Below are 62,393 nucleotides of genomic sequence, written 5' to 3'. Positions count from 1 at the left end.
TGTCTTCCCAAGAGAAAGGAAAACATGTCCACATGATGATTTGTACATGAATGTTCATAGCGGCCTTATTTATAATTACCAGGAACTGGAAGCAATCTAAATCTACAACAACCGATGAATGGATAGACAAGCTGTGGTATACCCATACAATGCTGAAATTTTTTTAATCTTTTTTTTTTTTAATACTTACTGGATCTATTTTGGAGTGAGACTGGGTCCTCTTTGCCCTGTTTATATTTATACTTGATTTTTTTTTCCTCCAGAGAGCCTCAAATCAGTATTATCATGGTTAGGGGCCTTCCCCATGGCAATGGTGGCTTTATTGGGTTTAAAGACTCCAGGGGTTAAGTCAGGTTTAGATTAACTGCTTGGCAGCCTGGACAACATCATGAGACCACCATCTCTACGAAAAGTTTATGTTCATTCCTTTCTTTTCTTTCTTTTTCTTCTCTTTTCGTTTCTTTCTTTTTCTTTTTTTTTTTTTTGAGATGGTCTTTTGCTCTTATTGCCCAGGCTGGAGTGCAAAGATGTGAACTCGGCTCACCACAACCTCCACCTCCTGGATTCAAGCGGTTCTCCTGCCTCAGCCTCCCGAGTAGCTGGGACTACAGCCATGCGCCACCATGCCCTGCTAATTTTGTATTTGTAATAGAGACGGGGTTTCTCCATGTTGGTCAGGCTGGTCTCGAACTCCCGACCTTAGGTGATCCGCCCACCTCGGCCTCCCAAAGTGCTGGGATTATAGGTGTGAGTCACTGCGCCCAGTCCTAAGTTCATTCCTTTCTATTGCTGAGGAGTATTCCATAGTATGGAATACCACAACTTGTTTATCCATTCACCAGTTGTATATTTGGGTTGCTTTCAGTTTCCAGCAATTACAAATAAGGCTACTATGAATATCCATGTACAAATTATCGTGTGGACATATGTTTTCCTTTCTCTTGGGAAGACACCTTGAAGCAGAATTTCTGAATTGTAAGATAAGCATATGGTTAACTTTTTTTTTCTTTTTTTTTGAGACGGAGTTTCGCTCCTGTTGCCCAGGCTGGAGTGAAATGGTGCGATTAGGCTCACTGCAACCTCTGCCTCCCAGGTTCAAGCAGTTCTCCTGCCTCAGCTTCCTGAGTAGCTGGGATTACAGACGCATGCCACTATGCCCAGATAATTTTTTGTATTTTTAGTAGAGACAGGGTTTTACCATGTTGCCCAGGCTGGTCTTGAACTCCTGACCTCAGGTAATCCACCTGCCTTGGCCTCCCAAAGTGCTGGGATGACAGGCGTGAGCCACCATGCCTGGCCAGCATACGTTTAACTTTATAAGAAGTTGATGGCCAGGCGCAGTGGCTCACACCTATCATCCCAGCACTTTAGGAGGCCAAAGTGGGAGGACTCGTTAAGCCCAGGAGTTTGAGACCAGTCTGGGTAACATAGTGAGACCCTCATCTCTACTAAAAATGTGAAAAATTAGCCAGACATGGTGGTGTGCACCTGTAGTGCAGGAGGAATAAGTTTAAGAGATTTACTGTATTAATACAACATGGTAACTCTAGTTAATAACAATGTACCATAGACAGCAGTCCCTCCTTATTTGAGGTTTCCCTTTCTGCAGTGCAGGTACCTGTGGTCAACCGCAGTCCCACAATAGGTGGGTACAATACAGTACAATAAGATATTTTGAGAGAGGGAGACCACATACATATAATTTTATTACAGTGCATGGTTGTAATTGTTTTATTGTATTATTATTCATTATTGTGGTTCATCTCTTACTACGCCTAATTTATGAATTAAGTTTTATGATAGGTACTCTCCATGATCTTGGAACATATTTTCCCTGGATAAGCGGGGACTACAGGACTCAAAAATTGCTAAGAGAGTAGATTTTATTTTATTTTATTTATTTATTTATTTTTTTGAGACGGAGTCTGGCTCTGTTGCCCAGGCTAGAGTGCGGTGGCCGGATCTCAGCTCACTGCAAGCTCCGCCTCCCGGGTTTATGCCATTCTCCTGCCTCAGCCTCCCAAGTAGCTGGGACTACAGGCGCCCGCCTCGTCGCCCGGCTAGTTTTTTGTATTCTTTAGTAGAGACGGGGTTTCACCGTATTAGCCAGGGTGGTCTCGATCTCCTGACCTTGTGATCCGCCCGTCTCGGCCTCCCAAAGTGCTGGGATTACAGGCTTGAGCCACCGCGCCCGGCCAAGAGAGTAGATTTTAAGTGTTCTCACCACATGCACACAAAATAAGAATGTGAGGAACGCATATGTTAATTAGCTCAACTTAGAATACATTACATTCCACAATGTATATGTATTTCAGAACATCATGTACCAGCCCAGTGAGGTGGCTCACATACGTAATCCTAGCACTCTAGGAGGCTAAGGTGGGAGGATCAAGGATCGCTTGAGCTCAAGAGCTCAAGAGCAGCCTGGACAACATAGTGAGAACCCCTCTCTACTAAAAATAAAAATAGAAATAATTAGCTGGGCATGGTAGTGTGCATCTGTGGTCCCGACTACTGGAGAGGCTGAGGCAAGAGGATTGCTTGAGCTCAGATCAAAGCTGCAGTGAGCTATAATTGAACCACTGCACTCCAACCTGAGCCACAAAGCAAGACCCTGCGTCAAAAACAAAAGAAAACATCACGTACCCATTAAGGCCCCCACACTCAGGATGACTTTCCATAGAATCAGCCACTGGCAAATATGTTCCCGTCATTGGATTTGGCTAATATGCTCTGTTCCAAGGCTATTTCCACAGCCTCTCAGCTGCAGCTAGCCTTCACCGTGGAAAGGATACAATATATCTGACCCAGCTGCCCCTGGGGAACCTTGAAGCCTGGCCACTACTGCAGGTGCAGTAGTGAAAAGGTGTTAATACCTTTTTTTTTTTTTTTTTTTGAGATGGAGTCTTGCTCTGTTGCCCAGGCTAGAGTGCAGTGGTGCAATCTTCCCTCACTGCATCATCCACTTCCTAGGTACAAGCAATTCCCCTGCCTCAGCCTCCCGAGTAGCTGGGATTACAGGCATGTGCCACGACACCCGGCTGATTTTTGTATTCTTAGTAGAGATGGGGTTTCACCATGTTGGCCAGGCTGGTCTCAAACTCCTGACCTCAGGTGATCTGCCTGCCTCGGCCTCCCGAAGTCCTGGGATTACAGACATGAGTCACTGTGCTTGGCCTGCAATACCTTTTTCTTACTCATTTCAAAGTCCATGGCCAGCACCCCTATAACAAAAGACAGGTTAATGAGATTTCTCTCATTAACAAGTAGATTTAAGAGTTTTATGTGACATGAAAGCCTTCAGAAATGAAGACCCAAAAACTCAGGGAAAACTGTGTCATTTTGAGGTTCCATGAAGAAGGTGTTGGCATGTAGACATGTGATATGAAAAAACAGATACGATCTTGGGAGGCCGAGGAGGGCAGATCACAAGGTCAGGAGTTCAAGAGCAGCCTGGCCAATATGGTGCAACCCCATCTCTACTAAAAATATAAAAATTAGTTGGGCATGGTGGCAGGTGCCTGTAATTCCAGCTACTCAGTAGGCTGAGGTAGAAGAATTGCTTGAACCCGGGAGGCAGAGGTTGCGGTGAGCCGAGATTGTGCCACGGCACTCCAACCTGGGCAACAGAGTGAGACTCTGCCTCAAAATAAATAAATAAAAATAAATAAATAAAAACAAGCATAAAACAGGTATGATTTCTTGGTCATAAATTGAGAGGGGAACCTACCAGGGCCCATTCTCATCATCTCTGTGCTGCTTTCCTTCCTCTGGGTATAGGCAGGACACCTGTCACATGACGGTCTTCAAGGGAAAAGGAATTTTAGTGTCTGTGACTGCTTCAAAGGAGAAGTAAGGGGAGGGGAGAGGAAGACAGGAGGAGGTTGGAGAGAACCTGTTGTTCCTGAGGCCTTTCAATCTCCTTCACCTCAAAGCACTCAGCATGCCAAAGTTCCGGACTCAGGGATATCACGTTCTGAGATGCAACACAGGCAAGACCCCAGCTCCATCCACGTTTCTCCAAAAGCACAGGCATGATGTCATATGGTGACAAACACCCTTGTCCAAAAGAAGCCATAGGATATGCTCATTCTAGATTCACAAATACTCTAGAGGAACTCACACAATGGGATGGACCAGTGCCCCACACAGAGTACAAGGCCTCCCATCTCGGTTGAATTTCTTTTTTTTTTGAGAGGGAGTCTCGCTCTGTCGCCCAGGCTGGAGTGCAGTGACTTGATCTCGGCTCACTGCAACCTCTGCCTCCCAGGTTCAAGGGATTCTCCTGCCTCGGCCTCTTGAGTAGCTGGAATTACAGGTTTCCGCCACCACAACTGGCTAATTTTTGTATTTTTAGTAGAGACGGGGTTTCACCTTGTTGACCAGGCTGGTCTCGAACCCCTGGTCTCAAGTGATCTGCCCACCTCGGCCTAGTGCTAGGATTACAGACGTGAGCCACCAAGCCTGGCCCCACCTTGGCTAAATTTCTAAACATTATTTGGTAAAGTGAGGACCCCTCCAGCTGAGACACTGCCAGGAAACAGCTGCGAGTTTCTAGGCACCCACAGCACTCAAACAAACACAAAACATTTTGGGCCTTGTTGAGTTCTGGAGGCAACATATTCCTCATCTACAATTTATTCTATTTTATTTTTTAATAAAAGTTATTATTATTTTTTTTAATAGAGAGACAGGGTCTTGCTCTGTGACCCAGGCTAGAGTGCAGTGGTATGATCATGGTTCACTGCAGCCTCAACCTCCTGGGCTCAAGCGATCCTCCCACCTCAGCCTCCCAAATAGCTGGGACCACAGGTATGCCATTCCGCCAGGCTAACTTTTTTTTACTTTTTGTAGAGATGGGGTCTCACTATGTTGCCCACGTTGGTCTTTTTTTTTTTTTTTTTTTTTTGGAGACAGAGTGCAGGCTGGAGTGCCCAGGCTGGAGTGCAGTGGTGCGATCTTGGCTCACTGCAAGCTCCGCCTTCTGGATTCACACCATTCTCCTGCCTCAGCCTCCCGAGTAGATGGGACTATAGGCACCTGCCACCATGCCCAGCTAATTTTTTTTTATTTTTTAATTTTTGTATTTTTAGTAGAGCCAAGATTTCACCATGTTAGCCAGGATGGTCTGTATCTCCTGACTTCATGATCCGCCCGCCTCAGCCTCCCAGTGGTGTGAGCCACCGCACCCAGCCTACGCTGGTCTTAATATCCTGGGCTCAAGCGATCCTCCAGCCTCAGCCTCCCAGTGGTGTGAGCCACCGCACCCAGCCTACACTGGTCTTAATATCCTGGGCTCAAGCGATCCTCCAGCCTCAGCCTCCCAGTGTTGAGAGTACAGGTGTGAGCCACCATGCTTGGCCAGCAAATTTTCCTTAAGCCCATTTATGTTGCTACTTTCAAATCAACCCAGTTTGAATGGGCCCCTCTTCACCCAAAAGCTCTAGAATCTGCCCAAATTGCAACACAACAGGCACCGCCATCTGGGCTTCATCTCCCAACCTCCTATGGACTCCTTTATTGTAGAGGCTTTGGCAACCCCTCTCATGCTTCCTGGAGTCTCTGGATTACCCACAACCATCATAGATTTCCATGAGTTTCCTTTTTCTTTTTTTTTGAGATAGAGTCTCATTCTGTCTCCCAGGCTGGAGTGCAGTAGTGTGACCTTGGCTCATGCAAACTCTGCCCCCGGGTTCAAGCAATTCTCCTGCCTCAGCCTCCCTAGTAGCTGGGACTACAGGTACACACCACCATGCCCAGCTAATTTTTGTATTTTTAGTAGAGTCAGGGTTTTGCCATATTGGCCAGGCTGGTCTCCAACTCCTGACCTCAGGTGATCCACTCACCTCGGCTTCCCAAAGTGCTGGGATTACAGGTGTGAACCACTGTGTAATCTGTGCCCGGTGTCCATGAGTTTCTGATGCAAGAGACAGCCCCTCTTGGACCCACCCTATATGTCATTAGAAAGGCAATTGCTGGTCCCATATTGGGTTTTCCTGGAAACATAGGAGAGCCTGAGCCTGTGTCCCTGTGTACCCAGCTGCTCGTTATGCCTTGGGTCCTGGAAGCAGCACCCCACATGATCAACATGGCTGTGAGGCCTTCTTAACACAGGAGGCAGCCAGCCTGAGCCTCCCAGTATATCCTGCCTGCAGCAGAGGGCGGCCTCCCCATCCCCAGTTTCTTGCCAGATTCCGTGGTGCTGGAGGAGATCACCTCTTTCCTGGCCCCCTTAGCTACCTAGGGAGCCCTGTGGAAGTCACTGGGTGAATAGCAAGGGGAGTTCATATACTTTATGGGTGACGGTGCCCCCATCACACAGGAGGGAGCTTTCTGGAGAGTAGCTGCCTCTCATCCCTTCCTTAGGGTGTCCCTGACCAAGAACGGGTCAGCAAAATTAGCTGAGCTTTGGGCAGTCGTCTTAGCACCAGATGCCCAGGTCAACAATAGGCCACCTGTACACATTTCTAAAGATTCTTGAGCCATTGCCAATGATCTGGCCATGTGGTTCTGCCCAATGGCAGCACTAATAACTCCTCATTTACAGTAGCCCCCTTTGGGGTAAAGAACTCTGGGAATCTCTTGCCTCACAGATACTCCAAATATTAATCAAGTTCACGCATGTCTCTGCACATACCAAACACGTAATGCAAGGCCTCCTTTTTCCTGTGGAGTTCCACACATTACTGATAGTGACCAAGGCACTCATTTCACCTCTTAGGAAGCTCAGTGCTGAGCTCTTGAACAAGGCATTCGATGGAATTTTCACCTCCTTCACTGGATCCAGGCTCCAGGCCTCACAGAGCATCTTAACGGCTTGTTGCACATGTCCACAGGCCGGGCATGGTGGCTCACACCTGTAACCTCAACACTTTGGGAGGTCAAGGCAAGAGGATGACTTGAGACCAGGCGTTCAGAGTTGCAATAAGCTGTGATTGCATACTGCAGTCCAGCCTATGCAACATCGTGAGACCCCATCTCAGGAGTCAGTAAGGTGAGGGCAGAGGGCTGACCGCTAGATTGGAAAACAAGGAGGTCTATGGGCATCCAAACAAGAATGAGTAAATGAATGAATACATGAGACAGACAGAGACACTGAGAGAGAGAGAGAGAGAGAGAGAGAGAGAGAAAGGTAGAAAGATGAAGACAGAACAAAGGACAAGGTGTCACTGTTATTCCTTCACACCACAGTGACTCACTTTGGGAGGCTGAGGCAGGAGGATATCTTGAGATCAGGAGTTTGAGACCAGCCTGGGAAACATGGTGAGACCTCGTCTCTACACATTAAAAAATTAACCAGGCATGGTAGTGCATGCCTGTAGTCCCAGCTACTCAGGGGGCTGAGGTGGGAGGATCACTTGAGCCCAGGAGGTGGAGGCTGCAGTGAGCTGTGATTGCGCCACTGCACTCCAGCCTGAGGGACAGCGTGAGACCCTGTCTCTACAAAAAAAGATTCTATCATCTAAGTCAGCTTTGCAAATTCCTTCTTTATACAGAAATAAACTGCTAAGAGCCATTTCCATGATGTCGATATTTGTCTACTTAATATTCCTATCCATCTTTGATTGCCTTGTTTAATGCTCCCAAGAGGAAGCAATGTGCATTTTGCCTCTTCCTGGCCCCATTTTCCAGATGAGTAAAAAACTGAGGTTAGGAAAAGAGAGGGGCCCATGTCTTCCAGAGAATCATGGGAGATAAGTTCGTGTTTCAACTTAGGTCTGTATGATTCCAAAAGCTATTCTCTTTCTTTTAAACCCATAGAAACATTGACCCAATGAGACAATGCGTATATGAATCAATGTGATTTAGCCACTCCATCATGTTAGAGATTTCAAAATTTTGTGATGTGCATCCTAAATGTATACAGTTTTGATGTGTTAATTTAAAAATAAACATATAATTTAAATTTAAATATATGATTCATCTACTCATGTCTATACTTACTAATCCAGTTAGTCATTTATTTGTTCATTGGTATATTTGGATAATGATAAAGAATACAGGCTCTGGAGTGGTTCAGCCTCCAGTTCTGACACTTTGGGTGACTGACTTCATCTTTTGAGACTCAACTGAACCTGAAGGGTGAAATTTTTCAGGTAAAAATGACGTGTTTGTTTTTAAATCAACACTAAAATTGTATATACTTATGGTGCACAACACAAAAATTTGAAATATAGAACATGATGGAATGGTTAAATCAAGCTCATTCATATATGCATTGTCTCATATGCTTACATTTAATCTTTTTTTGGGGGACAGAGTCCCACTCTCTTACCCAGGCTGGAGTGCAATGCTGCAATCGTAGCTATTACAGCCTCAAACTCCTGGGCTCAAGTGATCCTGCCACCTCAGCCTCCCACATAGCTGGGACTACAGGCATGTGTCACCATGCCTGGTTCATTTTTTCAGTTTTTGTTTGTAGAAACAGGGTCTCACTATGTTACCCAGGCTGGCATCTAACTCCCAGCCTCAAGCCATCCTCCCACCTCAACCTCCCAAAGTGCTAGCATTATAGCCATGAGCCACCATGCCTGGTCCCATACTAATATTTACTTGTAGTGAGAACACTTAAAACCCTACTCTGTCAGTAATTTTCAAGTACACAATACGTTGTTACTAACCATATACATGGTAGTTTTTAATTTGCATGAATGCTCCTTAAAATCAGGGACCCTGCCTTATTTTTTGTATTCAATTTTACTGGAGATAAATTCCACGTCAGTAAACATGATTCTCTTAAAAATCCACAAAAAAAAAGAGAGAGGTTGAGTTAGGTCGTTGGTATTTTTGCTTTTGTTTCTTTGCTTATTTAGTTGAGGTTTATTGTAAAACTTGATACCAGAAAAAGGAAGAAGTGGCGTTTTGGTGCTGTCAGTGTGTGAAGTGTGTCCTTTCCAGAGAAAGGACAGTCATGGTGCTTTTTTATCCTCTCTGCCCAAAAAAGGAAAGCTCTTAACAGCCAGCAGGAGGCTTTGTGGGGACCGGGGTTATCAACGCCAATCACGCTGACCAATGATGTGTTAAAGCAGTTAGGCTGTTTCTAAGAGCGAATCAAAAGCTACGGTTCTGTGATTCTGAAATAAGACATGGACAGAGACTGGAGACCCAGAGAGAAAGTGAAGGACTAAAAGACAGTCGTAGGGTGGGGCTTTGCTCTGCTCTGTTTTGTCCTGGGGTTTTTTTGTTTGTTTGTGCACTCTGTCTGTCTGACTGCTTTTCTTTTTCTTTTCTTTTTTCTTTTTCTTTTCTTTTTTTTTTTTTTTTTTTTTTTTTTTGTTTTGAGATGGAGTCTCTCTCTGCCGCCCAGGCTGGAGTGCAGTGGCGCAATCTTGGCTCACTGCAACCTCTGCCTCCCGGGTTCGAGGGATTCTCCTGCCTCAGCCTCCTGAGCAGCTGGGACCACAGGTGCCCGCCACTACACCTAGCTAGTTTTCGTATTTTTAGTAGAGACAGGGTTTCACCATATTGGCCAGGCTGGTCTTGAACTCCTGGCCTCAAGTGACCTGCCCGTCTCGGCCTCCCAAAGTGCAGGGATTACAAGCGTGAGCCACTGCGCCTGGCCCTGACAGATTTTCTCTTGGTTTGTTTCTTAATCCCCCTTCCTCTGAGTCTAATTCCCTTTTTGTTCTCATTTTCTCTCTCTGTCCCCTCTCTCTCTCCTTCTTTCTCTCCTCCATTCCTCCTAGATGAAGCAAAAACTCAGATAAACCAGCACAGAGCCCAGGCGTAGTGGCTCACACCTATAATCCCAGCACTTTGGGAGGCCAAGGCAGGGAGGTTGCTTGAGGCCAGGAGTTCAAGAAGAGCCTGACCCACATGGTGAAACCCTATCTCTACTAAAAATACAAAAATTAGCTGGACATGGTGGCATGTGCCTGTAATCCCAACAGGAGGCTAAGGCACAAGAATAGCTTGAACCCAGGAGGTGGAGGTTGCAGTGAGTGGAGATCGCACCCCTGCACTCCAGCCTGGGTGGCAGAGCGAGACTCCATCTCAAAACAAAAAACAAAAAACAGCACAAAGTTCCCTTGCCCTGTGATTCATTTTCTCTCTCTCTCTCTTTCTACCATTTCTCCTTCCCTGTGTCTTTTTTTTTCTCTGTGGATTTTATTTAAGCAACAGAAGTTCTTATGCAAAGAAAAACTTTATGGAATTAGATTGATCAACTTCATATGTATATATATGAACTCAGTTCAGAAACTCTCTTCTGCACCTGCCTGATCACCTATTCAGAAGTCTGTTCCTTCATCTCTTCTTCTCTTTCTGGGACTCTTTCTAGCTCGGGCTTCCTGCCCCTCCCATCCACTCTCCTGCTTTCACAGCCTCTCCTTCCCCCTGCTCCTCCCCTGCACTGCATTGGGATGGGCCCCAGGTGTCCCAGGTCTCCCTCCCCACCCTCCTTTGTCACTGGAGTCAGGATTAGAACCCAGCTCCATCGTCACCTTGAGTCATCAGTCCCGGGGCTGCTGGCTGACTTGCAGAGGAGAGAGGGAGTGGGGCTGGGTCTTCCCACTCTGGGTCCTTTCCTCCTTCCCCACTCCATTTAGCTGTAAAGCTCAATTAAGTGTGATTAGCTGAGAAGAGTTTCTGCAGAATTAGAGGACGCCCCACCCCTGTCTTCCTGGTCCCCTTCCCTCAACCCGGAAATTGGATGGGCCAAGACAAAGAGAGTTAAGAGCTTTGTCAGTGGTCTGTCTGGAGCGACAGATGGAAGGAAAGGGACCGGTTGAGCAACATGACAGGTGGCTGAGGAGCCAGGTGCAGAGTGGTAGAGTTGGCTGGCGGAGGGGCCAGCAGATGAGATGACAGGCAGGTAGGTCGACGGAGAGATAGCAGCGACGTGGACAGGCCGAACAGTGACAGCCACGTAGAGGATCTGGCAGACGAAGAGACAAGGTGAGGAGGTAGGCGACTGCCAATGAGGGAGTGACACGCAGGAGGATAGGTAGAGAGAGGACAAGCAGGTCATCCCCTTGGTGACCTTCAAAGAGAAGCAGAGAGGGCAGAGGTGGAGGGCACGGGGAAAGGGTGACCTCTGAGATTTCCCTTTTCCCCCCAGACTTTGGAGGTGACCTGCCATGGGACCCAGCATCTTTTTGCTCCTGTGTGTTCTTGGTGAGTTCTCCTGGAGCAGGGAGAGGGCAGGACTGGGACTGGGTCCCTCCATCCCCCATGAGGAGGCCCCACCCCCTCCCCATCTCAGCTCTGGCCCCCAGCCTGGTGGTAAGGAGGACAGCGGCTTTCTCTCTGCCTCCATTTAGCTGCAGCTCTCAGGGCACTGCTCACCTCGGTCTCCCCTATCCTTCGATCCCTCTTCCCTTCCGTCCCTCTCTGAATCTCTGCCTCTCCGTTTCCCTCCTATGTGTAAGCATCTTTCTCCCTGGGTCTCTTTGGTGTTTCATGGTCTTTTTCTATCACTGGGTCTCTCTCTCTCTCTCTCTCTCTCTCTCTCTCTCTCTCTCTCTCTCTCTCTCTCTCTCCTGCCTGTTTCTCTCTCTCTCTCTCTCTCTCTCTGTGTGTGTGTGTGTCTCCATCTCTGTATCTTTTATTCCTCTCTCTGACCCAGGCCCCTGTCTGTCCCCAGGGCTCAGCCAGGCAGCCACACCAAAGATTTTCAATGGCACCGAGTGTGGACGTAACTCACAGCCGTGGCAGGTGGGGTTGTTTGAGGGCACCAGCCTGCGCTGCGGGGGCGTCCTTATTGACAGCAGGTGGGTCCTCACAGCGGCTCACTGCAGCGGCAGGTAAGCCCCAGGCTGAGTCCCTTCCTGGGATGGGCGAAGAGAGGACTACGGGAAGGCAAGTGCTGGGGGTAGGATCACAAGGGAGGGCAGTGCCCACTGGGAAGAAGCTGGTCCTGCAACAAGAGAATCTGAGGTTAGACCAGGAGTGGAACTTCCTTAGCAGTGGGCCTGGGGTGGTGCTGGGCAGGGTGAGGTGTGGTATGTGTGGAGGGCCGGGGAGGGTCCTGGAACCTGCCCTCCTGCCTCTCCATTCCTGCATGTACCCTTTCTTTCCTATGTGACATCTGCCACTCCCCCCAGCCATTCCCTGACCCAGTCTGGGCCCGGGGCCCAGGTCTGACCCAAACTCTTTTTTTTTTTTTTTTTTTTTGAGACAGAGTCTCGCTCTGTCACCCAGGCTGCTGTGCAATGGCGCGATCACAGCTCACTGCTGTCTCTGCCTCCCGGGTTCAAGTGATTCTCCTGCCTCTGCCTCCTGAGTAGCTGGGACTACAGGCACCCGCCACCATGCCCAGCTAATTTTTGTATTTTTTGTAGAGACGGAGTTTTGTCATGTTGACTGGGCTGGTCTTGAACTCCTGGCCTCAAACGACCTGCCCACCTTCACCTCCGAAAGTGCTGGGATTACAGGTGTGAGCCACTGCATCTGGCCAACATGACCCAAACTCTTTGTGTAACCTCAGAGACTATGCCTGGCACCTCTCTGGGCCTCAGTGGACTGATGCTCTGGAATCTTTCCTTCTTTCTTTCTCTCTCTCTTCCTTCCTTCTTTCTTCTTCTTTTCTTTTCTTTTTTTTTTTTCCTTGGAGACAGAGTCTTGCTCTTTCTGTCACCCAGGCTGGAGTGCAGTGACGCTATCTTGGCTCACTACAGCCTCAACCTCCTGGGCTCAAGTGATCCTCACACCTCAGCCTCCCAAGGAGCTGAGACCACAGGCCTGCACCACCACATCCGGCTAAGTTTTAAATTGTTTTGTAGAGACAGGGTTTCGCTATGCTACCCAGGCTGGTCTCAAACTCCTCAGCTCAAGCGATCTTCCTGCCTTGACCTCCCTAAATGCTGGGATTATAGGCGTGAGCCACTGCTCCTGGCCTGGAACTTTTTTGTGAAAGGGGAGCTCAGATGCAAAGAAACAGAGACTCAGGAGAGAGAGAGGGCCAGCAGAGAGGCCATTCACCAACCCACTCGTTCATTCAGTCAGCAGCGTGGATGGCACATGCTCTGTGCCAGGCGGTGGGAATAAGGCGGTGAACAAGGCCCACTGATGTCCCTGTCTTCATGGGCTTCACTGGCCGAGATAATCAGACAGAGAGGCCCGGCGCAGTGGCTCACACCTATAATCCCAGCACTTTGGGAGGCTGAGGTGGGCAGATCACTTGAGGTCAGGAGTTTGAGACCAGCCTGACCCACATGGTGACCCACACACTAAAAATACAAAAATTAGCCGGGCGTGGTGGCAGGTACCTATAATCCCAGCTACTCAGGAAGTTGAGGCAGGGAAATTGTTTGAACCCAGGAGTCGGAGGTTGCAGTGAGCCAAGATGGTGCCACTGCACTCCAGCCTGGGTGACAGAGTGAGACTCTGTCTTGAAAAAAAAAGGGGGGGAGAGAGAGAGACACAGATGCAGGGACATGGGAGGAGAAACAGTGAACACCCAAGATGGAAAGAGAGTGATGGAGGTCGGGAATAAGAGCCTGCAAGAGAGACTTGGAGAATGAGAGGCACGGGGGAGAAGACAGACAGTGAAAGGCAGAGCAGCGGGGAGTGGCAGCAGGGCCCGGGAGTGTCCGTGGAGGGGTGCAAGGTGGGGGACTGCCTGTCTGCCACCTGCTCAGCTGTCGCCACCGGCAACAGGTACTGGGTGCGCCTGGGGGAACACAGCCTGAGCCAGCTCGACTGGACCGAGCAGATCCGGCACAGCGGCTTCTCCGTGACCCACCCCGGCTACCTGGGAGCCTCGACGAGCCATGAGCACGACCTCCGGCTTCTGCGGCTGCGCCTGCCCGTCCGCATAACCAGCAGCGTTCGACCCCTGCCCCTGCCCAGTGACTGTGCAACTGCTGGCACCGAGTGCCACGTCTCAGGCTGGGGCATCACCAACCACCCATGGAGTAAGGGGCCCGGGGCCAGGGGTCAGGGGTCAGGGGTCAGGGGTCAGGATGGGTACAAGTCTGGGATACAGGGCGAGAGGTCACATCATGACACCTTAGAGGAAGGATGGGTAAAGGGTCAGGATGTGGGATGGGACATCAGGATCATGGTTTGGGGTCAGAGATTATGGTGGATTGGGGTCTTGGGAGTCAAAGGGGTTAAGGGACTGGGTATGAAGTCAGGGATCCGAGGTCAGAGACATGGTCAGAGGTCAGAGTGTGTCAGGGGTCATCACACTGAAGCAAAAGGCATATTATATATATATATGTAGATAGGATATGGGCCTTGTGGGTCATGGGTCTGGGGTTAGAGGTCACTGTAGAATTAAGGTCATGGGATCCAGAGGTTGTACAATCTAGTTAGAATCTGAGGATGGACATTGGGATTCTATCCGAAATCACATATCTGAGATTGGAGGTCATAGCGTTTGGGGTGTGAGGTCCAAGATTTCAGGTCGTGGAGGCTGGGGCCGAATAAACTAGGATCAGGGGTCACTGGCATTGGAAGCAGTGAGGTTTGCAAGATGCGGAGCTGAGGTTGGAGGTTAAGGTAAAGACAGGGACATGGGGTCAGGAGACAAGATATGAGATCAAGCTGGGATCATAAAGTAATAAGATAGAAGGTCAAAGATCACAGTACCAGGCACTGAAGAGGGTCAGGTCTGGACTCGTTGTCTCTGAGGCTGGAGAGACAAGAAAGGTCTTGAGTTATGCCACTCAAAGTCAAATGTCAAAGACCAAAGAGACTGTCAATCATCTAGGGTCATGATTCATATGAAATTAAATCATAAATATGTAACTTGGAGGTTTCAGGATTGTAGTACAGGTTGGTGAGGGGCTGGGATATTGACTCAGATGGGCCACATCAAGGGAAGAGGGATGTGACCTCAAAGTGGGAAGATTTAGGGGACCCTGCAGCACGCATGTTCCCTCTCCAGACCCATTCCCAGATCTGCTCCAGTGCCTCAACCTCTCCATCGTTTCCCATGCCACCTGCAGTGAGGTGTATCCTGGGAGAATCACGAGCAACATGGTGTGTGCAGGCGGCGTCCCAGGGCAGGATGCCTGCCAGGTGAGCGTGTGTGGTCACCAGGACAGAAAGGGAAGGGGAGGGGCTGGAAGCAGGAGAAGAACTGATGGAGGATGAATCAGGGAAAGGGGATGCTGGAGAGAGATGGGGTCAAAAAGGAAGGGAGAGGCTGGGCGCCGTGGCTCACACCTGTAATCCCAGCACTTTGGGAGGCCAAGGCGGGCAGATCACTTGAGGTCAGGAGTTCAAGACAAGCCTGGCCAACATGGTGAAACCCTGAATCTACTAAAAATACCAAAATTAGCTGGGGGTGGTGGTGCAAGTCTGTGGTCCCAGCTACTCGGAAGGCTGAGGCAGAAGAATCGCTTGATCCCGGGAGGCGGAGGTTGCAGTGAACTGAGATTGCGCCACTGCACTCCAGCCTGGGCGACAGAGCCAGACTCTGTCTCTAAACAAAATAATAATAATAATAGTAATAATAATAATAATGGAGGAGAGGCCCAGGATAAGGGAGGGAGAGAGAGACAGGGAGTATGAGGGAGGATCAGGGAATGGAGGAGGGGGAGGGGCAGGGAGAGAAGAGGGAGGAAGGGAACAGAGAAGGAAAGATGGGGTGGGGGGCAGAGGGAAAGGCAGCAAAACAGACAGAGAGAACTGGGAGCCCAGACAGGGAATCAGCTATTTCTGGGGCTCTAAGTCTTTCCCACACCATTCTCCAGTTGGTGCTGTCTCAGACCGAGAGAGATTTGAGGATGGTGGCCTCTCCCCTCATTGGTCAGGGCCCCAGCCATTGTCCTTGAGAGAACTCTGTGCTCCTGATGGAGTCCTGCCCACCTTCCCTGGGATTGGTCATTAGTGATGGCACTCTCTCCCCTCATTGGTCAGAACCCCAGCCATTGTCCTTGAGAGAACCTCTACCCTTTATGGAATCCCACCCTCCTCCCCTGGGATTGGTCATTGGTAATAGTGTTCTCTCTCCTCATTGGTCAGGGCCCCAGCCATTGTCCTTGAGAGAATGCTCTACTCTTTATGTTGTCTTGACAGCCTCCCCTGGGATTGGTCATTGATGATTGTGCTCTCTCTCCTCGTTGTTCAGGGCCCCAGCCATTGTCCTTGAGAGAACCTCTGTCCTTTATGGAGTTCCACCCTTCTTCCCTGGGATTGGCCCCTAGAGACAGTGGCTCTTCTCTTTTGGTTAGCCATTACCATTGTCCTCTGGGAAAGTGATTATACTCTTTCCTCTTTTGACCAGACTTGGAGCCCTCCCCAAGGCCCAGGACTGGGTTGGAGGGTTGGAGAGGAAAACGGAAATAAGATGTCTCCCTTGTTCAGACAGTACTTCTCTTCCTTTCCAGGGTGATTCCGGGGGCCCCCTGGTGTGTGGGGGAGTCCTTCAAGGTCTGGTGTCCTGGGGGTCTGTGGGGCCTTGTGGACAAGATGGCATCCCTGGAGTCTACACCTATGTTTGCAAGTATGTGGACTGGATCCGGATGATCATGAGGAGCAACTAACCTGTTTCCTCCACCTCCACCCCTTAGCTTGGGTACCACTCTGACCCTCAGAGCACCAATGCCTCCTCCATCACTTTTCCTGGCTCCACTCTTGTTGGCCTGGGAACTTTTTGGAACTTTAACTCCTGCCAGCCCTTCTAAGACCCATGAGCAGGATGGAGAGAAGTGTGCAATGGTCTGGAATAAATATAAATGAAGGAGGGGCCATGTCTGTTCATTTGAAGTCCCCATGCTGGTTGAGACTGGAAGAAGGACTCAACAGTTTCCCTAGCCCATACAAGTAGAAACAGAGCTCAAATAAGGCCAGGTGCAGTGGCTCACACCTGTAATCCCAGCACTTTGGGAGGCTGAGGCGGGTGGATGACTTGAGGTCAGGAGTTCGAGACCAGCCTGGCCAACATGGTGAAACCCCGTCTCTTAAAAAATACCAAAAAAAAAAAAAAAAAAAAAATTTAGCTGGGCATGGTGGCACATGCCTGTAATCCTAGCACTTTGGGAGGCCGAGGCAGGTGGATCACCTGAGGTCAAGAGTTCAAGACCAGCCTGGTCAACATGATGAAACCCTATCTCTACTAAAAATACAAAAATTAGCCGGGCATGGTGGCGCACGCCTATAATCCCAGCTACTCTGGAGGCTGAGACAGGAGAATTGCATGAACCCATGAGGCAGAGGCTGCAGTGAGCCGAGATCAAACCATTGCACTCCAGCCTGGGTGACAGAATGAGACTTCATCTCAAAAAAAAAAAAGAGGCCGGGCGCGGTGGCTCAAGCCTGTAATCCCAGCACTTTGGGAGGCCGAGACGGGCGGATCACGAGGTCAGGAGATCGAGACCATCCTGGCTAACACGGTGAAACCCCGTCTCTACTAAAAAAAATACAAAAAACTAGCCGGGCGCGGTGGCGGGCGCCTGTAGTCCCAGCTACCCGGAGGCTGAGGCAGGAGAATGGCGTAAACCCGGGAGGCGGAGCTTGCAGTGAGCTGAGATCCGGCCACTGCACTCCAGCCTGGGCGACAGAGTGAGACTCTGTCTCAAAAAAAAAAAAAAAAAAAAAAAAAGAAAGCAAGAAAAACAAACAAACAAAACCCCAAAAACAAGGCTCAAATAGGATGAGGGTCTTCCCTGAGTAGTTACTCAGAAATGGAATAGAAAAACTTACCTATAATAATACAGGCTGGGTACAGTGGCCCACGCCTGTAACCCCAGCACTTTGGGAGGCTGAGATGGGAGGATGGCTTGAGCTGAGGAGTTTGAGATCAGCCTGGCAACATGGTGAAACCTCGTCACTACAAAAATACAAAAAATTAGCTGGGTGTGGTAGCGCGAACCTGTAGTCCTGGCTACTTGGGAAGCTGAGGTGGGAGGATCACCCGAGCCAGAGAGGTGGAAGCTGCAATGAGCCGAGATCACAGCACTGCACTCTAGGCTGGGCAATAAAGTGAGACCTTGTCTCAAAAGCAAAAATCCAACAATATAAATAAGAGCCATGTTTCTTCATCCAGAACAATAGAAACAGTGCCCAGAGCTTATAAGCTTTTCAAGAGTCCACAAAAGACCTGAGAAGGAAAAAGAAAATTGTTAGCTCCAAAATACCAGACGAAAGATGCAAAGTCAATATTTATGACCATTTCATCCAGTGTCCATAAAGCATGACATTCTTTCCACTACTCAACTGCAGTTTACTTTCTTGTAATCAAGCACACATTGTTTCTCTAATGTGGGACGTGGTTTTGTTCTAATATGTATGCAGTGATGGAGGGTGGAGTGCAGCCTTGGAAAGCAGGAGGGCTCGGCCTGTGTCTTAAAATTCTCCTGCCCACCCCTTGGATTCTGTCTCCACTGGGACTCAGGAGGTGAGGGGAGAACATCTCTCTAAATGCACTGAAGGGGAATTGGAGGAGGGAGGGAGTGTGGGGTGATCATAACCGCGGAGGCAATATTTGCTGAGCCCCTCTGCAGTCTGCTCTTTCCAAATGGACCCTCCTGGAGGCCTGATCCCAACCTTCCCTGCAAGCAGGTCTGTCACCCCCATCTCTCAGATGAAGAAACTGAGCCTCGCAGGGGTGGAGTCCCTTGTCCCCACGTCATAAGGGTAGTCATAGTGGTAGGAAGAGGAAGCACCTAGCTTTGAGGCCAGGGCTGGCTGTTGTCAGAACCTAGGCCCTCCCCTGCCTTGCTCCACATCTGGTTAGGGGAGAGAGGGGAGGAAAGCCAAGGGAAGGCACCTAGCTGAAAACAAACAAGTTGGGCGAAGCAGGAATCCGCGCTCAGGTTCTGCAGATGCAGAGGTTGAGGTGGCTGCAGGACTGGAAGTCATCGGGCAGAGGTCTCGCAGCAGCCAGTAAGTGAACCGCTGGAGTCGGGCTGCCTGGGAGGCAGGGAGAAGCGGGCAAGGGAAGGGTCAGCAGAGAAGCAAGGTCCCAGAGGAGCCCTGGGGTGGAGCACAGCCAAGGGCTCTGTTCCCTTTCCTGGACTCAGCTTCCACAGGCCCTGACCTGCCTCCCCCACCCTCCGGTCCTGCCCCACCTCTGTGACACCCCAGCACCCCCCTCCTTGCAAAGGAGAAGGGAGCGGCCTAGGGGAGGCCAGGGACCCACCTGGGCTGGGGCTGTGGAAAGGGAGTGACTGGGACAGGAGGAAAAAGAGAGACAGAGATTAGATGGAAGGAGAGGGATTTCGAGACAAATTGCCAGAGATGCAGTCAGAGAGACTGACTGAGATAGAAAGATAGACTGAGACACAAAGATAGAAGGAATTAGAGAAAGGGCCACACAGAGCCAGATGGAGAGAGAAGACTGGAGATGGAGACGGGGATGAGGACAGAGAAAGGCAGACAGACACGTAGGGACAGAAAGAGAAAAATCACACAAAGTCAGAATTACTGAATGACAGGGAATGACACAGAGAGCAAGACACAGATTCAGAGACTCGGTAGGGAAAGGAAGGCTGCAGACAGACAGACAGACAGACAGAGGGAGGCTGAGACACAGGGAGAAGAGGCCTCTTGGAGAGGTGGCACAGGCAGGCAGCCAGTGCCTCTGAGGTCTACGGGGAGGGCCCCCCCCACACCCCGCCCTGGGGCATTAAGGCAGGGCTTGGAGGCCAGTCATCCTGGGCCCACCCGGGGCCGTGCCCCCGCCTGCCCGCCTGCCTGGTGCCTGGCACCTGGCGCTCCAACTCAGCCTACCTGCTGTAGCCGCCGCTGCCGCCTCCGCCGCCACTGGGCCCCCAGAGCCCCAGCCCCAGAGCCCGTGAGTCCAGGAGGAAAGGGAAGCCATCCTCCCCATCCAGGTCCAGGTGTCAGCCCTCCCCAAGGACACCTGTCCCGCTCGGGCACCCATTTCTCCCTCTGCTGTGTCCTTCTCTGCTTGGGTGGGGGTTCCTGGCCTCTCTCTGCACCTCTCACCTCCAATGGCTGTTCCCAGCCTCAGTTACCTCTAATCTCCATGGCTTCAGCTTCTGAGCCGGCCCTTCCTCCCACCCCCGCTGGTCAGGGCAGCTGAGGGCACTGGCCCTCCCCTTGACCAGCCCCGCCCAACTCTGCTTGGCTGTCCTTCAAAAGGGCAGGGGTTTGGCAGGCAGGGGTTCAGCAAGCTGGGTGACGGGGGCCCAGATATTTTCTGGGGCTGAGCCCCCACTCCCCCCCAGCAGACCTCAAATGCTCCATATCGCTCTGCTGTGAAGACAATGAAAAAGGGGTGGCTACGGAACGGGGTCTGGTTCCCCTTGTCCTTCCACTCCAAGTGGCTGGGGCCTGGCCAGCTCTCAAGGCAAGAAGGACAACATCCTCTGACATGTGCCGAGGAGTTCCCATGGCTGACTTGAGCAGGGCTGGCCCGTGACTTGCCGGTCAAAGCCCCTCCCAACAACTTCCACATGGTTCTTGGTATCTCGGAAGCTTCTAGCTGTGACCAGGCCCTCTCCAAGGCCACCCTCGACACCTAAGATACATTTTAAGTGTTTGGAGATCCGAGTACTGTGAGAAACAGGGGATTTCCCCAACCTTGTTTCTCTCAAGTGGGGAGCAGGAGCAGGTGAGGGAGAGAGGAGAGGGCATGAGCCAGCCCCCGACTTCCCTGTAAAGTGATGCGGCCCCATGTCCCTCCTTGTTCCCAGAAGAACCTGGGGCCCGCCCCTCCCCCCTCCAGGCCATGAGGATTCTGCAGTTAATCATGCTTGCTCTGGCGACAGGTACGGCAGGGGATGGGGGCAGGGCAGGAGCCTCCCTCTCGCATCTCTGGGATCCCCTAACCCTCTGTGTCCTGACAGTGACAGGGCTGTTCCAAATTACGGAACAACCCATAAGGCGTCTGACCTGGAAGCAGCCGTCATGAGGGCCTGGATGCCCTTCCAGATAATCCCTTTAAATGCCAAAGGAGGGGAGGTCAAGGGGGTCCTAAAGGGTCCCAGAAAGGGGCCAGGGAAGCTGGAGTTGGGGGAGCGGTCACTCAAAGTGCACAGGACAGGGGCCACCAACCAACCAGTATGGAAGTATTTCCTTTTTTTTTTTCCCCCAGAGGCAAGGTCTCGCTCTATTGTCCAGGCTGGAGTGCAGTGGTGCCATCATGGCTCACTGCAGTCTTAACTTCCCGGGCTTAAGTGATCCTTAAGCCATCTCAGCCTCCCCGGTAGCTGGGACCACAGGCATCTGCCACCAAGCGAGGCTAATTGTTTGATTTTTTGTAGAGATGGAGGCGGGGGGGGGGGGGTGTCTCACTATGTTTGCCTAGGTTGGTCTTGAACTCCTGGGCTCAAGCAATCCTCCCACCTTAGCCTCTCAAAGTGCTGGGATTACAGGCATTTGCACCCGACCCTGTGGAAGTATTTTCATCCTTTAATACCCGGCCCCAGCATCCAGCGCAACCCAGAGGGACACCAGACCAGGGCCCAGACCACCCACCCTCTTTCTCTCCTCCCCACCCCCATTTCTGGGAGCCCTCCTGGTCTACCACCTCTCCTTCCTGAGCCTCTCCTTTTGCTCTCACTCCCTCCAGGGCTCGTAGGGGGAGAGACCAGGATCATCAAGGGGTTCGAGTGCAAGCCTCACTCCCAGCCCTGGCAGGCAGCCCTGTTCGAGAAGACGCGGTTGCTCTGTGGGGCGACCCTCATTGCCCCCAGCTGGCTCCTGACAGCAGCCCACTGCCGCAAGCCGTGGGTGCGGGGGCTGGGGCGGGGCCGGGAGGGGGCCGGGAATGGGGAGATGGATGGAGAGAAGCTCGGGGATAGCGATGCGGGAAAGGGGATTAGAAATGGGGACGGGTAGTGTCAGCAAGGTTGATGGGCTTGAGTTGGGATTGAAGATGGGGGATGAATGGGGTTAGGATGGGGCTATGACTGGGAAGGGGGCTTCGGTGGGAGACGTGGAAGAGGTTGGAAGCAGAGTGATGTTTCTTCACCCTCAAAGGTGTCACTCACCTCTCCCAACCATGTCTCCCCCGACCTTTCCTCCTCCAACTACCGTCTCTCCCACCCACCTCAGCCGCTACATAGTTCACCTGGGGGAACATAACCTCCAGAAGCAGGATGGCTGTGAGCAGACCCGGACAGCCACTGAGTCCTTCCCCCACCCCGGCTTCAACAACAGCCTCCCCAACAAAGACCACCGCAATGACATCATGCTGGTGAAGATGGCGTCGCCAGCCTTCATCACCTGGGCTGTGCGACCCCTCACCCTCTCCTCACGCTGTGTCACCGCTGGCACCAGCTGCCTCATTTCCGGCTGGGGCAGCACGTCCAGCCCCCAGTGTAGGAGCTCCAGAGGGGAACCCGGCAAGGGGTGGTGGGGCGGGTGTGGTCATGATTGTGGAAGGGTTCGGGGGATCAGAGATGCGGTTCGCAGTGACGATGGTGGTATAAGTTGAGAGGATGAGTGGAAAACGTCAGGACAAGGGAGGGTGGGTACCGAAGTTGGGGCCTTGGAATCAGACAGACGGGATATGAAATCATACATCCATAATCTCCTGGTTGTAGGACCTTAGGCAAGCGGCTTCACCTCTCTGAATCTTGATTTTCTTCTCTATAAAATGAGAATAATTATACCCACCTGTCAGAATTGGATTAGAGATAATGTATATCAAGCAACTGGCATAAATCATTTATTGGATAGCAGGCTGGGCACAGTGGCTGACGCCTGTAATCCCAACACTTTGGGAGGCCCAGGTTGGCAGATCATCTGAGGTCGGGACTTTGATACCAGCCTGGCCAACATGGTGAAATCCCATCTCTACTAAAAATACAAAAATTAGCTGGGTGTGGTTGTGTAACCCCAGCTAATCAGGAGGCTGAGGCAGGAGAATCGCTTAAACCCAGGAGATGCAGGTTGCAGTGAGCCAAGATCACACCACTGCACTCCAGCCTGGGCGACAGAGCAAGACTCTGTCTCAAAAAAAAAAAAAAAAAAAAAAAAAAAAAGCTGGATAGCATTGCTGTTGCTATTGTTACAAGAAGAGAGGTGAGTTGGCTGGGTCTAAGGACAGGGATTCACCCAGGGGCTGGGTCACAGCAAGCACTGCATTAGGGGTGGTGGCAGGGGGCTCATTCCCACAGCCCCTCCCGCTGTTTCCACAGTACGCCTGCCTCACAGCTTGCGATGCGCCAACATCACCATCATTGAGCATCAAAAGTGTGAGAACGCCTACCCCAACAACATCACAGACACCATGGTGTGCGCCAGCGTTCAGGAAGGGGGCAAAGACTCCTGCCAGGTCAGCAGGCAGGGCCTGGGTTTCCAACCACACCCCCATCCCATCCCCAGCTTCAATGACATCTTTACTGACATCCACAATTTCATCCCCAACCTCAACCCGCCTCCCCCTGCAACTCCCAATCCATCTCTTCCCCTGTTCCCATTTCTGACCTCAGCACAAACTTCAGCTCCATCCCTGTTTCCAGCTCCAACTTTCCTCAAACTCGTTTTTGAGACTAACCCCATCCTTTATCCCACCCATAATCCCAGCCTTATCGCCAAACCTATCACCATTCCCGGTGCCTCTCCATCCTCAGTCTCAGTCATCCTTAGGCCCCACTCCTAAGCACCGTCCCCACCTCCTCCCTGGCGAACACCGTGCTCAACGCTTTCTCTCACCTATGTTCTCTCTCCCCGTGCCCAGGGTGACTCCGGGGGCCCTCTGGTCTGTAACCACTCTCTTCAAGGCATTATTTCCTGGGGCCAGGATCCGTGTGCGATCACCCGAAAGCCTGGTGTCTACACGAAAGTCTGCAAATACGTGGACTGGATCCAGGAGACGATGAAGAACAATTAGAGTGGACCCACACACCACAGCCCAACACCCTCCATTTCCACTTGGTGATTGGTTCCTGTTCCCTCTGTTAATAAGAAACCCTAAGCCAAGACCCTCTATGAACATTCTTTGGGCCTCCTGGACTACAGGAGATACTGTCACTTAATAATCAACCTGGGGTTTGAAATCAGTGAGACCTGGATTCAAATTCTGCCTTGAACTATTGTGACTCTGGGAATTATAACATCCGGTTTGTTCTCTGTTGTATCCCCAACCCCAAAGACAGCTCCTGGCCATATATCAAGGTTTCAATAAACACTTGCTAAATGAGTGAATCTACTGAGTGCTTACTATGTGCTAGACCCTGATCCACTGGCTTTTATTTTATTTTATCTTATCTTAAGACAGAGTCTCGCTCTGTCGCCCAGGTTGGAGTATGGTGGCGCTGTCTCTGCTCACTGCAACCTCCACCTCTTGGGTTCAAGCAATTCTCCTGCCTCAGCCTTCTGAGTAGCTGGGATTACAGGTGCCTACCACCACATCCGGCTAAGTTTTGTACTTTTAAGTAGAGATGGGGCTTTGCCATGTTGGACAGGCTGGTCTCGAACTCCTGACCTCAGGTGATCTTCCCGCCTTGGCCTCCCAAACTCTTGGGATTACAGACGTGAGCCACCGTGCCCACCCAGCTTTTATTAATTAAATTAAATTAATTAATCTATTTATAAGACAGTCTTGCTCTGTTGCCCAGGCTGGAGTGCAGTAACAATCACAGCTCATGGCAATCTCAGTTTCCTGGGCTAAAGTGATTGTCCAGCCTCAGTCTCTGGAGTAGCTGGGACTACAGGCACATGCCATGAAGTCCAGCTAATATTTTTATTTTTCGTAGACAGAGGTCTCAGCATGCTGCCCCAGCTAGTCTCAAACTCCCGGGGTCAAGGAATCTGCCCTCCTCAGCCTCCGAAAGTGCTGGGATTACAGGCATGAGTCACTGTGCCTGGCCTCCAAGCACTTTTTAATGTATCAACTAACTCAATCCTCATAAAACCCTATGAAATCGGTACTGTTTTCATACCTATTTTATAGATGAAGAAAGCAAGGTGATCTCTTTTCTTTTTTTTTTTTTTTTTGACATGGAGTCTCGCTCTGTCGTCGCTCAGGCTGGAGTGCAGTGGCGCCATCTCGACTTACTGCAAGCTCCGCCTCCCGGGTTCACGCCATTCTCCTGCCTCAGTCTCCCGAGTAGCTGGGACTACAGGCGCCAGCCACCACGCCCGGCTAAGTTTTTGTATTTTTAGTAGAAACGGGGTTTCACCGTGTTAGCCAGGATGGTCTCGATCTCCTGACCTGGTGATCCGCCCGCCTCGGCCTCCCAAACTGCTGGGATTACAGAGGCGAACTACCGCGCCCGGCCTGAGGTGATCTCTTAACTACCAAGTGATGTGCCTGGAGTAAGGCTCTGTTCGTTTCCTTTCCTGTATAACTGTGCATGCAAAAGTATAACACAGTAAGTAAAGAAGTCAGTCAGCTTGCACATATTAAGACCTAACCAAAGGAGTTTATCATTGTTTTTCTCCAACTTCCGTGATAGGTAATTAGGTAGTGGAGCCCTCTGCTGGCCAATATGGTAGCCACTAATTTTAATCTTCCAATTAAAATTACATAAAGCCAGAAATTTAACTCCTCTGTCTCACTTGTGATATTTCCAAGGCTGGATAGCCACACGTGGCTGGTGGTGTCTGGATTAGCTAGTGCATATAAAACATCACTGCAGAAAGTTCAGCTGGGCAACACTAACGATGGCCTCTGAAGAGGATGTCCCACAGAGAGAATCCAGAACTCACGATCTTTTTTTTTTTTTCTTTGAGACGGAGTCTTGCTGTGTCATGCAGGCTGGAGTGCAGTGGCGCGATCTCGGCTCACTACAAGTTCGCCTTCCAGGTTCAAGCGATTCTCCTGCCTCAGCCTCCCTAGTAGCTGGAACTGCAGGCCTGTGCCAACATCCCCAGCTAATTTTTGCGTATTTTCAGTAGAGATGGGGTTTCACTATGTTGGCCAGGCTGGTCTTGAACTCCTGACCTCATGATCGGCCCGCCTCGGCCTCCCAAAGCACTGGGATTATAGGCGTGAGCCACCACTCCTGGCCAACTCAGGATCTTTTGGGACGGTTGGCTCACCTCGCAGGAGAGGTGGCTGGCATGAGCAGTAGGAGCCCAGAGTGGAACCAGGGCCTTCTGGTTGTTAAGTGGACTTGCTGTGTGACCTCGTGTGAGTCTGCCCTCTCTGAGCCTCTCACTCCTCACCTGAGATGAGACAGTTGGCTGAGGTGATGCTGATGCCCCTCGCAGCTTTGACGTCCTGTGATTCAGGGGCCTGTGTGGCACCTGGTGGCACACAGATGGCAGGGAGGATGTGAGATGGCCACACACGGGTATGAGGCAAAGCCACAGCCCCCCAATACACACACGGGCTAGTCACGGGGACACACACAGAGCTCATGGCCACAGGGCGGGCGTGGGTTTCCCTCTTTCCTTGTTTCTGTTTTTCTTAGCCTCGGCGCCTCCCTCCCTCCCTCCCTCTCTCTCTCTCTGGCTCCTTTAGCCTTGGTTTGTTACAATCTCCCTTTCCAAGCCAGCCTCTGTCCCTCCTACTCAACCTGCTTTATCTCTGGGCCTTCCTCCTTCCTCTTCCACAGTCTTGCTTCTCACATTGTCACTCTAGGTATGCACTTCCCGTTGGTTTTCTCTTTCTCAGTGGCCTCTCATCCCGCCACCCCCAGCCTTCCTGGGGACATGAACCCTCTCCCCGCACCTGGGAAGCCTTCTTGGAACCCGGATCCGGGGAATCCCCACGGAAGCCAGTTCCAAAAGGGATGAAAAAGGGGTGTTTCGGGCACTGGGAAAAGCCTGTATTCCAGGGCCCCTCCCAGAGCAGGAATCTGGGACCCAGGAGTGCCAGCCTCACCCACGGTATAATTAGACAGACGGAAAGGGAGGGAGGGAGGGAGCCCGGGGGTGGGGGTAGGGGAGGGCTGAGATGCTTCCGGACTCCTCAGGGTTAAAAGGGAAGGTCCGGCCAGGGGTCCCCGGGCAGAGGATACCAGCGGCGGACCACAGGCAGGGCAGAGGCACGTCTGGGTCCCCTCCCTCCTTCCTATCGGCGACTCCCAGGTAAAGCTAGTTGCACCTCACCCGGGTTGGGGTGGATTGCGAGAGGATGGGTGGGGACCCCCGGGCCACAGGCAGCAGCCTGCTTGGAGCCTCGGTTTCTCCACCTGCGGGACGCGGAAGTCCCCCCGCTGTAAGGTTGAGAAAGAGGCTCCCACTGGCTCCGAGCCTCGGATCCCCACCCCTCGCGTGAAGGAGGGGGAAACCCCGGGCGCGGCGTGGCTGCAGCCGGGGCAGCCCGGGCGCGGAGAGCGCTCCCCTCCGGCACAGGGAGGAGGGGGAGATGCTGCGAGGGGCGTCATTAGGGTAATTGCGCTCATTACCGCTGTTCCAGCCCGAATCTCCCATCTGTCCGCCCCTGGGGTTATAGGCTGCAGGTCAAAAGGGTGCTCGCGGGCTGGGGTGGCGCTGGCTGAGCGAATGAGCACGGCGAGGTGGGGGTCTCTAACCGAGCATCTATTTTAAACCGCCCCCCCACCCACCCACACACCCTAGCAGATTCTGGCCATGAGACTCCCGCACCTCCACCTCTCCGCCGCCTCTGGCGCCCGGGCTCTGGCGAAGCTGCTGCCGCTGCTGATGGCGCAACTCTGGGGTGAGGCGGGGGACAGAGGGCCGCGAGAGGCGCGGGTGGGAGGCGGTGGCGGGAGGAGAGTGTGCTCCTGTCACCAAGCCCCGCGCACCTCTTCTCCCCCGGGACCGCAGCACCCACCCAGCGCTCCGGAACAGGGCCCGCCCCCAAGTCAGCTGGGCCCTCTGGCTTGGCCACTGGCTGTCCCGCCCCACTCAGGCCCCGTCCGATTTCTGCCACCCGGATCCTCGCTCTTCCGTGGACTCTTCGCCGAGTTCTTTCTCCTCCTCTTACACCGCCCCATCCCGGCCCCGCCCCATTTTGCACCACCGTGTTTTATCCTGAGTCTTGCCTTACCGCTTTTTTGCCCTCTCTCCTCACTTTTTTCCTTCTTTCTTTTTTCTTTTCTTTTCTTTCTTCCTTTTTTCTCTTCCCTTCGTTCTTCCCTTCCTTTTCTTTCTTCTTTCTTGTTTTACTTTCTCTTCTTTCTTTCTCTTTCTTTCTCTCTCTTTTTTTTTTTTTTTTTTTTTTTTTTTTTTTTTTTTTGAGACAGGCGTGCTCTGTTTCCACGGCTGCAGTACAGTGGCCCAACCAGAGTTCGCTGCAGCCTCGACCTCCTGGGCTCAAGCATACTCAGCCTCCCAAGCAGCTGGTACCACAGGCATGCACCACCACACCTGGGTTTTTTGTTTGTTTGTTTGTTTTTTGTTTTTTTGTTTTGTTTTGGTTTTTTTTGAGACGGGGTCTCACTCTGTCGCCCAGATTGGAGTGCAGTGGCCCAATCTCGGCTCATTGCAACCTCCACCTCCTGGGCTCAAGCGATTCTCCCACCTCAGCCTCCCAGGTAGCTGTGACTACAGGCGCATGCGTCCGCGACTGACTAGTGTGTGTGTTTGTGTGTGTGTGTGTGTGTGTGTGTAGAGACTGGGTCTCACTGTGTTGCCCAGGCTGGTCTTGAACTCCCGGGCTCAAGCGGTCCAACTGCCTCGATTTCCCAAAGTGCTGGTGTTATAGGCGTAAACCACTGCGCCCCACCCCTCTCCCGGTTTTCAGTCCCGTTTTGTTATTCCCACCCCTTCTCCTCCCCGCTCCCCGAGTTCTGTCCCCTCTCCCTTACCTCCCCGCCGCGTTCGATCCCCGCCCCTCTATCTAGAACCTGTGGCGTTCTAGCCAGCTCTCTAGGCACGCTGCGTTCATTCCCTGCCCTCCAGACCCACCCTACTCTGTCTCATTACTCCACGCTACCCCATCCCAGCTTCCTTCCACTTTCACGCACTTCTTCTCCTCCCATTCCCTTCGGTGCACGCGAAACCCCCAATATTTCCCTACCACCCTCCCGTTCTGGCTGCGTCCCCTGTCCCCGAACGCAGTCCAGTCCCACAGCCCAGCTCCGACCCCAAACCCAGCCCTTGCCCTCCGTGCTCTGATCCCATCTCTTTTCTTTCTCCAGCCGCGGAGGCGGTGCTGCTCCCCGAAAACGACACGCGCTTGGACCCCACAGCCTACGGCGCCCCGTGCGCGCGAGGCTCGCAGCCCTGGCAGGTCTCGCTCTTCAACGGCCTCTCGTTCCACTGCGCGGGTGTCCTGGTGGACCAGAGTTGGGTGCTGACGGCCGCGCACTGCGGGAACAAGTAGGAAGAGATCCATCCCCGAGGACGCCACGGGGGGCTGTGGAGGCGGCCTCCAAGGAGGAGCGGGCAGGGCGGGGGCACTTGGAACTCCCACAGCTGGAGGTGCGGTCCCTGGTTTCCTTCCAGCAGGAGGAGAGACCGGGCTTGCGCTGTGGCCGCCAGGGGGCGCTGTGGTCCTCCGCATTTCTGGGCCCGGCACTGCTGTCCCGCTGATTCTCCTCGAGTTTTAGGAGGAGGCGATTGCCTGCAACACATTGAAGCCAGGGTCCGGTGTGGTCAGGAATTTAGAACTAAAGGAAAAGGTTCACTTCGTGAGTCCCCACTGAAGGAGGAAGGGCTGGGTATTATCACAGAGAAAATATGGAGTAGGTCCGAGCTCCGTGACTCGCGCCTGTAATCCCAGCACTTTGGGAGGCCGAGGCGGGTGGATCACCTGAGGTCAGGAGTTCAAGACCAGCCTGGCCAACATGGTGAAACCCCGTCTCAACTAAAAATACAGAAAACACCACCACCAAAAAAATAGCTGGGCGTGGTGGCGGGCGTCTGTAATCCCAGATATTCAGGAGGCTGAGGCAGGAGAATCGCTTGAACCTGAGAGGTGGAGGTTGCAGTGAGCCCAGATCAAGTCATTGCATTCTAGCCTGGGTGACAAGAGCAAAACTCTGTCTCAACAAATAAAAGAAAATGTGGAAGGCTTACCTAGGTGTCCAGGCCCCCAGCCCTCCTCAATTCCTGCAGATCCTCGGAGCTCAAATACCTGATTTCTCCTCCCCATGTCCACTGAGGTCCGATTCTCCCCCAAGACCCTCTTCCCTCAGACCCCTCCTATCTCCGGGCCCTGGTATCTGCCCTCACCCCACTGCCCGCGCCCGCTTTCCCAGTCCCTATGAAAGGTTTGCCTTCACATGCCTCTTCCTCCCCCCAGGCCACTGTGGGCTCGAGTCGGGGATGACCACCTGCTGCTTCTTCAGGGCGAGCAGCTCCGCCGGACCACTCGCTCTGTTGTCCATCCCAAGTACCACCAGGGCTCAGGCCCCATCCTGCCAAGGCGAACGGATGAGCACGACCTCATGTTGCTGAAGCTGGCCAGGCCTGTAGTGCCAGGGCCCCGTGTCCGGGCCCTGCAGCTTCCCTACCACTGTGCCCAGCCCGGAGACCAGTGCCAGGTCGCTGGCTGGGGCACCACGGCCGCCCGGAGAGGCAAGAGCTGGGGCCCTGAGGCTGGAATCTCAGGAGGAGGGGGCTGGGGGCCTGAACCCCGGGTCTGAGGAAGGACGGGCTGGGGACTGGACTCCTGGGTCTGAGGGAGGAGGGACTGGGGTCCTGGATGCCTGGGTCTGTGGGTCTGAGGGAAGGAGGGGCTGGGGACCTGGACTCCTGGGTCTCGGTGGGGAGGGGCTGGGGCCAGGATTCTTGAGTCTGAAGGAGGAGGAGCTGGGGCCTGGAATAGATACAGTCTTGTATCTGGATTCCTGGCTCCCCAAGGACTGGGGGCTGGACCCAGGGATCACTGGCACATTCTCCCTTTAGTGAAGTACAGCAAAGGCCTGACCTGCTCCAGCGTCACTATTCTGAGCCCTAAAGAGTGTGAGGTCTTCTACCCTGGCGTGGTCACCAACAATATGATATGCGCCGGCCTGGACCGCGGCCAGGACCCTTGCCAGGTAGGGTCTGAACAAGGAGTCTCTGACTCCTGGGAGGGGAGGACAGGGAGGTTATGGGAAAAGAGCAGATCCTGTCCCCGCTCCCCAACTCCATTCCCAAACCCATCCTTGACCCCAACTCTTTCCCAGTCCTAACCCCCTCCTCATCCCTATTCTCAATCCCATTTCCATCCTAACCCCACCCCATCCCCATTTCCAAGCCCGTCTCTATCCCCTCACCTTCCATGAACTACAATCCTAACCCCAGTCTCACTGCATCTTCATCCCTGTCCCCCAGTCAACCCTCCATAACCTGAAGTCAACCTCCATTCTCACCCTCCAGCCTCATACCTAATTCCAACCCCATCCCAACCTCGTCTTTATCCCAGCCCAACCCCTTCCTTCCCCACCACTGCCCCAGATCCCAAAGTGACAGTTCTCACATTGGCACATTTATTTGATCTCTCCTTCCTGCCACCCTCAGAGTGACTCAGGAGGCCCCCTGGTCTGTGACGAGACCCTCCAAGGCATCCTGTCATGGGGTGTTTACCCCTGTGGCTCTGCCCAGCATCCAGCTGTCTACACCCAGATCTGCAAATACATGTCCTGGATCAATAAAGTCATACGCTCCAACTGATCCAGATGCCCAGAGGCTCCGTCGTCCATCCTCTTCCTCCCCAGTCGGCTGAACTCTCCCCTTGTCTGCACTGCTCAAACCTCTGCCGCCCTCCACACCTCTAAACATCTCTCCTCTCGCCTCATTCCCCCACCCATCCCCATTCTCTGACTGCACTGAAGCTGAAATGCAGAGAAGCATTATTCCAGAGAAGCAAGGAAGCCGGTCATCGCCCAGTCTCTGAGAGCAGTTATTGGGGTCACCCAACCTGACTTCCTCTGCCACTTCCTGCTGTGTGACTTTGGGCAAGCCAAGTGCCCTTTCTGAACCTCGATTTCCTCTGCAAAATGGGAACAATGACGTGCCTACCTCTTAGCCATGTTGTGAGGAGACTATGATATAACATGTGTATGTAAATCTTCATGGTGATTGTCATGTAAGGCTTAACACAGTGGATGGGGAGCTCTGACTAAAGGTTACCTGTGTTAATGATCTGACCACATCCCAGTGACAGCATGTCCAGGGAAAAAGTGCACGGGGTAGCCCCCAGTCCCAACCCTGCATCCCCATCCCTTAGGGATGATGCAAGAATCATTTTCCCCACCCTAGTTCCAAGTCCCAGGAACCACCTTTTAACCACTTCCTTCTCATCTCCCACTGTTTCCCACTTCTGGTTCCACCCAACACCAGTTCCTCCTGACTTGGTAGGAACTAGGCTGGCCGTGAGTCATATAGCACCTTCTCTGCCTTCATGGGGCCGCTGGAACTCAAGGGACCTCACCTTGCTTCCATCCTAGCCTCTAAGACCAGAGGACCAAGGGGATAGTGAAGATTGGGGAACTCTTGCCACCTCAACTGCCAAGTTTGTGCCAAGAAACCTCCCTCTGACATTTAGGGGAAAAATCTTTGGTTTGTCTGTTATTAATTGGCTGTGAGATTTTCGTCCTGAAAACTTAGGAGGAGGAATTTTTTGACTCTCCCTGAAATTAGGGGAGGGGAGGGGAGTTAATACACAGAGTCCAGGTAAAGCTAATAGAAGTTGGAGTGTCTACCGGGTGCGGTGGCTCACGCCTGTAATTCTAGCACTTTGGGAGGCCGAGGAAAGTGGATCATCTGAGGTCAGGAGTTCAAGACCAGCCTGGCCAAAATGGCAAAATCCCATCTGTACAGAAAACATAAAAATTAGCCGGGCATATAATCCCATCTACTTGAGAGGCTGAGGCAGGAGAATCACTTGAACCCGGGGGGCAGAGGTTGCAGGGGGCCGAGATTGCGCCATTGCACTCCAGCCTGGACGAAAGAGCGAAACTCCATCTCAACAAAAGAAGTTTGTCTCAGCTTATCCTGAACTTTGAAGCAGTAACATAAGCAGCTGAATATAGGCACAATAGAAATTTCCCATTAAGCACTGGTTTGTCCTTTCAGTCACCAATTTATGGAGCATCTAGTATGTGCCAGGCCCAGTGCTGGCTGCTGCGGACATACGTAGGGGTGATCACAAGGTCCCTCCCGCCGCAAAGCCCACAGGAGACTGATGTGCAAGGTCTGAGCACAGAGTCTGGTACATAGCTCCCTTCCGTGGCCTCTTTCCCATTCTGCCCCCATTAGCACATCCAGGAAATGTCAGTCAGTCATATCAGCTGGGTTTGTCATCCAAGGACCAGAAGCGAGGTCAGTGCAAACCTGAAAACTCGATTCATTTTTAAAGGCAACTCACCCGTCCCTTTAGTCACTCCACAATGTTTATCGAGCCACGTCTTATGCCAGGCCTCAAAGATGAATCAGACCAGGCACTACCCTCAAAGAGTTGCTAGTTAGGTCGGGGAGACAGGCCAGCCTTACATTCCTGTCATTCAGGTGTCCACTCAAAAGTCACCTCCTCCAGGAGGCCTTCCTGAATTGCCCAGGCTAGAGGAGTCCACTTTTGGTCACTCAGTCCTGATGCTCTGTTTATTTTTTTATAGCACCTATTATATCTGAAATTATCTCATTTATGTTTACTTGATAACGGTCTATGTCACCCTTCCCCACAAATTCTGTGAGGGCAGTGATGCAGATATTTGTTCACTGTGATTTTCTAAGCACCTGTGTTGTGCCCGGCACACAGAAGTCACCCCCATTGCTATGTGAACACAGCACAAATAGATCAGTGCTGTAACAGAAGGGGGTATGGGGTACACCACATCAAGTCCACAGGCTGTGCCTGAAGGAGTCAGGAAAGGCTTCTCAATAAGGGGACATTTGTTTAGGGGTTTAAAGGATAAGTAGGAGTTCACCAGGTAGAGAAGGAAATGCATTTCAATCACTTTGCTGTATGACTTTGAGCAAATTACTTGAATGCTCTGTCTGCCTCAGTTTTCACTCTGTGAAATGGAGACACCTGCTTAATTAGACGCTCGTGAGAGTTAAATGAGATAGGCTGGGCGCAGTGGCTCACACCTGTAATCCCAGAACATTAGAAAGCTGAGGCAGGTGGAATGCTTGAGCTCATGAGTTTTAGATCAGCCTGAGCAACATAGTGAAACCTCGTCTCTACTAAAAAAAAAAAAAAAAAGAAAAATAGCCCTGCATGGTGGTGCACACCTTGTAGTCCTAGCTACTCAGGAGGCTGAGGCAGGAGGATTACTTGAGTCCAGGAGATTGAGGCTGCAGTGAACTATGATCATGCCACTGGACTCCAGACTTGGCAACAGAGACCCTGTGTCAAAAAAATAATAATAATAAAAATTAAATGAGATAATATACATGCAAAGTTTACCTAACACCAGGCACTGATAACACAGTTGATAAAGGTAGCTATTAAAATGTTCCTTGTTTTTTTTCTTTCTTTTCTTTTCTTTTCTTTTTTTGAGAGTCTTGCTCTGTTGCCCAGGCTGGAATGCAGTGGCACAATCTAGGCTCACTGCAATCTCCGCCTCCCAAGTTCAAGCAATTCTCCTGCCTCAGTCTCCCGAGTAGCTGGGATTACAGGCACCTGCCACCATACCTGGTTAATTTTTGTGTTTTTAATGGAGACAGGGTTTCACCATATTGGCCAGGCTGATCTTGAACTCCCGACTTCAAGTGATCCACCCGCCTCGGCCCCCCCAAAGTGCTGAGATTACAGGCGTGAGCCACCGTGCCCCGCATGAGCCATCACACCTGGTCTAAAATGCTCTTAATAGTAGTTAAGGTGGCACTTAGCACATAGTGGATGCCTGGTCCCCAATCTCAAGGGCTTCCCCATCTGGAAAAGGAGTGGGACAACTGCAGGCAAGGGTGAAATGCGCTATGATAAAGGCACCGCAGGTTTCTGCAGGGGATGGATAGACATTGAAGGCTTACCATGTCTCAGACACCGTTGTGCTCCATGTGTGTAAATTTGCTTAATCCCCCCAACAACCCTCGTTATTACTGCTACTTAACAGATGGAGCAGGCCGGGCGTGGTGGCTCACTCCTGTAATCCCAGCACTTTGGGAGGCTGAGGCGGGCAGATCACGAAGTCTAAGAGTTCGAGACCAGCCTGGCCAACATGGTGAAACCCTATCTCTACTAAAAATACAGAAATTAGCTGGGCATCATGGCAGACGCCTGTAGTCCCAGCTGCTTGGGAGGCTGAGGCAGGAGAATCGCTTGAACCCAGGAGGCGGAGGTTGCAATGAGCCGAGATCGTGCCACTGTACTCCAGCCTGGGTGACAGAGCAATACCCCATTTTGGAAAACAAACAAAAAAACAAAAACAAAACAAAACAAAACAAAACAAAAAAACAGATGGAGCAACTGAGAGAGGTCTGGTGACTTGCCCAAAGTCACATACCTCATCACTAATCACACCTAATCATTGAGATTTGGACACATGTGGTTCAGTTCCAGAGTCCGTGCTCCAAACCATGACAACATAGTGAGAGAACATTCAAGGGGAGCCCAGACCCAGCTTCATAACCAGGCCTGTGGGCAGGAGAAAGTGGAAGGGATTGTAAGTGCCTAGGGAAGGCAAAGATGGACTCTGCCTGAGGAAACCAGAGATTTCCTGGAGGAGGAAGCATTGAGGTTGGGTGTTGAAGGGTGAGTAGGAGTTCACTAGGAAAAGAAGGATATGGAGAAAGACATTCACTCATTCAATGAACATCTCCTGAGGACTTCTGTAAGTCCTGTTCCGCCTGGAACTGGGTGATGCTGGGACACAGAGATGATTCAGACCTGAGCCCAGCCCTCCAGAAGCTGTCCACCTGGTGAGAAGGAATGATGAGAAGAGAGGCAGGGAGGATGAGGTGATGGAAAGGGCAATGGGGTGGGAGGCAGGGAGATGGATGAAAAAAATATATAGCAAATGTTCTCAGAATTTGGCAAAGATCAGGATGTACTAAGAGAGAGCACAAGGCACTTGCTTCCTGGAGGGTTGGGCAGCTGGGTCCTTGGGTGGTGGAGCTGCGGGGAAGGGGGCAGGTTATAACAAGAGTGGGTTAATCCAGACGGAACCAGATTTCTCAACATTCTAGGAGAGGGCCTTGTCCTTGTGGGAAGAGGCCCAAATCCCCAGGGCAGGGAAGGTTCTGCGAGGTATGTAAACCTGTGCAGCTGCCTGTGGTCTCTGCCTCTCTCCACCTGGGTTTCCCTCAATTTTTCTTGTGTTCTCTCTCCTCCTCCCGCTCCTCCTCTCATCTGGCGTCCTTCTGTGCCTGTACCTCCCTCTCTTTGTATCTTTTGCTCTTGTGTCTGAGTCCTGACTCTGTCTCCCACCCCAGCCTGCTTTCTGGTGGTCCTCCTGCACATCCCTCCAGCCTGTCCTATCCAAAATAAACCTGCTGCACCCCAGGACCTTAGGCCTCAAGGATCTTCCTGCTTTTCCAGGACACAAAAGACTCTGTATCTTGTAGCCCAAGGTGATGAGGAATAAGGGTTCCCACTCTGAAGACCCCAGAGGAGGTGCTCACAACCTCTCCACATTCCCAGCACTCCTCCTCCATTCAGTCAAGCTCTGGCCCAGCAAGCCGCCAGTTCATCCCGAAAGGGGGTCCCCCTGCACTTACCTCCTCTCCCAAGGCCCCTGTCACAGCCCCAGGGCTTCCCCCTCCCCCAAGGACATTTCCCAATCCCGATTAATCACAGGGGCGGCCCCATGAAGGAGGAAGGAGATGGCATGGCTTACCATAAAGAAGCACTGGGCGCCGGGTGCACGTTCTAGGATCCAGGTGCCCAGGGGTCATGAAGCTGGGACTCCTCTGTGCTCTGCTCTCTCTGCTGGCAGGTGAGGCTCCGGGCTGGCTGCCCCTTCACGGCTGTACTAACGTCATCTTGCTCTTCCCTCCGGTCCCCGGCTTCTGCCTCCTGCCCCCTAGGCTTCTCAGCATCCTCTCCCTGCCCTCCCAGCCTGCTCCTCACTGACCCCTTTGTCCGTCGTCCCCACCCCAGGGCATGGCTGGGCAGACACCCGCGCCATCGGGGCCGAGGAATGTCGCCCCAACTCCCAGCCTTGGCAGGCTGGCCTCTTCCACCTCACCCGGCTCTTCTGTGGGGCGACCCTCATCAGTGACCGCTGGCTGCTCACAGCTGCCCACTGCCGCAAGCCGTGAGTGACCCGGGATGGCCACGCTGGGGAGGGAGCTGGGGGTCAGGAGAGAGTGAGGGGTGCTATAGGCTGGAAGTGTAGAGCCTCCACTTCTGATACCAAAAGTTCAACTCTTAGAATTAGAAAGGGTAGCCTCCCAAATCCTAAAATTCTAGAGTCCGACAATATCTCGTTTGAGGAGTGTAAGATTGGAAACTTAGGCTTTTCGAATCCTAGACTGACCCAGAGAAATCCAGAATCGTAGAATCCTAAAATCTTGAATTTATGAAATTCTGCAATAGCCTCCACAAATTCTAGAATCATAGATTCGCAGACTATTAGAATCTTAGCAGTCTGGGTCAGCACTGCCCTGAGGAATTATGGTGCCAGTCACGTGCGTAAGTTTAAATTTCTGGTGGACACATTTAAAAAATAAGGAATGAGTAAAGTTAATTCTAACAGATTTAAATTGACACACTCAAAAACTTATTTTGACATGTAATCAATGTTTAAATAAGTATGAATGATACAGTTTACTTTGCTGTGGTACTAAGCCTTTGAAATCTGTTCTGTATTTTACACATATAGCCTGTTACAAAATGGACTAGCCACATTTCAAGTGTTCAATAGCCATAATGGCTAGTGTGATCCTACAATCTTAAATTCAGAGCTTTCTAGATTCACTGAATATTGAAACTCACAGTACTAGAATCTTTGATACACAGTATCCTAGAATATTGAGTTTCAGAGAATTCTGGAGTCTTAAACTATTTGAATCCCAGACTCTTAAATTTCTAAGGTTATAGATTTACAGAATTATGAAATTCTAGTCTTTTTTTTTTTTTTTTTTTTTTTTTGAGACGGAGTCTTCCTCTGTTGCCCAGGCTGCAGTACAGTGGCACGATCTCGGCTCACCGCAACCTCCGCCTCCTGGGTTCAAGCAATTCTCCTGCCTCAGCCTTCTGAGTAGCTGGGATTACAGGCGTGCGCCACCACGCCAGGCTAATTTTTTATTTTTATTTTTTGTATTTTTAGTAGAGACGGGGGTTTCACCATATTGGCCAGGCTGGTCTTGAACTCCTCACCTTGTGATCTGCCCAACTTGGCCTCCCAAAGTGCTGGGATTACAGGCATGAGCTACCGCGCCCGGCCAAAATTCTAGTCTTTTTGTCCCAGAATATTAAAATTCTAGGTTCAAGTCTTAGATTTAATTCAGATAATGTTAGAATCCTGGAGTTTTTTGATCCAGGGGAATCTGGAATATTAGGATCTTGGATTCATAAAACTCTAAACCTTGAGCCTCAAGATTGTAGAATCATGAATAATAGGGTGTCAGAATCTGATAATTCGAGAATCTTAGATTCTGGGCATTCTAATAGAATCCTGGAAGCTACCTGATGCAGGAATCCTCTCTCCATTGCCTCTGAAAAGTGACCATCCATACTGTTCCCATTTTCTTCCCTCCAGGAATAAAGCACTGATGCTGGTAAGAGATGCTGTGTGGGAATTTCCCATCACGCATTGCTCCATGATGGGCCCTCTTTTAACTTAGTCCTGTACATCAGGCTGGGACAACAATGTTCAGGTTTCAGCCGAAAGTCAAACAGGAGAAATGCAGAGATATGAAGGCGGAAGAGAGTCAGAGGCAGGGGAAGGGTAGGGGGATGAGGGGATATAGGGTTGAGGACTATTTTCCCAGATCCAGAGCCAAGACAGCAAGAATGACAGAGAGACAGAGACAGATGTCTCTGGTTCCCCAACCATGAATTTACGGTCATTAGCCTGCTGCCTAATGTCAGAGGTCAGAGACCGGGGAATAGATTTGTCGACCCCAAAAGGATCCCAGCTGTCTAGGGCATGGGCCAGAAGGGGAACAAGTGGGCTGGAACTGTGGTAAGGGCTTAAGGTTAGACACCAGGAAGACATGCATTGAAGGGTGAAGGATATGATAGACAGGAAAAGCTAAGGCCAGAGATGACCCCCAAGTTGGGGATTTTCCATATCCCATCCCCTTTCACACATATGCACACACACCACTCAGACATACAGAGCCACTCCCACAGAAGCCACCAGACCTGTGGGGGCAGGGTTGGGCTGTTGTTATGTGGTAGGTGGGGCCCCCCCGTGCCCACACCGTTCCTGGGGACCCAAGTCACCACCAAGGCTCCAGGTGAGTAGGGAGGAAGGTGGCTCACTCAGCCTGGGACTAGGAGGGGGTGCTTTGTGGGGACATCTACAAAGGTGGGGGCACACAAAACATCAGAGTGAGGACCAGGGACACAAGAGGAGGTGTGTGCCTTGCTTAAAATAACAGTACCCTGGGCTAGACATAGATGATGAGGGCCCAGAGAGGGTGTGTGGCTTCCGGAGGGTCACACAGCACCCTGATGGACAGGAAAAGAGGGCTGGGACTGAAAGGACCTTTACCTTCACCCGGCTTGACCTCTGAGGCCTGTCCCAGCAGGTATCTGTGGGTCCGCCTTGGAGAGCACCACCTCTGGAAATGGGAGGGTCCAGAGCAGCTGTTCCGGGTCACAGACTTCTTCCCCCACCCTGGCTTCAACAAGGACCTCAGTGCCAATGACCACAATGATGACATCATGCTGATCCACCTGCCCAGGCAGGCACATCTGAGTCCTGCTGTGCAGCCCCTCAACCTCAGCCAGACCTGTGTCTCCCCAGGCACACAATGTCTCATATCCGGCTGGGGGGCCGTGTCCAGCCCCAAGGGTATGACCTCACCCAGACCTCTCTCTGAAACCTCTTGCCCGGAATCTGGCTCCCTCACCGCTCTGTCTCTGCCTTTTCATCTCTATCTTCTTCCTTTCTCTCTCCTCTCTCTCTCTGTCAGTCTATCTATCTGCCAATTGATATATTTAATCAAATCTAAGATGCTATAATTTTTTTTTTTTTTTTTTTTTTTAAGACGGAGTCTCGCTCTGTCGCCCAGGCTGGAGTTCAGTGGTGCGATCTCAGCTCACTGCAAGCTCCACCTCCCAGGTTCACACCATTCTCCTGCCTCAGCCTCCTGAGTAGCTGGGATTACAAGCGCCCACCACCACGCCCGCTAATTTTTTGTATCTTTAGTAGAGACGGGGTTTCACTGTGTTAGCCAGGATGGTCTCGATCTCCTGACCTCATGATCCACCCGCCTCTGCCTCCCAAAGTGCTGGGATTACAGGCATGAGCCACCGCGCCTCGCCGATGCTAGAATTTTTAAGTTGTGCCATTATTTTATGAACTGCAAAGAAGGAGAAAAGGGAGAAGGAGGAGGAGGAGAAGAAGAGGAGGAGGAGAAGGAGGAGGAGGGGGAGAAGGAAAGATCCCCTTGATTATATAACATCATTTTCTGGAAGACACATTCTAATTTCAGAGTTTTTTTTGTTGTTCGCTTGTTTGTTTTTGAGACAGGGTCTCGCTTTGTTGCTCAGGCTGGAGTGCAGTGGTGTGATCACAGCTCACTGCAGCTTTGAACTCCTGGGCTCAAGCAATCCTCTCTCTTCAACCTCCCAAGTAGCTGGGATTACAGACATGCCACCACATCCCACACCTGGGTCATTTTTTAATTTTTAGCAAAGATGAGGTCTTGCTATGTTGTCCAGGCTGGTCTCAAACTCCTGGCCTCCCAAAGTGCTGGGATTACAGGTGTGAGCCATTGTGCCTGGCCCAGAGATGTTTAAATGTGAAAATACATTCATCTTAGAATGGGAATAAAGCCATGTCTCTCAGAGTCACGGATCACTGACCCGTTAGCCAAATTGGGTCAGTGGATTGCAAAAACAGTCTGAATTTGTTGCTGCCAATATCTAAAACTTGGAAGGTTTTATACAAAAGCCAGGTTTCTGGATTCACTTGAAAAAGTTTGAAGAACTCACATTCCCAAAATAGCAAGCACTGGGCTGAGTCAATGGAGGCTGGCCCCTTCAGCCAAGATAAGTTCTCTGATCCACTCCAATGGACCCCAATGGCTCCTGTGTCCCTGCACAGCCGCCATCCCCAACTTCTGTTTACCAATTCTGTTTATCATGTCCCTTGATGCATCTGAGACTGCACTCATGTCTTATATAGATGCACATATGTATTATATATCCATATCCACACCTATACTGACTACACTGTATCTGGTATTTCTGTCTAAGTCTCTGTCTCCATCAGTGACCATCTTCCTGTGAATCTCTTTACCTTTATCTCACTGCCTTCCTTCCACCCCTTGAGGTCTCTGGGTCTTTCTCTATTTCTTCCTCTTTTTTTTTTTCTTTTTTTTTTTTAAGAGACGGAGTCTCACTCTTGTTGCCCAGGCTGGAGTGCAGTGGTGTGATCTCAGCTCACTGCAACCTCCACCTCCTGGGTTTTAAGCAATCCTCCTACCTCAGCCTTCAGGGTAGCTGGGACTACAGGTGTGCAACAGCACGCCCAGCTAATTTTTTGTATTTTTAGTAGAGATGGGGTTTCACCATGTTGGCCAGGATGGTCTCAATCTCTTGACCTTGTGATCCGCCCGCCTCAGCCTCCCAAAGTGCTGGGGAGTTATATATGCATCTCCTCTTGTCTCTTGGCTCTCTGCATGCATCTTTCTGTTTCTCCTCCTTTCTTCTTCTTTTTCTTTTTCTTTCTTTCTTTTTTTTTTTTTTTTTGAGATGGAGTCTCACTCTGTCTCCCAGGCTGGAGTGCAGTGACCAGTCTCGGCTCACTGCAACCTCCACCTTCCAGGTTCAAGTGATACTCGTGCCTCAGCCTCCCGAGTAGCTGGGATTACAGGCGTCTGCCATCATGCCAGGCTAATTTTTGTATATTTAGTAGAGATAGGGTTTCACTATGTTGGCTGGGCTGGTCCCAAACTCCTGACCTCAAGCAATCTGCTGGCCTTGGCCTCCAAAATGTTGGGATTACAGGTGTGAACCACTGTGCCCGGCCAGCCCCTCTCTCTTCTTGGCCCTCTTCCTCCTTGTCTCCATTTGTTTTTCTTGCATGCTATGACTGTCTCTTTGTCACCGTCTCTTGTCTCTATCTTTGAGAGTCCTAAATGTGGCTCCATGGGTCCTTTGGAAAAGCTGCAGGGAGGACTCAGGGCAGTGGGGTGCTCAGTGTGTTGGAGACAGTTGCGGATCCTTGACAGTTCTCTTCCCTGACAGCGCTGTTTCCAGTCACACTGCAGTGTGCCAACATCAGCATCCTGGAGAACAAACTCTGTCACTGGGCATACCCCGGCCACATCTCGGACAGCATGCTCTGTGCGGGCCTGTGGGAGGGGGGCCGAGGTTCCTGCCAGGTGAGACCTTATTCTGGGGGAAATGAGGCTGTCCTGCCAAGCTTTCTAGGATTTAGGGGAGCAGAGGGGTTGGCCCCCAGCCTTCCTGGGTCAAAATGAGAAGGAGACTGGGATACCTGGTTCCTGGGAGAGGACGGGACCAGGACCTGGACTCCTTAGTGTAAAAGAGAAGAGGTCTGGAGGTCCAGACTTCTGGATCTACAGGAGTGGGCTGGGCGTCCAGAGTCTGAGTCCTGGGGGAGGAGAAGGTTAGGTCCTGCGGGCAGGTGGGGGCTCTGAGCTTTTACTCCTGGGTCTGAGGGAGGAGAGGCTGGAGATGGGGGCTCTCGGATGCTGGAGGAAGAAGGGCTGGGGCCTTTCTGGGAAGGAGGAAGTGGCCTGTGTAATTGTCATGAGCAGAGTGGCCTAACAGTTCCTCTGCGCTTCTCTCGCGTACAGGGTGACTCTGGGGGCCCCCTGGTTTGCAATGGAACCTTGGCAGGTGTGGTGTCTGGGGGTGCTGAGCCCTGCTCCAGACCCCGGCGCCCAGCAGTCTACACCAGCGTATGCCACTACCTTGACTGGATCCAAGAAATCATGGAGAACTGAGCCTGTGAGCCACAGGGGCACCTTGGAAAACCAAGAGAGGCCGAAGGGCACGGGGTAGGGGGTTCCCGCAGGGTTCCAGCCTCAATGGTTCCCGCCGTTGACCGCCAGCTGCCCTGAGACTCCCCTCTGGAAGCTGAGACTCCGCCCCTGAGGCTCCGCCCCCTCACGAGGTCAAGCAAGACACAGCGCGCCCCCTCGGAACGGAGCAGGGACACGCCCTTCAGAGCCCGTCTCTATGACGTCACCGACAGCCATCACCTGCCTCTTGGAACAGCGCAGCCTGTGGCTCCGCCCCAAGGAACCACTTACACAGAATAGCTCCGCCCTTCGGAACTTTGCCCAATGGGACTTCCCCTCGGGACTCCACCCCTTGTGGCCCCGCCTCCTTCACCAGAGATCTCTCCTTCGTGATGTCAGGGGCGCAGTAGCTCCGCCCACGTGGAGCTCGAGGGCAGTGTCGAGCTCAGCCCCGTGTGGCCCCGTCCTGGGCGTGTCCTGGGTTTGAATCCTGGCGGGGACTTGGGGGGAAATTGAGGAAGGGTCTGGATACCTTTACAGCCAATGGATGATTTTACAGTAAACGCGGGAAACCGCACCTTCTTTCTGCCTGAGCTGTGAGACGAGTGGAGGGCAAACGGGTGGGCGATGAAGGGCAGATGAGGGCACCGGTAGCGCCTTGCAACTCCTCCTTAAACCCCTAGTAAGTCCTGCCTAAAGCCTCTCTCCATCAGCCCTATTGCAGCAAGACTCCTGGGTTCTGCTTGGGTTGGTCTTGCCGCCTCCAGGGAAAGGGGAAACCAGGTCACAGTGCCTCCCAAACCTGCCCTCCCAGATCCCGGACCTCTCACGGGGCAGCGGGCGGGGCCTGATCCACCCTCTGGTTTCCGACCCAGGAAAACCTGCCTTTCTTCGGTTCCGGGTTACTGGCAGCAGCCCCTCCTTCCACAAAAGATCAAGCTCCAAGCTGCTCCTTTTAAAAGTACTTAGAATTTAGCCCCCAGCTTCCTCCTCCCTCACACCCAGGAATCCAGGCCCCCAGCCCCTCCTCCCTCAGACCCAGGAGTCCTGGCCCCTAGCAGCCCCCTCCTCCCTCAGACCCAGGGGTCTCAGCCCCTAGCAGCCCCCTCCTCCCTCAGACCCAGGAGTCTGGGCCTCCAGCCCCTCCTCGCTCAGACCTAAAAGCCCAGGTCCCAGCCCCTCCTCCCTTAGATTTAGGAATCCAGGTCCCCAGCCTCTCCTCCCTCAGACCCAGGAATCCAGGTCCCCAGCCTCCTCCCCTCTCAGAACTAAAGTCTTGGCCCCCAGCCCTTTACGTTTCAGATCCTAGAGTCTCAGCACCGAGTCCTTCCTCTCCCTGGCCTCAGAAGTCTGAGATTCCAGCCCCTCCTCCCTCAAGATTTCACATTCAGCCCCCTCCGCCCCTTCTCACTCACACCCAGTGTTCCAGTTCCCAGAAGCTCCCCAGGCTCTAGTGCAGGAGGAGGAGGAGCAGGAGGCGGAGATTCCCAGTTAAAAGTCTCCAAAATCGAGCTAAAAGCCTCCAGAATCGTGTACCAGGCAGCAAGAACTGAAGTACTGGGGCCTCCTCCACTGGGTCCGAATCAGTAGGTGACCCCGCCCCTGGATTCTGGAAGGTGAGGTGCAGAGAGAGGTGCTCAGACACAGACATCAGGCCCCGGACCCTCCTTGTCCAAATTCCAGGACCCCAGCCTCAGAGGCCCTTCTCTCTGGAGACCCAGCAGTCTGGACCTCGGGTTCCTCCTCTCCCAAATTTAGGAGTCCCAGCTCCCAGCTCCCTGTCCCCTCAGACCCAGACATCCAGGACTCCCTCCTCCCTTGGAATGTGGGAATCCAGTCCCCCAGCCTCCCCCTTCCTCCAGAGAAGCCCAGAACAGCCCCAGATATTCTCGGCTCCCTCCCCCGTCCCCAAATCCAGAACTGGGATTTCAGGCTCCTCCTTCCTGTCTACCGGCCCCGCCCTCTCCATTTACCAGACCTCACCATGGGACGCCTCCGACCTCGTGCAGCCCAGACGTGGATGTTCCTGCTCTTGCTGGGGGCAGCCTGGGCAGGTGAGGAGGGTTGCGGAGGCCTCTGGAGGGCAGGGGTCTGAAGGCAGCAGTGGTGCTGGGGAGTCTGTGGGAATGCCGCGGTGGTTATGTGGGTGCGTGTGCACGAATGTGAAGAGTGTGACATGATGCAGGAGCCTCTGTGGGCTTTCTTCAGGGTGGATAGAGGCAAGAAACAGGTAGCAGCAGGTAGGAGGAGGTTCGGTGATGCTGTAAATTGTCTGAATACCTACAGCCTGTAGGGGGCTGCTTGCTTGGGGGCATGTAGACTCAAGTGGAAGCATGTGGGGGTATTCTGGGGTGTGTGACTCTTGTATGATGACACACGGGCTGAAATGAGTGTGCCCGTGTGGCAGCGTGTGGGCGCCTGGACCTCCCTCACTAAGTTGTACGCGGAGAACTTGCCGTGTGTCCATTTGAACCTACAGTGGCCTTCCCAGCCCTGGCACTGTCCCAGAGGGTGGCGATCCAACCCTCTCCCTCCTGCTGCAGGACACTCCAGGGCACAGGAGGAGAAGGTGCTGGGGGGTCAGGAGTGCCAACCCCATTCGCAGCCTTGGCAGGCAGCCTTGTTCCAGGGCAAGCAACTACTCTGTGGCGGTGTCCTTATAGGTGGCAACTGGATCCTTACGGCTGCCCACTGTAAAAAACCGTGAGTGGATGACGGGGCCCGAGGTCGGCTGGGGCTAAAAGGAAAGAGGGGGTTGGGGTTTCGACTCAGGAAGAAGAGAGCTGAGGACTGGACTCCTGGGTCTGAAGGAGGAGGGGGCCGGGTTCAATACCACTGCCTGGGTCCCAAACTATTCCCACCATTACAGGAAATACACAGTACGCCTGGGAGACCACAGCCTACACAATAAAGATGGCCCAGAGCAAGAAATACCTGTGGTTCAGTCCATCCCACACCCCTGCTACAACAGCAGCGATGTGGACGACCATAACCATGACCTGATGCTTCTTCAGCTGCGTGACCAGGCATCCCTGGGGCCCAAAGTGAAGCCCATCAACCTGGCAGATCATTGCACCCAGCCTGGCCAGACGTGCATCATCTCGGGCTGGGGCACTGTCACCAGTCCCCGAGGTAGTGGGCTTGTCCACTAATGGGAGGGAGAGGAGGATCTGGTTGGCTCAGTGGACCCCAAGCTATTGGCAAAGCTTGGTCCCCCAGAGGGAGACAAGGAAGGGAAAGTGATCATGATGTTGAGATTCACAAGCGGGAGTCATATTAGAAGCCTCGAAGACCAGACTACTAAGAGTGGTGAGAGAAAGAGAACCTTTGGTTGTATAGGATTTTATATAATCTTAACACAGTTGGGATATTTGGACTTCTCAGAGGCCCAGGAAAACAGGCACCTTCCCCCCCACCTCCCTCCTTTTTTTTTTTTTTTGCTGGGGGAGACAGTTTCACTCAATTGCCCAGGCTGGAGTGCAGTGGCATGATCTCAGCTCACTACAATCTCTGCCTCCTGGGTTCAAGTGATTCTCGTGCCTCAGCCTCCTGAGTAGGTGGGATTACAGGCACCCGCCACCAAGCCCAGCTAATTTTTGTATTTGCTATAGAGACAGGGTTTCACCATGTTGGCCAGGTTGGTCTCAAACTCCTGACCTCAAGTGATCCGTCTGCCTCGGCCTCCCAAAGTGCTGGGATTACAAGCATGAGCCACTGCCCCCGGCCTTTTTCTCCTTCTTGAACCCAGGAAACCTGGTCCCTGGTCCCCTCTTCCCTCAGAACCGGGAGTCTAGGCCCTTCTTCTCCCAGGATCCAGCAGTCCTAGCTCCCTCTTGAATGTGGACCCCGGAGTCTGGACCTCCAATGAAGCTGTCCCTTTGGGACTCCAGAATCCAGACAGCCCCTCGTCCTCCTTCACAGTGAAAACATTAGGACTCAGCTCAGAGAGTCAAGGAGCTTCTCCAGGAAGTGGCAAGATCGGCATTCAGGTCCCTGCCTGCCTCGCTCCGGCTCTGAATGCTTTGGATGAGACAGTTTGCTGCTGTAGAAACACACATGCTTGCAAATCAAGTAGATCAGTGCAAACCATGGCTCTGCCCCTTCTCCCTGGGCAAATTCCTTTCCATCTCTGAGCCTCACTTTCCTCATTGGCAAAATGGGACTCACTAACCAATAGATTTTTTTAGCTACGTGAGGGTTCAGGTTCCATCAGTTTTCTTCATTGTATTCTAGTGCTCAGAACGGTGCCTGCTACATGGTAGATGCTCAATAAATATTTGTGGAATGAATGGCTGGATCAATAAATAATGAAATGAATGAATGCATCCCTCCTTCAAAGCACTGTTGGGAGGACTAAATGAGATTATGAGCATATTGCTTTTGGCATGTAGAGATGCCAGATGGAAGTTTTTCCCCCTCAGAGAGGCTTTGAAGAAGTCTATTCCTCAAAAGAGGTTAATAAAAAAGAACAATTCCACTTTCAATCATTAATTCAACTCTTGTTTACTGAGCACCTATTATGCCCCAGGGACTGTTGCAAGCACTGGATATACAGCCATGAGCAAACTGTACAAAGTTCTTGTAGTTATAGAGTTGCAAGCTAGGTAGGAGAAACAGACAATAAACAAATACACATAAAATAAAATATTAGGTAGAGTTAAGTGCTGTAAGGAAATATTGTGGAGCGTAAAAGGATAGGGAGTAATGCAGGGATGGTATTTTTTAATCCGAGTGATCAGGGAAGGCTTCCAGGAGGAGGTGACATTTGGAAGGAGCAGAATTTAGCACAGATTGAGGACCTGGCTGTCTGACGGCAGGAAGACTGGAAAGAGAGGCTCAGAGGTATCATAAAGGGCACCTCCAAGTAACCCCCCTGCCCCTTGATTGGCTCAGGGCAAGAAAAAACATGTGAGATCCGAGGGCTCCTCTCTAGATGGAGAAAGCCCAATAGAAGCGAGTACAGCTTTGTTTAATGTGGTAAGAAGTGGTGTCCCCTGTGCAGAGTGTCAGAAAATTCCCCCATGCAGCTGGAAAACTCCCCCATTACATCCTGGAAAGAAAGGGGGTTAGATTCAGTCAGGGATGAAGGCAAATGGCTGCTCTCTCAGGGAATCTTACAACCTCTTCCCCCTCAGAGAATTTTCCTGACACTCTCAACTGTGCAGAAGTAAAAATCTTTCCCCAGAAGAAGTGTGAGGATGCCTACCCAGGGCAGATTACAGACGGCATGGTCTGTGCAGGCAGCAGCAAAGGGGCAGACACGTGCCAGGTGAGCAATTTCTGAGATCCTCCTCCTCACTCATCCCTCATTGCCCTCTAGAGGTTTAAGGCTTGGATGGGGGTGGGAGTGGTAAGGGGAGTGACCCCAAAGACTTAGCACCCGGAGTGGTCGCCCCTATCTCTACGGAGTGGGAGCCAGGTTCGGAGAAGGCCAAACTTTCTCTGAAAGTCACACCGCGTAGGGGTTAGGAGCATTTAATTACTACTGTTTTCTTTCGAACCCTTACCTACAGGACAGGGTGCAGAGTTGGGGGCTATAGAGGGTGGGGTAGATGTCCAGGAAGGAGAGTCTGAGGCTAGAGGTTAGGCGAGTTCCCTGCTATTGTTCCCAGCATTACATCATGGAATTTGTGCCAACTTTACCACTGGCCAGGTGATCAGTCACTTTTCTTTGAGGCCGGGCTAGAATCCCAAGGCTGGTTCCCTTCTGTGATTGGTTCCTTGGGAGACAATGGTGTCTTCCCAGTTGGCTGGGGGAAATGGTGCCATTGACTTCAGTGCCTCCTCAATGAGCTCCCATCCCTTTCTCTTGGGATTGATTATAGATATAACTCTCTCTTCTAACTGCAGCTTCATTGTTCCTAGCACTTACCCCGGCTTTGTCCCCTTCCTGGAAGCCCCACCGCCTTTGCCAATGATTGGTCCCTAAAGACAATGCTTTCTTCCCCATTGGCCAAGAATGGAGTCATTTCCATTAGCGATACTGCCATGAAAGCCAGTCTCTCTGGATTTTTCTATAGAGACAGTGGTCTCTTCCACAAAGATTTCAGCCATTGTCCCTTGGGGATATGGGGTGTGTGTGTGTGTGTGTGTGTGTGTGTGTGTGTGTGTGTGTGTGTGTTCACAAGAATCTTGATCCTTTCTCCTGTGTTTGGCAACTGCAATCAATGATGCCTTCACTATTGACCAGGAATGGAGGAAACTTAAGCTCAGTCCTCTACATGTAATCCCTACTGTCTTCTCCCTGGATTGGACCCTCAAGAACTTTTTTTTTTTTTGAGACAGTGTCTCGCTCTGTCCCCCCAAGCTGGAGTGCAGTGGCACAGTCTTGGCTTACTGCAGCCTCTGCCTCCCGGGTTCAAGCAATTCTCCCACCTCAGCCTCCCGAGTAGCTGTGATTACAGGTGTGCACCACCATGCCCAGCTAATTTTTGTATTTTTAGTAGAGACAGGGTTTCACCATGTTGGCCAGGCTGGTCTGGAACTCCTGATTTCAAGTGATCCGCCTGCCTCGGCCTCCCAAAATGCTGGGATTGCAAGCGTGAGCCACCAAGCCTGGTTGGGATTTCATTCTTTCCCCTCTTCTGTCAGTGTTTTGACCACTACCCTTAGACACCATGTCTGTCTGTACATGGAAGCCCCAAGCCCTGTCCTGACTGGTCTCAGGGGACAATGCTTTTACCCCCATTGGCTACAGGGGACCAGTCATGCTAAAGAACTGGTAAAACGCTGGCACAGCAGGAAAAGGGACATTGTGGACATCTCACATGCAACCCTGTTCTCATTCTCCCTGTCTAGGGCGATTCTGGAGGCCCCCTGGTGTGTAATGGTGCACTCCAGGGCATCACATCCTGGGGCTCAGACCCCTGTGGGAGGTCCGACAGACCTGGTGTCTATACCAACATCTGCCGCTACCTGGATTGGATCAAGAAGACCATAGGCAGCAAGGGTTGATTCTAGGATAAGCACTAGATCTCCCTTAATAAACTCACAGCCATCTCTGGTTCCTCGCCTATCTGTGTTTTGGCCCTGCGGGGAGGGCTGGATGGGGATCTGGGGTTGTTCCTGCTGGCAGGCTAGGTGGGGATCTGCAGAGACCAAGTTCTCATGGTCACTTTGGCCATCACCACTGCCTAAAGTGATCCCTTATTTTCCTGGAAGAACTTGGGTAAGAGCTTTATTTCACGGGAGAAAACACACAGGTTTTCAAACATTCAGTGGGTTGGTATGTGAAAGACAGTTTTGAAAGAGTTTGTGTTTCGTTTTCCTGAGCAAAGTGTTCACAAGCTTTGGAGGTAAAATTTTCCACGTTTAAAAAAATAATTGGCCAGGCGCGGTGGCTCAAGTCTGTAATTCCAACACTTTGGGAGGCCAAGGCGGGTGGATCACCTGAGGTTAGGAGATCGAGACCAGCCTGGCCAACATGGCGAAACCCCATCTCTACTAAAAATACAAAAATTAGCCAGATTTGGTGGTGGGCGTCTGTAAACCCAGCTAATTCAGGAGGCTGAGGCAGAAGAATCGCTTGAACCCAGGAGGCATAGGTTGCAGTGGGCTGGGGATTGCGCCACTGTACCCCAGACTGGGTGACAAGAGCGAGACTCGGTCTCAAAATAATAATAATAATAATAATAATAATAATAATAATAATAATAATAATAAATAGTGCCAGCTATGGTGGCTCATGCTTGTAATCCCAGTACTTTCACAGGCTGAGGTGGGAGGATCACTTGAGCCCAGGAGTTCAAGATCCTCACCTCTATTTTATTTAAAAAATAATAACAACAAAAAAGGAAAGAGAAAAAATTGTGAGATATGCATAGAAAAGAGTGCAGAAAATATATGAAGAGCTTAAATATTCACAAATGAACAACCATGAAACCACCACTCGGGTCAAAAATCTTGAGAGCTCCTAAAAGTCCAGACAGAACTCTTTCTCATAGCCTAGAGCCATCTGGTGGTGTCTGCTGTGGTAGAAGGAAATGAGTGGTGTGTGCAAATTGAAAGGGCATTTTGGGAAGTTTTCATTAAAGCAAAGGCTTACCATAACTTGTTTTAGGGAACGATGAGTGTGGAGGAAGTAGTTATTACAAGGATATAAATAGTCACTCTCCTAGTGGTGCAGGTCAGGTGAGCCCAAAACTGGAGCTCAGCCAGGGAGGGTTCCTGGCTTTGCCCAGGAAATAATTCAAGGGCAACCCAGTGATGTTAGCGACTTTTCTTGAAACAGTACTGCACAGTAGCAGAGGCACTGCTCCTTGCAGAGCAGGGCTACCACATAGGCATTGAGCACAAAGTAGCAGCTCAGGGCCAGTTCTGTAGTCATATTTAGTCCCATTTTCAATTACATGCAATTTAAGGGGTGGATTATTCAGAAATTGCTAGAAAAGGGCTGGTAAATTCTGGGTGTTGTCATGGCAATGGTAAACTGTTATGGTGCTGGTGGGCACATCTTCTGGAGAGGTGCTTTTGGTGCCTTTTCCCTGTTCCAGCAGTCTTCAATCTAGTCCAGAGTCAAACCCTGCCTCCATTTCACTAGGATCTCTCAGATAATAGTCTCATGAAAGAGAATCTGATCCGTCTAGCTCACCTTTTCTTCTTCAGCCATATCATTGGTCACTGAATGGCCAATCATTTGAGCACATCCCAGTCAGGTGACCAAATGTTAGCCAATCAGTGGCCACTTGGAGTCATGTGATATGAAACATGGCCACTTAGTGCTATGGGAAGGCAGTGTCCCACCAGGGGCCTGGGTGTGTGAGATACCTTGCATTCATCAATTTCCCTGATGCTTTATGACAGTTCCCCCATAGCAGAAATTCTGAGGAAGTCTTTCAAGCATGGCATTAAACTTCTGATGCCAGGGATGCATTTCTGGGTGGACATCTCAACTCAAAGAATTGTTTTATAATTTTTATTCTGGAAAATTTCAAACATACACAAAATAGAATAACATAATGTGTCTTCATATACCACCATCCAGCTTCGATAATGAATGCAAGGTCTGGTGCAGTGGCTCATGCCTGCAACCCCAGCACTTTGAAAGGCCGAGGCACGAGGATTACTTGAGCCCAGGAGTTCAAGACCAGCCTGGGCAACATAGGGAGACTCTGGTCTCTACAAAAGATTAAAAAATTAGCCGTGCATGGTGGCATGCATCTGTGGTCCCAGCTACTCAGGAGGCTGAGGTGGGAGGATCACTTGAGCCTGAGAGGTTGAGACTGCAATGAGCTATGATTGTGCCACTGCACTCCAGCTTGGGTAATGGAGTGAGACCCTGTCTCAAAAAAAAAAAAAAAAAAAAAAGAGTTAATGCAAAACCAATTCTTGTTTCACCTATACTCCCACCACACACTTCCCTAATGCCAGAATATTTTGAAGCAAATCTCAGTCATCACATCATCTCATTCTTAAATATTTTAGTATGCATTTTTAACACAGGGGATGGCAAATTACAGCTGTTGGACCAATTCCCTGATCTAAACATACTTTTTTTATTTTTTGAGATGGGAGTTTCGCTCTCGTTGCCCAGGCTAGAGTGCAATGGCATGATCTCAGCTCACCTCAACCTCTGCCTCCTGGACTCAAGCAATTCTCCTGCCTCAACCTCCTGAGTAGCTGGGATTACAAGCATGCACCATCATGCCCAGCTAAAATTTTTTGTATTTTTAGTAGAGACAGGGTTTCTCTAGTTGGTCAGGCTGGTCTTGAACTCCCGACCTCAGGTGATCCATCCACCTCGGCCTCCCAAAGTGCTGGGATTACAGGCATGAGCTTGATAAGGAATAGTAATAAAAAAATTTGTACTAAATTATCATTACTACATTTTGAATTTCATCAATTAAAAATTGTGAATTTTTTTTCTCTCTTGCTATTAAATATCTACATAATAGCTTCCATTTTTCTGTCTTAGTCCACATAGGCTAAAGTATTCAGTGTCTGGCCCTTTATTTTAAAAATTTGCCAATCTTTGTTCCAAAAGAGACTCGTTTTAAACATAACCAACTTACATTATCACACCTTACACAGTTGATACTTTCTTAGTATCAGGAGATTTTTTTTCTATTTTGAGACAAGGTCTTACTCTGTTGCCCAGGTTAGAGTACAGTTAGCATTGCACAAACAATGCCTAAGGCAGTTTCTACCTCCTGGGTTTCAGCCATCCTCCCACCTCAGCCTCCTGAGTAGCTGAGACCACAGGCATGTGCCACCACGCCCAGCTATTGTTGTTTGTTTTTTTTCTTTTTTTCGGTAGAGCTAGGACTCTACCATGTTGCCCAGGCTGGTCGAGGAGAACTTTAATGTCTCCAATGGAATATAAGCCTGAAAATACTTGGTGACTGATTTATTCAATCTTAGGTACCAAGGAGGGGCATGGAGGGAACATAGCAGCTACTAACAGAAACAAAAATCTCCTTTCTCTTGGCATCTTGATATTAATCCCAGGGAGGAACTCTAATTGGTCCAATTTGAACTGGGCCAACCCTTTGAATCTGTCATTGTTGCCAGAGAGAAAACACTAATCTTGTTGGCTTGGCCTGGGTCATTTCTCCACCTCAGTGGGTGGGTGGAGTTGGAGAACTATGATTGACAGTTTCACCGCGACTATAAGAAATAAGGCAGCATCTCTCCCAAAAGAAATGGGGTTCTGCCGGGAGGCGGAGGTTGCAGTGAGCCGAGGTCGCACCACTGCACTCCAGCCTGGGTGACAGAGTGAGACTCTATCTCAAAAAAAAAAAAAAAAAAGAAAGAAAGAAAGAAAAGATAAAAGGAGGAAGAGAATCCGCGAAGTATGAAACAATGGGCCATCAGAACCCAATGGGCTGAGTCAGGAGGCACGAGAGTCACAGTGTTCAGAATCCCTCAGGGAAGGGCACAGCTGGCAAGATTGGCAGATGCCAGTTCTCAGGTGTGATCATGAGCTGGAAGATGAGTCATTTAACAAAGGCTCAGGACATAGGTCTGAGGGCGAGGGAGATATGGGGCTGGGTGTCTGGGTGAGACTTAGCAACAGGTGCTGGGACTAAATGCAAAGGGCACAGGGGGCCTGGATTTGGGCCTCTCTCTGATGTGGGGATATGCATCATTAATAGACCAAGGGTGATCCAAGTCTGTTTTGAACCAAATGAGACTCAGAGGGTACATGTGGATGTAACAGGGAAATTTCCTTCTCAGAGTATGGATTTGTGCAGCAGTGATACCATGGGCCTTTGAATCCCAATGTTCGAATTCTGAGTTTTCTCTTTTTTTTTTTTTTTCTTTTTTTTTCTGAGATGGAGTCTTGCCCTGTCACCCAGGCTGGAGAGCAGTGGTGCAATCTTGGCTTACTGTAACCTCTGCTTCCTGGGCTCAAGTGGTTCTCCTGTCTCAGCCTCCTGAGTAGCTGGGAGTATAGGCACATGTCACCACATCTGGCTAATTTTTTGTATTTTTACTAGAGATGGGATTTCACCATGTTGGCTAGGCTGGTCTCGAACTCCTGACCTCAAGTGATCCACCCACCTCGGCCTTCCAAAGTGTTGGCATTACAGGCTTGAGCCACCGCACCTGGCTGAATTCTGACACTTCTGACTCCTTAGCTCTGTGACTTTGCTCAAGTGATCTAGCCTTTTTTAAAATCTCCATTTTCTCATCTATAAAATGGGGGTGATGGGGCAAGGGGCAAAAAATAAAAGTGAAATGGAGATAACAATCCTCACCTGGACCGATGTGAGGAAAACAGACGAGGTCTGTGAAGCACCTGACACACCACACTAAATATAGGGGGAAAATAAAAATGGGAGCTGCTTCTTCATTCCGTGGGTGATGGGCCAAGGGAACTCTTGTTAATTCAGTACCTGTTGCGTGCCCATCAATTTTCCATTCATAATTTTATTTAATCCTCCCATTTGCCTCGATAAATAGGTTTTGCTCTCTTCCATTTTGGAGAGGCGCAAAGTCAGACTCAGAAAAATGAAGTCACTTACCTGAAGTCACAGGGTGGGCAACCAGGATTCAAATTTGGGTTGAAGGTCCAAGTTCTTTCTGGTTCTTTCGATGATGAAAAGCAGAGGATAGACGTTTTGGTGACTTAGGAGTGAATAGCAGGGCTCTAGAGTAGCCCAGTTCCTTCCTCTTTCTAACAGGTGCTGAGGAGGCAGAGGACTGAGGGAGTAGAGAATCTAAGGATGAAGATGCAGGCAGTAGATACTACACTAGAAGTCTTGCTACCATTTCTCTCTTTGAGAAGCTGGGAAGGAAAGATACAGATTGCCGAGTCATGGAGCTGTGAGGCCAACTGGGCTGGAGTCTGCTTCTCCTTGATTTGGGAGCCCAGGTCAGGAATGTTGACACCCTTCACGATCAGAGTCCTACTGTGGAATGGGCAGGGCTAGATGTCCAAGTTCTGTTATCTAATTTTGGATTTGATGAGAGTAAATGTCTCAGAAGATTTTGGGACTCGGCTTGAGTTGGGTATTATAGCATCAATGTTAGCAAGGTATTCGTTGGCAGACTTTATTTTAGAGTGTTTGCAAAATGAAGGGTCAAAGTTGTGTGGGGAGCTGGAGAAATAAAAACAGAATTGGGAAAAGAATTGGGGATGGAAATGAGAATGGGATGTTAGGTAGCAATTGGGTTGAGGATGAGAATAGGGGTGGGACTGGGGTAAGAGTGTTAGAACTGGTGTTGGATGTGAGGGGATGGGTTCATGGGGGAGGATATGGATGTGGGCTTCCTAGAATACGATGGGAATGGAGACTAGTGTCTGAATTATCCTGGGGCAGGTTTGATGCTCAGGCTATGGCGACATTCACTGCTCAGGTCAAGGTTGAATTTGGCTTATGGCTAAAGGTTCAGGATTCAAGTCAGAAGGGTTAAGGTTGGTTGAGGTCTGGATCCTAGCCTGAGTTGATATTTGCAGTCAAGAACTCAGTCAAGGTTTAGGTTATTGGTTGAGATACAAATTGGGGTTGATCAAGGATAAAGCAGAATTTGAGGTTCAGGATTGGGTACAGATTAAGGTTTGGGGTTAAGACTGGAGCTTACTAAAAAGTCAAAAAAACAATAGATGTTGGCATGGATGTGATGAAAAGGGAACACTTCTACACTGCTGGCGGGAATGTAAAGTAGCACAACCTCTATGGAAAACAGTATGGCTATTTCTCAAAGAACTACAAGTAGATCTACAATTCAATCCAGAAATCCCACTACTGGGTATCTACCCAAAGGAAAAGAAGTCACTATATCAAAAAGACACATACACACATATGTTTATTGCAGCACAATTCACAATTGCAAAGATATGGAACTAAACTAAGTGCCCATCAACTGATGAGTGGATAAAGAAAATGTGATGTGTATGCACCATGGAATACTACTCAACCATAAAAATAATCAAATAATGTCTTTTGAAGCAACTTGGATGGAGGTGGAGGCCATTATTCTAAGTGAAGTAACTCAGGAATGGAAAACCAAATGCCTTACGTTCTCACGTATAAGTGGGAGCTAAGCAGTGGGTACACAAAAGCATACCAGGTGGCATAATGGACATTGGAGACTCAGAAGGGGAAGGGTATGAAGAGAATAAGGAATAAAACACTATAAACATTGGGTACAATGTATACTACTTGGGTGACGGGTGCACTAAAATCTCAGACTTCACCACTATACAATACATCCATGTAACTAAAAGCCACTCATACCCCAAAAGCTACTGAAACAAACAAAAAGACTGGGGCTTATGTCAAAATACATGTTCGGAGTTGTGTCAAAGTAAAGGTTGGAGTTAGAGTTCTGCTTGAAGTCAGGGTCTGAGGTCTATTCTTGCCATATCAGAACCATTTGACCATATCTCCCATGTCTTCTCAATGAATGGCGTCACTGTCCATCCAGCAAGAGAATTTGAAATCTTAACATCTCCCACTACCTCAACACAACCTTCATTCTGTCTATCACCAAGGCCTGTTGGTTCTCTCTCCTAAGTGCATTTTGAATCCATGTACTTAACATCGTCTCCACCTTTCAACCACCTGTATCCAAGTCACCATCTTCCCTCATCTAGACAACAACAATGACTTCCCCCTATGGTTGCCCAGTATCTTCACATCCCACCCAAAGCCAGCTTTCACACAGCTGCCAGGTTGATGTTTTGAAAATACAAATCTTGTTATGTTATTTCCCTGACTAAGGTTCAAATGGTTCTTCATTTTCCATAGGATAAAGCAAGACTCAGAATGACATGCAGAGCTTGTCATTATGTGGTCCCAGTTAACTTCTGGCCTCTGAGCTCCAGCCATAATGCCTTCTATCTTGGGCCTTTGCACATGCTGTTTTCTCTACACAACACACTCCCCATTCTCCTCCCATTTTCTTCTAGTTACCAGAAGAAATTTTCTTCTAGTTACCAGAAGAAATTTTCTTCTAGTTTACTATTTCTAGTTACTAGAAAATTTATTCTAGTCTACTTCTAGTTACTAGAAGATTTCTTCTAGTTTACTGTTCATTCAAATCGTAGCTCATAGTCAATTCCTGGGTCAAAACCCTCTGGAAGTGCCTTAATAATACCTTGCACCTTTCTTTCAGAGCATGCCTTGTTGTTGTAATTTTATACTTGTTTATTAATTATTTGACTGTCTTTCTTTTATATGAGACTATCAGCTCCTTGAGGGAAGAGACCCTATCTAGATTTGTACACCATTATATCCTCATTGGTAGATAGCTACCACCCAATACATATTTGTTAAATATATAAAGGATTGGTGTTAAAATATTGCATAAACAATCAACAACTTTTCATTAAAAAAACAAGAAATGCACAGTATAGAAGAAAAACTAAGAAAAAAATAAATTTAGATGAGAGGTAGTCAGGTATATGATCAAAATTACTATTTTTTAAAAAAAGACTATTAATCTAAAAATTAAATTGGCCATCTTCACATTAACAATGGCCAAGATGGGATATGGGCTGAAATGGGATACGGGGATGAGGGCTGGGAAGAGAGGTAAGACTGGAGGCATGGTTGAGTTTGTTGATTTATGTGACTTCAAGATATGGAATCAAGTTAGAATTGGATTTGGATTTATGGCTTGGAATCAGATTTGGGATCTGAGTCAAGAATCTGTTTCAACATTGAGGTTTTATAAAGATGATTTTGGCTACAAGGACCAAGCAACTCTAACCAAGAAAGGGAATCTGAAAAAGTTTTGACATGAAGAGGCTCCATCGTTGGTTAATTCACCAGCTCAGTGACTTCATCAAAGACCCGGCTAATCCTTACCTCTCTGGTGGGCTACCTGCAGTGTTTTGACTTGGTCCTCTGGTCACTTCCCTCTGTGGTCCCTGGAGTGCTGGCACAGTTCCAGAATTTGCATCCAGAAAAGACACCATCTAGCAGAAGAAAAAAGACCCCTTTCAGTGCCTCTTTTAAAAAATGAGAAAGTCTTTCCTAGAAGTGCCCCAGTGGTCTTCCCCTCCTCCTCATGGGCCAGAAGAGCAGCACATGTCCATTTTCAAACCAATCAAGCAAATAAAATATGGCTTTGATGCTTGGTTCATTGAGGCTTATAGTCCTGATGAGGATAAAGTATTATCCAAACAAAATGGAGCCTCTGATAGAAAGACAGAAGGAGTGAATGCTTGGGTACACAACAAAAATGTCTACTATTATGGGTCAAATGTAGAATTGAGTTGGAGTGCCAAGCGTGGTGGCTCACACCTATAATCCCAGCACTTTGGGAGGCCGAGGTGGGCGGATCACCTGAGGTCGGGAGTTCCAGACCAGCCTGACCAACATGGAGAAACTCCATCTCTACTAAAAGAAGAAAAAAAAAATTAGCCGAGTGTGGTGGTACATGCCTGTAATCCTAGCTACTCAGGAGGCTGAGTCAGGAGAATTGCTTGAACCTGGGAGGCAGAGGTTGCAGTAAGCCGAGATCGCGCCATTGCACTCCAGCCTGGGCAATGAGACCAAAACTCCATCTCAAAAGAAAAGAAAAAAAAAAGATTTGAGTTAGGGGTCAGCATTGAGATAAGGTTTAGGTCCAGGGTAGAGAAATAAAATCCCATTTTAGGGATCTAATTTAGAGGTTGAGGTCAATTCTAACTTTAGGAGTGTGTCCAACAATGGTTCCTGTCTTACTCAAAACAAAAACCAAAGACCTTTCAGACCCCATGTCATCAGAGTCCTGTTCTATTTCTGGCCTCATCACCTGCCCCTATCTCCTTTGGTCACTGTGTTCTGGTCGCAGTGGTTTGTCTGCTGGGGCACTTCAGATATGCTCCCTGACTAACACACTGGCCTGCTCGCTTTGCCTGGAACTCACTACCTTCAAGCAGCCACCTGGATCCCTCCACCATCTCCTTCAAGATTTTGCTCAAATACCACCTTCACATGGGGTCTTTCCAACCAACCTTCCTGATATTAGAACCTCAGGGATCCTTGAGGGTAGAGGGAATCAGTAACTCCCCAACCCTCTTCCTCTCTTGGATTTTCCCTCATAGCACTTAAAACCACCTAACAAACTCTACATTTTATATGCTTATTTTTGTACTGACCTGACAGTACAAAACAAGAGCCTCTATGAAAACAGGAATATTTTTTATCTGTTTTATCACTGCTGTGTCTCCAAGAGCCTGAATAGTTTCTGGCACATAGTAGATGCTCAGTGGATGTTGTTTGAATGAATACAATGAACAAAGATGAATGTACAAAGAAGTTCATCTTGGTATTATTATAATTAAAACTATCCAAGTGTATTTCAATTTGAGGCAGATGACATGCACCACGATACAAGCATAGTATGGAATATTACACAACCATTATAAAGGAAGGAAAAGTAATCTAAATGTACTAAGAGGGAAAAGTTTTCCTCTCTTTAAAAAATAAATGTTATTGTATATATTTAAAGTGTACAATATGATTGAATGTGATGTATATACATAGTAAATGATTACTATAACTGAACAAATTAACATATCCATCATCTCACATAGTTGCCCATTTTCTTCCCCGGTGGCAAGAGCAGCTATAATCTACTCATTTAGCAAAAATTCTCGGCTGGGCACGGTGGCTCAGGCCTGTAATCCCAGCACTTTGGGAGGCCGAGGCCGGTGGATCACCTGAGGTTAGGAGTTGGAGAGCAGCCTGACCAACATGGTGAAATTCCATCTCTACTAAAAATACAAAAATTAGTTGGGCATGGTGGTACACACCTGTAATCCCAGCTACTCGGGACACTGAGGCAGGAGAATCCCTTGAACCCGGGAAACAGAGGTTGCAGTGAGCCAAGATCATGCCATTGCACTCCAGCCTGGGTGACAGAGCCATACTCCATCTTAAAATAAAAAAGAAGAAAGGTTCTTCTCCTCTATGCGTCCATGTAGTCTCATCATTTAGCTCCCACTTGTAAGTAGCAAGTTGCCATATTTGGTTTTCTGTTCCTGCATTGGTTTGTAAGGGTAATGGCCTCCAGCTCCATCCATGTCCCTGCAAAGGACATGATCTTGTTCTTTTTTATGGCTACATAGTATTCCATGGTGTATATGTACCACATTTTCTTAATCCAGTTTATTACTGATGAACATTTAGGTTGATTCCATGTCTTTGCTATTGTGAATAGTGCTACAATGAACATACGTGTGCATGTGTTTTTAAACAGGATGATTTATACTCCTTTGGGTACACACACTGGGGCCTATGAGAGGGTGGAGGGTGGGAGGAAGGAGAGGATCAGAAAAAAATAACTAATGGGTACTAGGCTTAATGCCTGGGTGATTAAATAATCTGTATAACAAACCCCCATGATGCATGTTTACCTAGGCAACAAACCGGCACATCCTGCCCACGTACCCCCGAACTTAAAAGAAAAGTTAAAAAAAAGAAAAATAAATATTTGCTTAATAAATTCATAAATGAAGCCCTAAAAAAAGGTTCTATTAGACAAAGTTTAGTACAGACATTTATGTTATAAACAAATAATATACAAAGAAATCTATGTATAACATGATTAAAATGACCACGAGAACATAGATCCTAAAGAGGGCAAATATTAGCGGGGTGGAGTTAGGGAAAGCGTTGTTTTTAACTTACACCTCTCTATTAGAGTTGGGAATGGGTTCAGGCTTACAGGCACGATTGGGATCAGCTTGGACAAGTTCCCACAGGCGGGCCAGAATTAGGATGCAGGGTCTAGGCCACCCCTGAGAGGGGGTGAGGGCAAGAAAACAACCCCAGAAGCCGGGCACGGTGGCTCACACCTGTAATCCCAGCACTTTGGGGGGCCGAGGTGGGCGGATCATGAGGTCGGGAGATCGAGACCATCCTGGCCAACATGGTGAAACCCTGTCTCTACTAAAAATACAAAAAATCTGAGAGTAGTGGTGCATGCCTGTAATCCCAGCTACTCGGGAGGCTGAGGCAGAAGAATCACTTGAACCCAGGAGACAGAGGTTGCCGAAATCATACCACAGCACTCCAGCCTGGTGATAGAGACTCCGTCCAAAAAAAAGAAAGAGAAGGAAGGAAGGAAGGGAGGGAGGGAGGGAGGGAGGGAGGGAGGGAAAGAAAGCGAGAGAAAGAAAGAAAAGAAAGAAAGAAAGAAAGAAAGAAAGAAAGAAAGAAAGAAAGAAGAAAGAAAGACCTCGTGCTGGGATGGGGGGATGCCTGTGTCACCTACTGCCTGACATCTACAAGATACAAGACACCCTCCGGGTTCAGTCGCATCTGCTGTTCATTTATGGCGTAGACTCACGGTTTTTTGCAGTGGGCAGCTGTGAGGACCCACAGTGGATGGATAAGGACCCCGCCACAGAGCAAGTGACCCGAGGCGTAGAGGGCAGCTTGGTAGGGGTGAGATGTCTTGTCGCAGGGTCCGCCATGCACCAACTTATTCTGCTCCTCTGCCCAGGCTGAGGGAGAGAGGATCTGAGTCAGAGAGGAGTTCTGGAGAAACCATGCGCATCCCCCTCAAGATGAACTCCAGTCAAGATTGGTCAGGTGCAGTGGCTTATGCCTGCCTGTAATCCCAGCTGAGGCAGGAGAATCGCTTGAGCCCAGGAGTTTGAGACCAGCCTGGGTAACACATTGAGACCTCGTCTCCACAAATTAAATAAAAATAAAAATAAATAAAAATTAGCAGGGTATGGTGGCATACACCTGTAGTCCCAGCTACTTGGGAGGCTGAGGGTGTGAGGGTCGCTTGAAACCCAAGAGTTCAAGTCAGCAGTGAACTATGGATCGTATGGATCGTGCCACTACACTTCAGCCTGGGTGACAGAGCGAGACCCTGCCTCCAAAAAAAAAAGAAAAAGAAAAACAAAAAAAAAGCTTCTCTGTATTTCCATTCCCAAACTTACCCCATTCCCATTGCAAACCCAACTGTCTCCCCTATCCTTGGGCTTTCTCCAACTTTCCAACCTACCTCCTACCTCTTCTCCATTTAGATCCCCATCCCTCAAGCCAACCCCACCCCAAACCCTCATATCTTCAAGCCCACCTCCTACCACCCTCCCCATCTGTATTCCCCACCCTTAGCCTGATCCCCAACGTCTTCCTCATTTCAAAGCCCCCCAACCCCAACCCTGTGCGTATCCCCATCCCCAATACCAGCCTCTTCTCCATCAACAAGCCCCATCCTGTCTGTAAGCCTCCCCCATCCAAATGCCCTTTCCCCACCTGCAGCGATCAGGCTCAGCACCACCATCAGTTTCT

General features: G+C 50.2%; 5 protein-coding genes across 14 annotated transcripts; all 5 read left to right on the top strand.

The window, feature by feature from the left end:
* The first annotated feature begins 10,715 nt into the window (after window positions 1-10,715).
* Window positions 10,716-16,638, top strand: KLK12 (kallikrein related peptidase 12). 4 transcript variants are annotated; one of them, XM_010369590.1, is made up of 6 exons: window positions 10,716-10,896; window positions 11,060-11,115; window positions 11,585-11,744; window positions 13,600-13,856; window positions 14,895-14,967; window positions 16,281-16,638. In XM_010369590.1, the coding sequence occupies exons 2-6, from the start codon at window positions 11,079-11,081 to the stop codon at window positions 16,417-16,419; spliced, it is 666 nt and encodes a 221-aa protein (XP_010367892.1). In that variant the 5' UTR covers window positions 10,716-10,896; window positions 11,060-11,078; the 3' UTR covers window positions 16,420-16,638. The 4 variants fall into 4 exon arrangements, with proteins under 4 accessions (XP_010367892.1, XP_010367890.1, XP_010367891.1 ...); XM_010369588.1 differs by having other exon boundaries at window positions 14,834-14,967; XM_010369589.1 differs by having other exon boundaries at window positions 10,716-10,904; window positions 14,834-14,967.
* Window positions 16,639-18,530: 1,892 nt separating this feature from the next.
* KLK11 (kallikrein related peptidase 11) lies at window positions 18,531-24,012 on the top strand. Of its 4 annotated transcripts, none has more exons than XM_030941658.1 (6): window positions 18,531-18,777; window positions 20,553-20,627; window positions 21,431-21,587; window positions 21,916-22,181; window positions 23,004-23,140; window positions 23,609-24,012. In XM_030941658.1, the coding sequence occupies exons 1-6, from the start codon at window positions 18,717-18,719 to the stop codon at window positions 23,696-23,698; spliced, it is 786 nt and encodes a 261-aa protein (XP_030797518.1). In that variant the 5' UTR covers window positions 18,531-18,716; the 3' UTR covers window positions 23,699-24,012. The 4 variants fall into 4 exon arrangements, with proteins under 4 accessions (XP_030797518.1, XP_010367888.1, XP_030797519.1 ...); XM_010369586.1 differs by having other exon boundaries at window positions 23,546-24,012; XM_010369587.2 differs by lacking the exon at window positions 18,531-18,777 and adding an exon at window positions 19,584-19,687 and having other exon boundaries at window positions 23,546-24,012.
* Window positions 24,013-26,709: 2,697 nt separating this feature from the next.
* On the top strand, window positions 26,710-33,287 carry KLK10 (kallikrein related peptidase 10). Of its 2 annotated transcripts, none has more exons than XM_010369585.2 (6): window positions 26,710-26,844; window positions 27,340-27,436; window positions 28,863-29,043; window positions 29,969-30,243; window positions 30,574-30,707; window positions 31,171-33,287. In XM_010369585.2, the coding sequence occupies exons 2-6, from the start codon at window positions 27,349-27,351 to the stop codon at window positions 31,321-31,323; spliced, it is 831 nt and encodes a 276-aa protein (XP_010367887.2). In that variant the 5' UTR covers window positions 26,710-26,844; window positions 27,340-27,348; the 3' UTR covers window positions 31,324-33,287. The 2 variants fall into 2 exon arrangements, with proteins under 2 accessions (XP_010367887.2, XP_010367886.2); XM_010369584.2 differs by having other exon boundaries at window positions 27,337-27,436.
* Window positions 33,288-36,054: 2,767 nt separating this feature from the next.
* On the top strand, window positions 36,055-43,294 carry KLK9 (kallikrein related peptidase 9). The gene is made up of 6 exons (XM_010369583.2): window positions 36,055-36,165; window positions 36,392-36,530; window positions 36,695-36,851; window positions 39,295-39,560; window positions 41,963-42,099; window positions 42,538-43,294. The coding sequence occupies exons 2-6, from the start codon at window positions 36,488-36,490 to the stop codon at window positions 42,685-42,687; spliced, it is 753 nt and encodes a 250-aa protein (XP_010367885.1). The 5' UTR covers window positions 36,055-36,165; window positions 36,392-36,487; the 3' UTR covers window positions 42,688-43,294.
* Window positions 43,295-44,138: 844 nt separating this feature from the next.
* On the top strand, window positions 44,139-49,712 carry KLK8 (kallikrein related peptidase 8). Of its 3 annotated transcripts, none has more exons than XM_010369582.1 (6): window positions 44,139-44,321; window positions 44,682-44,759; window positions 45,369-45,408; window positions 45,575-45,837; window positions 47,841-47,974; window positions 49,504-49,712. In XM_010369582.1, the coding sequence occupies exons 2-6, from the start codon at window positions 44,690-44,692 to the stop codon at window positions 49,657-49,659; spliced, it is 663 nt and encodes a 220-aa protein (XP_010367884.1). In that variant the 5' UTR covers window positions 44,139-44,321; window positions 44,682-44,689; the 3' UTR covers window positions 49,660-49,712. The 3 variants fall into 3 exon arrangements, with proteins under 3 accessions (XP_010367884.1, XP_010367881.1, XP_010367883.1); XM_010369579.1 differs by having other exon boundaries at window positions 45,249-45,408; XM_010369581.2 differs by lacking the exon at window positions 44,139-44,321 and having other exon boundaries at window positions 44,663-44,759; window positions 45,249-45,408.
* The last annotated feature ends 12,681 nt before the right edge of the window (window positions 49,713-62,393 follow it).

Source organism: Rhinopithecus roxellana, chromosome 12 (genome assembly GCF_007565055.1).
Source record: "Rhinopithecus roxellana isolate Shanxi Qingling chromosome 12, ASM756505v1, whole genome shotgun sequence".
NCBI lineage: Eukaryota > Metazoa > Chordata > Mammalia > Primates > Cercopithecidae > Rhinopithecus > Rhinopithecus roxellana.
The sequence above is the reverse complement of the archived record's forward strand: the minus strand, read 5'-3'. Positions and strand labels throughout refer to the sequence as shown.

Bases quoted from the DNA above. Each gene is read 5' to 3' on its own strand.
- KLK12 (XM_010369588.1), top strand. From the start codon at position 11,079: ATGGGACCCAGCATCTTTTTGCTCCTGTGTGTTCTTG. The intron at 11,116-11,584 runs GTGAGTTCTCCT...GTCTGTCCCCAG, and splicing joins TTTGCTCCTGTGTGTTCTTG to GGCTCAGCCAGGCAGCCACA. The intron at 11,745-13,599 runs GTAAGCCCCAGG...CACCGGCAACAG, and splicing joins GCGGCTCACTGCAGCGGCAG to GTACTGGGTGCGCCTGGGGG.
- KLK11 (XM_010369586.1), top strand. From the start codon at position 18,717: ATGCAGAGGTTGAGGTGGCTGCAGGACTGGAAGTCATCGGGCAGAGGT. The intron at 18,778-20,552 runs GTAAGTGAACCG...CCTTGTTCCCAG, and splicing joins CAGAGGTCTCGCAGCAGCCA to AAGAACCTGGGGCCCGCCCC. The intron at 23,141-23,545 runs GTCAGCAGGCAG...CCCCGTGCCCAG, and splicing joins GGGGCAAAGACTCCTGCCAG to GGTGACTCCGGGGGCCCTCT.
- KLK10 (XM_010369585.2), top strand. From the start codon at position 27,349: ATGAGACTCCCGCACCTCCACCTCTCCGCCGCCTCTGGCGCCCGGGCT. The intron at 29,044-29,968 runs GTAGGAAGAGAT...TCCTCCCCCCAG, and splicing joins GCCGCGCACTGCGGGAACAA to GCCACTGTGGGCTCGAGTCG. The intron at 30,244-30,573 runs GCAAGAGCTGGG...TTCTCCCTTTAG, and splicing joins CACCACGGCCGCCCGGAGAG to TGAAGTACAGCAAAGGCCTG.
- KLK9 (XM_010369583.2), top strand. From the start codon at position 36,488: ATGAAGCTGGGACTCCTCTGTGCTCTGCTCTCTCTGCTGGCAG. The intron at 36,531-36,694 runs GTGAGGCTCCGG...TCCCCACCCCAG, and splicing joins TCTGCTCTCTCTGCTGGCAG to GGCATGGCTGGGCAGACACC. The intron at 36,852-39,294 runs GTGAGTGACCCG...CTGTCCCAGCAG, and splicing joins GCTGCCCACTGCCGCAAGCC to GTATCTGTGGGTCCGCCTTG.
- KLK8 (XM_010369579.1), top strand. From the start codon at position 44,690: ATGGGACGCCTCCGACCTCGTGCAGCCCAGACGTGGATGTTCCTGCTC. The intron at 44,760-45,248 runs GTGAGGAGGGTT...CTCCTGCTGCAG, and splicing joins GCTGGGGGCAGCCTGGGCAG to GACACTCCAGGGCACAGGAG. The intron at 47,975-49,503 runs GTGAGCAATTTC...CTCCCTGTCTAG, and splicing joins AAGGGGCAGACACGTGCCAG to GGCGATTCTGGAGGCCCCCT.